Below are 72,089 nucleotides of genomic sequence, written 5' to 3'. Positions count from 1 at the left end.
TTTCCACAGGGTATCTTTGTGATAGTCATTTATAGAGATCGCTATATTAGCAGGAAAGGCACCCTCGGATTTCCAATGTTGGTGTAAACCCAAAATACAAAACATTAAGCAAATTTCTCTTAGAGGTTAATACGAAAGAAATGGTTCCCTTGTTGGGAAATTTTTAATTTTTTTTCTTTAAAGCATTTTCATTTCTCTTTTCCCCCTTCAAACAAATATTTCAAAACCAAAGGCAGTAAATCACTAGTATTTAATACAACTGTTTTATCCTACTTCAGTGTAGTTCTTTTTGTATAATGGATTTTGGATGTCTTGGCTGTGGTGGACCTAGTTTAGATGCTAAAGACCTGAAATCTATGTATTCAATTGAAATAGGAATATATATATATATTTTCCAGTTTTACTTGCCTAATATATTCAAATACAAATGGAATGTTTTGTGTTTTGTGCTTGTTTATAAACACACATGACTTGGTGTTTCTAAGAAAACATTTTGAGTCCTTAAATTTTGTAGGCATGCCACCACCAAAAATTGCCTGAATATGCCATCCATTTAAGCACAATAAAATCATGTGGATCAAATCTGCCTTAAGATATACCCCCCTTTTAAGATTGAAGAAAAAATATTTTGCTCCAAATATTTGAAGATCTGAAGGAATGTTAACCTCAACACGTGGTTTATTCTTTTTTAATATTTGTAAGTCTTCCTGTTATGATAATGATCAGGGTAAAAAAAAAAAAATCAGTACAAATGAAAGTTAACTAGTATATGGATAATTACATTCGTATTTTGTTTTTGCTTTACCTCCCATTGTTGAAAGGCCCTGCTGTGACAGATTTTTTGGAGCTGGTATATTGTCAGCATTGCTTCCAAGCTAAAGCCATCTAAGGCAATGGGAAATTTCCTTCTTGTAATAAGCTCCTCTTCACGAAACTCTCCTGTTTCCTCGGCTTGGTTGTTCAGGTTATTTACAAAACTGCAAACATTTAGCAGGGTCATTTTCCAAGAAGAAACGCTTGCTTTACTGATCTGAAGTATAGAAAAAAATAGGTACTTAAAATTAAAAAAAAAAAGTAGTTAAAACTTGTATTATATGAATAAGAAATAAATTTCCCTTGTGCTAAGTCATTACATTTTAGGGCCTAATTGTTACTCTAGCCTAATAATTACACTGTTATTTATTTAGTAACTTTATATCACCAAATTGATTATATTTCTATTTTTAAAAATGTAATACAGTTATACACATGCGCACAAGCACACATAAATGAGTAAAGCAAAAAATAGAAATAATAGTAAGTATAAATATGCAAATATATGTATACATCACAGATGAAAATACTAAAACTACCATTCTCTTTGGTATACTTCAACTTAGTGTCTAATGGAGCATGGACTATGATGATACTAATAGATTTGGACAATTACAGTAGTGTAAGATCACTAATCCATTCCACACATTGATAGTTCTCATAGGCAGCATCATTGTTGATCAATATATTTATTTGCAAATTATAATATTTTCTAGAATTACCATTTTTTAATAAGATCTTATCCAAAATCACTATTACCATCAACAACTTTCCTATGTGCTAATAACAATCAATGAGGAAACATAAGGACTTAGGAGAGCCAAAATGCAAAATAATAAAAATTAACAAAAATTTCAAACGGCATAGATGAAGAAAAGCATACATTTTTCCTAAAGACACACACACATAGATGGGAATGACCACATAACCATGATGGGAGGATTCAAAAACAGTAATATCACATGTCAATTCTCTCTGAATTACTCCCCACCTGTAATGCAATTTTGAATCAAAGTTCCAATTTGGAAAACATGGGGAGACTGGAATTTGGAGGTGGGGATTTGGCAAAATAATTATAATGTTAATTTGGAAGTATGAATGTGTGAGAATAACCAAGAATATTTAGAAAAATGAAAAGGTAATGAGGAGGAACTTATTCTACCAGATATTGAAATGTATCTGAAAGGCTCAGTAATCAAAGGAGTGAATTAATAGAGCAAGAGTAAACATTAGACCCAACAGGAAATAATATCCTAAAATTGGTCCAAGTACAAATGAATGTGTAGCATATAGCAAAGTTTGCATTTGAAATCCTTGGGACAGGTGGCTACCAGGAAATCTGGACTTAGATCTAGTTATAACTTTCTTGACATATTGTTGTTTAACAGTATCCAGATGGGTTAAATATGAGTAAAAATAAAATAGTGTCTAAATATATAGAATTTGCTTTATAAACCCAAAAAGGTATTATTAAACAAATATCCAAACCACAATCCACAATGAAAAGGATAATTTTAAATACATAAATGTGTAGAACATCTCTGGAAAATTAACAGTCTGAACCAACATCAGAAGCAAGATATATTGTAAAAGCTGCCCCAGAATGTTAATATCCTTAACACAGGTAGAGAGAGCTCTTCAAAAAGAAATTGTTGAATCCACCAATTAAAAAAAAAACTAAAAAAATTTAAACTTTAGATAAGTAAAATGAGTGAACAAGTCAGAATCACTCCTCAAAAAAGAAATATGTGGAAAGATGTTCAACTTGGCCACCACCAGATCAGAAGATTTTCAAAAGAATAGGCATACTCATTTGGTGTAGTTATAGGAACATGAGGAGACAGACACTTCCTCTTCTAAATATTTGTTAGTCTGGGTGTAGATTGTTGTAACTTTTTTTTTTTTTAAAGATTTTATTTATTTATTTGACAGAGAGAGAGACACAGCAAGAGAGGGAACACAAGCAGGGGGAGTGGGAGAGGGAGAAGCAGGCCTCCCGCCGAGCAGGGAGCCCGATGTGGGGCTCGATCCCAGGACTCTGGGATCATGATCTGAGCCGAAGGCAGACGCTTAACAACTGAGCCACCTAGGCGCCCCTGTTGTAACTTTTTAAAGGGTGTTTTGCATTACAATTCAAAGTGTGCACACTCTTTGATTAAGATTTTATTTGAAGAACATGCAAATATTTGAGTACAAAGATATTCACTTGAAAACATTATTATGATATATAATAATATAATATATGAAGGTTTTAATCAGTTTGGAAATCCTTTCAGCTATACCCCGTGAATACAGTTATCCAGCCATGGCTTAAACTTTTCTGCTATGGGAAACTTGGAGAGGACATACTCCATTGTCTGGCAGCAACACCTTATATCATGCCAATTAATGGAATACCATATTTTTACATTTTGAAAGCTCTTTATAGATCATCTAATTGAGTGTTTTCTCAAGTGTACTCCTTAGAACACCAGTTCTGCACTCACTGTTTTTCCAAGAGTTCTACTGTCAAGTAAATTGGAAAACTTGAATTTAAAGAAAATTTAAAGATTTCTTGAACTTTGGTATCCTCAGAGCTTTTAACTTGCAAATATTCATTGTAACTTTTAATTTTATTTATGTATTTTTAAATATTTTATTATTTTTAAGTAATCTCTACACCCCATGTGGGGCTCAAACTCACAATCCCGAGATCAAGAGTCGCATGCTCTACCTACTGAGTCAGCCAGGGGCCCCATTGTAACTTTTTAATGGTGTCAATATAGTATCAAATGTTTCCCAAACTAATTTGACCACAGAATGCTTTATTCATAAAATATTTGTTGGGACTAGTGTTATCTGGTTACTTTTTTGGATGAGGAAACTGAATTAATCATCTGGTTTCCTTCTGCCAGTTAAAGTAGTCAACTACACGACTCAGTAATTATTTAAGGTCCCATTAGTCCCTGTCATACCTAGGAAGCCCAGCAGAGAGAGCACTACTGACTAAAGGATGTCTAAGTAGGAATCTTGCATTTGAGAACACTTTGTATAAGGTTTCACTATTTCATTCAAAAAATGGCAAAGACTCTCTTTCTTTGAATCAGGCTCCTCTGAGCCCCCTTCTTGACGAGGTCCCAACTTTGGGCTCTGTCCTTGGTCTCCTTAGTCCAGTTTTAGCAAGAATCATGCTGAGTCAATTTACACATGTACATGCCTCTCACCCTTGGTATCTGATCACCCTAGATACCTGATCAAATATCAGATACTTTAACACATTTCTGTCCTTAATATCAGAATCCTGTTGTGTCTTCTAGCAAGAATTCTTCTAGCCTTAATGTTTCCTCTTATTCCATCCACTGAGCCCCACTCTGCCTCAGCTATAAATGCACACTTGCCCTAGTTGTATTTGGAATTGAGCCAATCTCTGCAAAACCCCCATTTCAGTAGCCCTCTTGGCTAAAGTCTTCCATACTACCTTTAGCTGGCATCATGAATAATTTTTCTTTAATAATAAACATTCTTAATTATCAAATTATTTTATACAAATGTTTATAATAGACCTAAGCCTATAGATAAGAAATTTAGAATATTATCTCTTCTTGTTTTCAAGATAAGGAAAACAAGAGTATTTGTGGTTCTTACCTAGCATTACTTGATTTAAGTTTTTAATACTAAATAAGATTCTGGTCGAACTTTTGTTACCTTAATTAAATGGGAGCTAATCTATATGACCAATACTCACTCCCTGTACATTGAACTCAGATGAGGTCAGCAAATTGTGAATTCAAACATTTCACTGAATTGAAAATAATTTAAGCCATCTGTGGTGGAGCTCTGAAGTTTCGTAGTTGAATACAAAATGGAAGGGTTAGTAATGAATCCTAGATTCCCATTGTTAGTTCAGAAATACTTATTAAACTCTTACTGTATACTAGGCATTAAGTTTGACCATAGAAAATTACAACATTGTAGCAGCTTTTTGAGATCCTGAAGAAAACATACTATACCAGGTTCTCTTTCTTAATAGAACAATATGAAAGTACTAGCCCTGGTAATAAAGAGAATTGTATTGTGAGAAAAAATTATCTTCCCCTTTTCAAGCTATGAATTCTCTCTTGACCTTCTGTGGCTTAAGTAAAATTTGCCATTAGCATTTCCCAAAGTAGTCTAAATAGCTTTACTTTAAAACTGAAATTGCTCACATATTTTACCTTTAAAATGGAAAGAAGAAACCTGAAGCTTTCTGAAGCTTTTAATAATGGAGTTCTACCAGTATCAAATACTATTCTCTTAAATTTTTAAATGTGGTAATTTAGTTAAAATGATCGTAAGTTTGGAGTTTTCATTTGCATAGAACTCTACTCACACCAAAAATCAACTGAGTCAAAGAGAAATAAACGATAGTAGTTTTGTGAAAAATAAGGAATGAATTGAGCGTTCTGTTCCCATCCTAGCAGCAAAACTGAAATAATGATGCTTCTGGGTGCTTTCTCATTATAGACTGTATTTTACTTTTCTCAATTAAAAGGAGACAATGCGATTCCATTTTTTTTTCCATGATGCATTTTCGAGACATATTCCAAGACTAAATAAAAGAAAAAAAAATTATTGTGCCGATATTTTTATGTATTTCTTTTAAGAGAAAAACCAAACCACTCCATAAACTGGAATTGTTTTTCCCTTGTAACTCCAGAGAACTCCACGCTTTCACAAAGTAACTAACACTTCCCAAACTATACTACATTTTAGAGATTATTTAGGAGTTTTATGTGTCAATGTAAACTTAGAATTATAGGAGTAAAATCTCTACTGAGAAACTAAGGCATTCCAATCTGCCCCATTTTTAAACATAGACTATTGGCTTTACTTGTCTTCCTATTTTTGAGTTGAGGTAATTGTCACCGTTGCTATTCAGACTGAGTATTAAACAAGGGATCCATTATCTTAAGGTTATTATTTAGTTATTGAGTTTTAATGACTAAACTAAATTTGATCTTTCCTGATATGAAGCCTACCAAATTATGAAAAAAATTGGTTTCAATCCATTCAACTTTTGTAGATCTGGGCAATGGTAAAAATATATGCACTCGAATTTTCCCCAAATGTCTTTTAAGGATCATAGTAGACAACATATCTTTGTTAGCTTTCAGATAATGATGTCTTATATTCTCAAATACAGACAAGAAATGGGTATTTCCCCTTCAAACCCACTATCAAAGATAATTCTACAAATATAATAGGGATTGTTGTACCTAGAACATGCTTATCCAATTAGGGAAGAGAAACGTGAGGTGACAGGACCTGAGTTGGAGTATTGCTTCAAAAATTAGACAGGAGTTTTGAGCACTGACTTTCTTTCTTTTTTTTTTTTTTTTTTTAAAGGTTTTATTTATTTGACAGAGAGGGAACACAAGCAGGAGGAGTGGGAGAGGGAGAAGCGGGCTCCCTGCTCGGCAGAGAGCCCGATGCGGGGCTCGATCCCAGGACCCTGGGATCATGACCTGAGCCGAAGGCAGACGCTTAACGACTGAGCCACCCAGGCGCCCCGTGAGCACTGACTTTCTTACTATAACATCTGTTGAATCCTTTGCATTGATATCTCAGTGCTTATAATAGTAATTGTACCAAGGGTCCGCCTCAACTCAAAATTTATTTTTCTTTGAGAAACGTCTTTCGGTTGGGAACACTTTTTCCATTCCTGCTTTAGATACACACTGATCGACTCACCCCGGCTAAATCAATACTGTGTGGTCGCACGGTAATCAGGTGTTTTCTAATTGTGTTTTATTCCTAGGTACAGGTTGGGATCTAGGACTCTTGTTCTCAAGACACCAACAGAGAAATAACAGGTACGGGTATACAAAATTTCACTTGGTTCCATAAAAACCATAAACAAGTGTAGATGATACTTCTGTTATAGGGGGAATGTAAATCTAGCCCCAACCCCAGCGTTTAAAAATAAGGAAACGAAGGCAAGCGATGTTAACGAAGCCCCTTGCTTAAGATCAAATAGTTCGTAAATTCACAGTTGGAGGATTAGATCTCCAAGCTTCTGTTTGCAGTCTACTGCTCTTTAGTTTCTACCACATTTATTTCATGAGTTGTCATGAACTTTCATTTTTAATTTAGAACTCCATTGTACTCTTCCCAATATAACCAAAATGTCAACTTCATTTTCCTGAATGGATTTAACTTGAGGCATACCTTTTGCCATACACGATGTGATAGGAATGGAAACAGGATTCCTTTAAATACATTTTCATCTCCACATAAATAATATGTGACTACCTAATTAAAGTTGCAATATGCTGATTGATAGTCACTATAATTTCGTTCCCTTTTGCATCAACACCCTTAACTCCTTTGAACTCAAGGAAAAGTTTCCCGAGAAAGGAAATGCCTCTTGATGAACTTTTCAGTCTTGACGAGAAGTTATTAACTATAGGAAAAAGACACCATGTTTATAATGAGAGCTTATATGTTCTTCAGTCCTTGGTTAAAGAAAAGAAAAAGTTACCTTTGATGTATGCATATTGGTCAATAAATCTGCTTCTAATGCTTTCATTTCCTCTTCTGAATCTGAGTAAAATCAAAACCACATGTTTACTATATAACATATATCAAATAATTGTAACCTACAGATTTTAGATTAATCTCAAAAAAATTTAGTCTTAGAAGCTTATTGTTTTTCTATGCACTTATTATCCTTAAAATAATATTCAGAAAAAAATAATTATGGTTTTATTTTGGGCTAACAGGCAGCTAGAATAATAAAAACACTCCTAAGAAAATAAACACATGATTACATACCAAAAGAGCTATTGACGTATTGGAGTTGTTTAATCTCTGAATCTCAGTATTTAAAAAAAAAAAAAAACTGATTATATCATATAGTAGAGATTTCATAAAAAATGCTGGTTAATTTTTACCAGCAATAGTTTATATATATAGAATATATGCATATTGATATTTTTAAAACAACATAATGAAAAGATGTGTACAAAATGTTTTTCAAAACCAAGGGGAATTATTTACTGATCATTTTAGAAAAAGAAAGACACTGAGATTTAGTGAACTTGAGATGCTATTTTACAAAACACTTGGAAAGATTTGTTTTTCTACTTTAAATAAGAATTTAGAATTATGTGTATTTAGCTATTTTATCACAGGCTATTAAGCAAATTGGTTAAGCCAAAATGGGGTTGTCCATCAATACATGTGTAATTGTGTTGAAAATGGACTTCTGACTTTTATTAGGATATCCTTTCCAGTTTCCCCCAGTGAATATATTGCAGAGAAGAAAACTTTAGAAAATACTGTAAGTAATAGAAATAAAGTTATAGAACATCATAATTACATGACTTCATTCATACTCACTGATCTGTCATAAAACAAAGCAGATGTTAAAATGACTATCTTCCTTGCAGTACACACTGTTTTTGAAAAGAAGTGTCACACTTAGAGTAACCACTTGTTAAATTGTATCCAGGACCTAAGTTACACCAGAGCTCTTTTTGCCCTATTTGTTCAAGGCCAGTCTGTTTCTCAAGGGAATGACAAATTCCTTTAGCCATTTATGAAAAATGTATATCAAAATCCCTACAAATTCTGGCTGATCACAGCAAGAAGCTCCAAGAGTTAATAAACACAGTGTTTAATCAATAGTCTAATTTTTCTCATACACTCTAAATATACCTTTAACCTCATGTAATAGACAAAATCATAATTGTAGAAAATTTGGTATTTATATCATTAAAAATTTTGCAAAGTTAGAAGCTCAAGATCTTTTTCTCATGATTAAAATAAATTAAAAATTTTGCAAAGTAACATTTATGTCTTCTGCTAGTTTTAATTTCATAATTTAAATAAAATCATAAAAGGAGTTTGAATTAAATATTTCAATGTCATATTACTAAAATATAAAGGTATACAACAAGCTAAATGATTTTTGCTGCATTTATCCCCTATTCTTTTTCCCCACTTTGATGTGATATTGCAATATTATAACATTACATGTTACTCTTTTAAATTTAAGTCTTATTTTCAAGATAAGTTATTGGTAGATATTTAGCAATACACGGCTTCTTAATGATCACATGCAAAACACTCTATAGGTAAATAATTCCCATTAATATAACTATACCAATTTTCCAGTTACATTTTGCATGAACTTAAACAACATGCAAAAAAATTAAATTAATTGTATGCTTATTTGTCACATAGAAAGACTATACAAAATGTATTATCTAACAGTACTTGGAATATTTTTATATTTTTTAGAAATAATTTTCTATAAATAATGGTTCATTCATTTACTCATTAAACATCAGTTTTCACTTTATCTTAACATACACACATAGTTAAGAAAATAATTGGGGGAGGGAGAAGCCACTGCTTCATAAAAGAATGACTGAGGATGAGAAAAAGCATTTTGAATGGAATGGGTTTTAACTATGGGTTCTCACTTTGACAGGTAATGCAGCTACACTTCTCATCAGATTTTGACCAGCCTAATTTAAGTTCTCCACAGTTTTTTCTACTCTGGTGGCTACATTCCAAGGGGAGGGCATGAAATGTTTCATTGAAATCTCTTTTATTACCTTGCAGATTTAAAAAGAGAAATGAAATCTTTCAGTTCTTGTAATCATAAAGACAGAGAAATAATATATTCAGTTTCTATCTCTAAAAAGCAAATCCAGAATAAAGGAAAAACTCTTCTCCCTGGATGAATTAACATAAGTAGCAGTATAGTGCAAAAAAAGAAAAAAATCACCTCAGGGAACTGTGAAATGCAGCTGAGCTTACCTGAGCACAGACTCCAAGAGCTGAAAGCCAGAAGTATCACGCATGCCAGCTGGATTTTCATTCCTGCTATCATCTCCTTGAGCCCTCTAGCAAGCCAAGTCCATAAACGTCACAGACACACCGAAGGGGGCTTTCTCTAGCGCTTCCTCTTGCCTTCAGCTGACTTGGAAAGTGAACTATGAGAGATGCTTTGGCCATTCCCTATATATACATGCAGAAAGATGATGTCATGATAGCACAAGGATTATCTTTTCTGGATGTGCCCTCCTTCATCTCTATCCCTCCTCTCCTCTCTCCACTTCCTCCTCCCCTTTTCCTTTGTCCCCCCACCCTCCTCCCCCACTTCTGAACTTCAAACGAAAGCGTGACATCTACCCTAATTGCCACTGTTGCTCCAGATTTCTGACGCACAGGAATCATTCAAAAGCAATTCCATATAGAGCACATTGGGAAAAAAACAAAAAATTTACAGTGCCTCTCTTTCCCCATTTCCTCTCATTTCTGACTCCAAGAAGTTGTCATTTTGATTTTGTGAAGCATGAGCTCTGTTATTTCTAATATAAGCAAAGTCTCCAGGATGAATGCATGAAATCAATAATTCTTAAGCTTTGGAAGTCTTAAAGAGTTGGGGTTCTTTTCTGATAACCCACACTTGTGAGCAAATGTTTTGTGGTTTAGGGACAAATACAGGTTTTAGATAATGAATACTAGAAGAAGGAAGAAAGTGGAAGATAATCAGAGAATAAGTTAAGGTATAGGGATTAAGCAAAAAAAAAAAAAAAAGGAAGAAAACAAAAAAACAAAAGACTAGTAGCTCTAAGGAATAGGACGTTATTTCTTAACAAATTGAAAAGTTTTTATTTTAAGTAACTAGGAGAATGACTGAGTTATGTATGCTGACTTTTGGTTAAATGTCTTACAAAAACAATGTCATGTTTATGAAATCCAACTATAAACTATTTATGTGGAAATACATATTATTATATCCCTGAGGTTTTCTGATACTTTACTCTTTTCTCTCTGCATTGCTCTGCTCCTTTTAGATTCATTGATGTTAATATTCTTTTTATAATCCCCTTCTCACTGGTTTTCACCATTGCATCAATTTTTTTCTCCTGTTATAGTCATAAAAATGAAATTGTTCTTTTGGAAAGGAAACAATCCTAAACAATCACCATCCACCAAAGTCAGATTTCTAAGACAATGTCTTTGCATCATATTTTATAAATTACAATGATACTCATTTCATCTCTGGGTTCTCAGAAAAAAAAATTGCTCAAAATATCTTTTGGAATGAAGCTTTCTTCTTGTATTAAGTATTTCAGGATACACGGAGTGATCTGAAAAGGGGATGCTATTAGGAATGTGAATATTTGAAGGTAAAAGTATCTGAGACTTTTTCACTTTTAAATATATCAGTCATGTAATAACAATAGAGAAAAACCTGGATTATTTTCTATAGAGAGTTGATTTATATTTTATGGTATATTGTAAGAGATTAACTTCTCTATTTTACCTTAAACTTAAGAAAATGGTTTAATTCCAAACAGTAATTATTTAAAACATCAAGGAATCATTTGTATAATTTGATGTTCAGAAATTTAACAACGGATATTTTTCTTACTTTTAGTTTGTTTTAAGAACTTAATGTACAACGCAATACTGAACATGACTCACTTGGAGAAAGTTTTATACGAAGGGTCATTAATTGGCAAAGAAATGTGAAATATATACTGCTAAACACTTGCTTTCCTACCACACGAGGGCGCAACAGAGGTTTGAAAGGCTTTTTATTTTCACTTAATTAGAATTCTGAGGATTATATTTACTTTCTTCTCACTATCTTTGTGACAGAATCCTTTTAAAGCCACTTTATGAAAAAAAAATAGAGGAACTTTATATTCTCTGTGCGATATTTAAATTAGTTGCTTTATCTGCTTTTGGATTGCAAATACAAAGAATAATCTTTAAAAATGTGTGATAGCAGCCTACTAGTAAAGAGGAAGTGTGATTCCTATTCTCCTCAAGTGATTAATAAATAAAGCTCAAGGAAATGTTGACAAAATATCACTTGAATATTAGCTGTAAATGTGAGAATTGTTTTAAATATATAATAAATCGGAAAGTTTTGGGGGAAAATGTGTTAACTAATGTCAAATGATCCAAAATCAAATAGATGCTAGACACTATTTTTCTTCTAGGGGGAAAAAAAAAAGATGTGTAATTTTTGTGGTAAAATTATGATATAGATAAACTTTATCTGATCTCTATTGGTATTTTAAAAAGTCTGTTACCCCTTTCCTTTTTAGCCCTGGTGCCTTCAAGTGATAGAAAAGCCAATTAAATGATTTGTTTTCAGAGGGTAGGCTATGTGTGGATATTTGCCTTTAAAAAGTACTCTAGGAAATACCCAAATGATGCCTTTAAAGCAGGATTTCAGGTGCTTTCCTATGGAGATGGGTAAACTATTTTTACTTTAAAGGCTTTGCCTAAAATCCTGCTAGCATTTATTTAGCCCATAAAATAAGTAATACAGAGTTTGACTATCACCCTTTGATAATCTTCATGTGTTGGCCTTCCAGTTTGAGGTCACCATAGAGTGGCTAACTCCAAATAGGTTTATCTATTTATCCATCTAAATAGGTGTATTCTAGGTACCTATAGACTGCAACATCCCTATCTACATAGACTTCAGAGCTTCTACTGTGAATTTAGCCAGACCCTTATTAGGTAATTACTTGAAATAGGCAACAGAAATGCCTGTAAGATTGGCATTTGGAAAGAGTGGTCTGTGGACTTATTTAGTTTGGAGATGGGAAATCTCAGAAACAACTTGATGAGTTCTTCCTTTCCAGTCGATTTCTTCCTGTCCCTTTGGAGGCTCCGTCATCCCCATTAACAGCTTCCCAGGCTCTCCAGCTTTTTAATACTCTAATACCTAAAACTTCACCTGTGGGGTTTCTACCATCTGGAATCTGCCCTCCATCTTCCCGTTGGTTTCCATGTCCCTCATTTCTGATATCATCTCTCATTTTTTAAAAGACTGTAAAAGTAAACCTTTCCAAGTTTGAATTCCGAAAGTAGTTTCATCTACTTCTACTCCTCCCGGTTTCTGCTAAATGCTCATCTATTTGTGGCAAACTGGGAAAGAGAGCAGAATTTGCCACCCCAAAATATGCTCTTTGGTGTATTGATTCTCTTGAAATGGTTATTTTTAAGAAACAGTAGACATAGGAGCTCTGAAAACCATGTAGGAGTTACCTTTTTGTAAAACATATTTATGGTAATAGGGAAGATCCCCATTTGTAAGGGCGTCTCCCTCCGTGTACCAGGAAGAGGAGGAATGGCCAAATCTCTAGAAACTCTTACCAGTGGAGAAGGACTTAAATCTGCACAGCAACCTTACACTTGTCTATGGTGCTTTTCTTGGTAGCCTTCCATCTCTGGCTCCCTCACCCACCTCAATATCTTCTCTTGTCTTTAGCAGGAGATGGCATTTAAGGTGGAGGGTTGGGTCATTTTGGGGAGTTACCTCCCATGGATATCTCCATGTATACAGACGGTATGCATGTTATTAAACTTCTGTTTGTTTTTCTCCTGTTAATCTGTCTTTTATTATAGGGTTTCTCAGCCAAGAATCTAGAAGTGTAGAGGGAAAATTATTTTTTCCTCCTCTGCAACTGTGACCTTCTAAAGGAAAGGACTCTTAACTCCTCATTGTATTCTTGCAAGGTTTACAATCTATTAGGATTAAATGCATATCTACTAAACTGAGCTGAAATCCTAATTATTTCAAATTTCTCACATATTTTCCATGTTTCTATTTGTAACATTCCTTTCAGCCACATCTCTACTTCAATTTCAATTATTTACGACTCTGTCATAAAGACGACTAGTATTAATATTTGACGTGAGCTTTTAACTAAGTCAGTTTTCTCAGCCTTTGCTCTAGTCATTCCTTCCCCCCCTGACTGGGAAAGTCAACTTTTAAAAATTACTTATGAAGAGCATCCTGGGATCATGTGCATTCATCAGCTGAGTGCTTAGGATAAACTGTGGGTTTACTCCATTCCTGTAAATGAGTCTCTGGTTTGGAACTGTAACTCTGATTCATCTGAACAAACAATGATGTCAATCTCTTTGTAAACTCAATTGATTTTTCCATTCAATTAAAGTCCATTTTCTAGACATACGATAGCTATGTGCATGCACACACCCACACCCACATATACTATCATACACATGAAATGCATATAACCCAGACATTGAAGACCCAGGTAAATGTAAACCAAATGCCCAATTTCTTGATCTATGTGTAACCATGCCTTGCCCATAATCTCTGTAAATTCCCAGCTCATTTCCTTTTGGCTCTTCCTGTCTCTACTCTTGCATCTTTATAGGTAATTAACTTGGAAAAATTGATGATGAACGTTTGTAGTCAAAGCATATTTTGCAACTTAAACTCCAGTTATAACACAAGCTTTGCCTGGAATCCACTTGTTAGTGAACTGCCATATTTAACTAAGGATGCTGCACCTTGTAGTTACTGTTGATCTCACTTATAATCTTGTTTCTCATATCATATAGTCTTGTTTCTCATATCAAAATATTGAGGTGCTCACAAAACCACTACCCACTATGTGTAATGTTCAAGTAGTTGTCCTTATAAGTTTCCTTTTAGAGTAAGACCAAAATGAAAGCATTACAGAAAAAAAAAAAGTCCCTAACAACTTTCTTCTTTTATTTTTCTTACTTTTACAAATTAAAATGTAATTGTCTAGGGTAAAAAATAAGATGAATTTTTCTTGAAAGAAAAATTTTACCTCTTTTTTTTTAATGTTACAAAGTCTAAGAAAATTTCTGTAGCACCTGTGATACTCAGAACAGATGCACCTGAGCTACCATTTGCTAGGAGGAGATTTAGTGAAACACTTTTTCTTTCTTTATCTTAAGAAGATATTAGATGTTGAATTTGGAACATAATGATTTATGTTATTAGTATTCCTTGGTCTTACTATTTTTTTTCAATTTAGATTCTTTCCTTGGGGTTCCTGATAAGTATCATGGCTTTGAACACCACCTATTCCCTAATACCTTCCCAAATTGCATCTCTGACTATCCAAATCATATATCCAGTCACATCCTCAGCAGTTCTACTTGGAGGATCATTAAGCAAACTTATTCTCCAAAACAAAACTTTCAACTCTTCCAAACACCATTCTAAAAATATCCTTCTCTTCTAGTGTTCTCCATTTCAGTTATTGGAACCATCATTCACTACATTGCACAGATCAAAAACTAGAAGCGATTTACAATTTTTTCTCACTCCCTACCATTTCCAAGCTATCAAAACCTCCTGCGGTGGAGGTCTGCCACCAATATGTATTCCAAATCCAAATGCTTTTTCTTACTCCATTATCACATCCAGGTCTAAGCCCTTACTGCTCCCAAGAGCCACTCAATAGCATCCCTACTGAGAGTCTTGATCCATTTCAATGCAGTCATCACAGAGTAGCCAGAAAAGTTGTTTTGTTGTTTTTGTTGTTGTTGTTTTCAGGTAAACGTATTCTTGTTACCCTCTGCTTAAAACCCTCTGAATCTTTCCTATTGCACTTAGACTAATTTCTGTCGGTGGCCTAAATCTTCCTGAGTGGGCCACTGCATCCCTCTCTACTATCATACCCTACCTACAGTTCTCTTCTGCCGGTATATTTCAAGCACACTGGCCTTCGGGCTCTTCGTCAAACAGGCCAACCTTTTTCCTCCAAGATTTTCAGTGAACATTGAATTAGATTACTGTTTAGCAAATGTTCATTCCTGCTTCCTCCCGGAGTGGGTGGAATATACTTTCCACTCTCTGACCATGACTTCAGCCATGAGGCTTGCTTTAGTCAATGGGATGTTAGCAGACAGAAGGAAAACAAAGACTTGCTATGTGTTTGCAGCATGGGGCTTGCCTCCTCACTCTTCTGCCACTGCCCCAAGAACTTTTCCTGGATGGTCCCCAAATGAGGAGAAATATGAATCAAAGTTGAACTAGCTGTCTTGCAAGCCTGCAGTGTTAAGCAGAGTTTCCTGAGCTTAAAGCAGAATCAACTTAGCTAACTCACATATGAACAGGATTAGATAATTTGTTTTAAGTAACTGAGTTTTAGGGTAGTTTGTGATGCAGCATTTTTGTGGTGTTAGTTGACTGATACAACCATCTATTTTAAAACTCATCCCACTGCTATCCTAATCAATCTCTATAGTCTTTATTTGTCCATTATTATTTTGTCTTGTAAGTAAAAGCAATAATCTTTTTTTGGTGTGTGTTATTTCTTATATTCTCAGAACACAAAATAATGCTTCTCCTGGTAGTAACTCAGTGAATATTGTTAATTGGATGAATTAATAAACTAATGAAATTCTAAGCACCCCTCCCTGATGGTTTTAGGGTAGCTATCTCTCCCTTACCTCTCACAAGGACATTTTCATTTTCCAATCTTTGGAGAGCGAAATCCAGGAAGCAAATTGCTTTTGAAGAGATTCTTAGCCAAATAGTATGAGAGAATGCTTTTCTTGAAGGGAGTCTTGAGTATTATTTTTAATTGCAATTGACATTTTGTAAATTACCATTTTTTTAAAAAGTGGGAGTATGGTAGTCCTGAAGGCACATGCTGGTGTTTCCAATTTGGTGAGCCAATTTGTTCAGAAAGAGTAAGTAGGGGCAGGTAGTTAGAGGCAGAGGACTTAAGTAAACAAGATAGCATTCTGAGTAGAGAAACACCGTAACCAATACCACAGGCCTCAGAGTAACCTAAACATTGTTTTAAAAGATTTTATTTATTTATTTGTGAGAGAGAAAGAAAGAGAGAGCGAGCAAGCACAAGCAGAGGGAGAAGCAGGCTCCCCGCGGAGCAGGGAGCCCATGCGGGGCTCAATCCCAGGACCCCGGGATCATAACCTGAGCCGAAGGCAGAGGCTTAATGACTGAGCCACCCAGGCGCCCCTAAACTAAAGATTAAACCTGTCTTTAGTTTTGAGAGAACTATTCATTCATTGAGAACCTATTCTATGCCCCGTGGCACACTGTGCCAGGTTAATTTGATTTCATGTAACAGCATACTGTGAAGGAGGGTTCAATATTATTCCCATTGTGTAGCTTAAAAAAAATTTAAAAAGGGCAGTAGAGAGTTTAAATAAGGATAGGGGACTTATTAAGAGTAGAGAGTTTAAATAAGGATAAGGGGACTTATTAAGTAGAGCTTGGATGAGACTAAACAATGCTTCCTATTACAACAGCTCATCGTTCTAATATTAACACTGGATCCAAGTACAAGTTAAAGAATATCTTGTATTAACATGTTGTAGAAAATAGTATGCCAAGTAAAAGACAGGCTAACACTTTTAACTTAGAAGTACATTTAGTAAAAAGTCAGATTGGATTGTATTTTCAAACTGATTGCAACTCTTCAGTTCAACCTTGGCTTTCTTCCTTTCCAGGCTTAAGACTGTGTTATACATATTAAATAAAGAAACTTTTTATGTCAGTATCTTTCTTTTTATCATAAGGACCATGTAGAATCTAAGTGGGCTCTGCATGAATTGAATTGTTTTAACTACGGTGGAGGATAAGGTAGTCTGAACAAAGAAGGAGGAGGAAAGTGAGGTTACTTCAGCCCAAGGGGAGTCCAAGTGAGTGGCCTTGGAAGAAGAACATTTCCCACTTTGTACTCTAGGTGGAGGCACTCGTACGTATACAATGAAAATACCAGAAAAGCCTTTGGGGTACTAGAGCACATTTTAGTGCTACCCTAATCCCTTAAATCAAAGAATGTTGGAACCGAAAAGGGCTGTATGGAACAGCTAGTCTTATACTTTAATTTTACAGGGAAGGAAACACAGACCTAGATACTCTGAGTGGGTTACAAATCTCCTCCACCTTCCAAGCCTTCATCACATTGGTCATGACTGCTCAGCCTACCCTCCCTTCTTATTCTAAGAGAAAGGTTATTCTCCAACATCAGTCAAGCTATTTTGAGAAATTAATTGATCTGTGAGTTTCCCTATTATTATTACAGCATTTTCACGAGTTGGGAAACATCCAAAGGGTATTAGTCACTATCAAATGAGCTTTCCTTTTGGACAGGCCTCTCGTTTTGTCTTTTTCTGTTATATAATGCCTTGCTTTTGGCATTATTAGTCTCCATTGCTATCTTTCAGTAAACACAATCTGTTCATTTCTAAATCATGGATTCTCTCTTTATATGATCTTTTGTCTCCCCTCTATGTTATAATATCACCTTTTTTCTATGTCCTCTTTGGCCATATATCAGGGATCCACACTCAGGCCATATATCAGGGATCCACACTCAAATGCCTACCAGAGCAAATAATATGTCCTACTTAAGTCTTATTTAAGAGGATCATCTGCTTGCAACTGAGCTTAGGTTATTTTTCTTCATGTGGATATATAGACCCAAGATGGCAGATCTTCCAATTTTTCAGCATTTCCCAGAAATTCAGATTTTTATGGAAATGTCACAATCTTTAATTGCAAATATTTAATTTAATTTTTTTTTTTTTCACAACACTCAGTGAACTATATGCGCCAAGGTGAACCACTTTGGCATGAATATTATTCTGAGCTGAAGACAATTGAGACTCTAAGGGCTCAAGAGGAACTTTTGCCCCCTCTTAGCTATATAAAATAAACTAAATTGGAAATCTTTCCCAGAACAAGAGTTATTAGCAGAAATAAATTTTAGCTGAGTGTCCCATCTGCATGGCAGGGTAAACATCTAATTACTAAACATCTGTTCTCTTTTTATTGCCCTGTGAATTGCATTCTTTTCCTCTGATGTCCCAGACCCACACCCCTTCTCCTTAGTTCAGAATGATATATACACCTCATTTTGCCTGTCTTTGGAATTTCTATACTTGTGTGGATTCCCTGTATGTACGTTATTAAAGTTGATTTTCTCCTGTTAATCTGTCTCATGACAATCTGATTCTTACCCCAGCTAGAAGGACCCTTGAAGGAAACAAGGAATCTTGTTCCCTGACAGGACAAATTGAAATGTCTATGTCCTGAATTGAGCCTCAAGATCCACCATTTTGTTATTCCCTGGTTTAAGTCTTATTCCAATCACTGTTGAGTTGTGGTTTTAAATTTTAACTCTCTGAGCCGATTTCATCATCATGTGAATTATATTTCTTCCTATATGGTATGCATAGATCACAAAGTGTGTATGCACAAAGTGTGTATGCCAAGCACTCAATAGTGTTAGCTTGTGCTTCAGATTGTCCTCTATCTTTCTATTTGACATTTACATACTTTAATCTTTTTGGATCATTCTAGTATCTGTTCACAAGATCTTAAATTAGATTCTATCTCAGAAATTCTATGTAAACTTTTTTCTTCTTCTTTCTCTCCAAAGACTCTTTACTTTCCAATTTGGAGATCTTAAATGGTAGCCCAATATATAACTTTTGTCCCTCTGTGGCTTGCTTTTTAATTGAGGTATAATGTACATACAGTGAAAGGCATAGATCCTAAGTGTAAAGATTGGTGAATTTTGACAAAGGTTTGAATTTGTGCAATTTAAAACCCATTAAAGATGAAAATCATCTTTCACACCTGAAAATTTTCTTATGCACATTCCCAGTGAATTCCTCTGACATCACAAACACTTAGTTTTGCTTATTCTTGATCTTCATATAAATGCAAACATTGTGTACTTTTTAAATTTTATTATGTTATGTTAATTACCATACATTACATCATTAGTAAACATTGTGTACTTTTTTGTGAGCATCTACTATTGCTCAGTATGTTTTTAAGACTAACTTAATTTATTGCACATATGAGCAGTTTGTACCTCTTTATTGCTATTATTCTGTTGGAGACTTATACTATAATTTGTTAATAATTCTCCTTTGAGATGGACATTGTGTTTCTCCCGCCTGGAGTTATTATGAATAAAGCTCTTATGAACACTCACATTTAAGTATTTTCCTGGACATATATTTTCACTGCTCTTATATAAAATATTTGGAATGGATGCTCTGGGTTATAGAGTAGGTGTGTGTTTAACTTAAAAAGAAATTGCCAGTTTCCTATGTGGGTTTCCATTTTAAAATCCCACCAATATTATTCTTGCAAATATTTGGTGTGTCCATTCTTTTGAATTTTAGTCATTATATTGGGTATAAAGTGGTATCTAATTTTAATTTGCTTTTCCTTCATGACTAATAATGTTGAACTCTTTCATGTGCATGGTAAACATTCTTATATTTTTTGGGGGAAGTGTTTTTTTCAGGTTTTGATGTTTAATTGGATCGCTTGTCTCTTTATTGCTACATTATACGGTTTTGTGAGTAGATATATGTATTGCAAATATTTTCTCCCAATTTGCAACTTGGTTGTTTTTATAAGAATGTCTTTCAGTAAACAAAAGTGAGGAAGTTTTATGAAATCTAATTTATCCTTTTTCTTCTTTCTGGTCAGTGCTCTTAATATCGTAAGAAATCTTTGCCTATCCCAATGTCATGAAAATGTTTCTCTATGTTTGCTTTTAGAAACTTTACAATTTTAGCTTTTAAATTTAGATCTATAAAACATGTCTCTTTTTTGTAAATGCTTTAGAGGTCAAGATTAAAATTTCCCTTTTAATATTCAATGCTTCAGTATCATTTGTTGGACAGATGTTTGTTTCCCCATTGAAATTTTTTGGCACTTCCTTTAAACAACCATTGATCAGATGTGTATGGATTTATTATCTCTCATTGATCTATTTGTCCTTATGTAAATGTCACATTCTATTAATTACTGTGGCTTTATAGTAGTTTTGAAATCAGCAAGTATAAATTCCTCAACTTTATCTTCTGCTGAATCATTTTTGCTACTTAAAGTTCTGTGTATCTCCCATCAATTTTAAAATTGGGTTTTGTTTATATTTTAAAACTTTGTTTTGATTGGGTTTGACACGACTCTAGAGACCAAATTGAGGATAGTAGATATGTTTGAAATATTGAGTCTTCCACTTAGCATATTCTCCATTTATTTGGGTCTTCTTAAACTTAACTTCCCTCAGTAATGTTTTTGCAGTTTTCAGACTAGTGGTCTGTTTTATTAAATTTTATTTTCTAAATGCTTATTGTTAGCATATGGACACCATATAGATATTTGTATTTTGTCATTGTGTCCTGTGATCTTATCAAATTCACTTATTAGATCTACTAGCTTTTTTGTATATTCCTTTGGTTTTTCTACTTAAACAATCCTATTTTTTTAAACATTTATTTATTTATTTGAGAGAGAGAGAGGGAGGGAGCACGAGCAGGGGGAGAGGCAGAGGGAGAGAGAAAGGGAGAAGCAGACTCTCTGCTGAGCAGGGAGCTTGACATGGGGCTCGATCCCAGGCCCCTGAGATCATGACCTGAGCTGAAGGCAGACACTTAACTGCTGAGCCACGCAGGCGCCCCTGTATTTAAACAATCATATTATCTACCAGTAAAGACATCTGTTATGTGTTCCTTCTAAACTTTAAGTCATTTCTTGCTTTTATACTGTTTGGAAAGAGAAAATCTGAAGGAAAATCTCATGGTGAAAAAAAGAACACTCTAACTGCCAACAGTTCTCTTTGGTTGGCATCGATCTTGGCGAATTCACCATGGTTTAGGATCCAGAGAACTGGATCATGTCTTAGCTCTAGATATAATCAAACTCTAGGCAACTAATTTGTGATAACTGAACTCACCAGAGAATAAAGTACTTTAATCACAAGCAATTTCTTAAATTATACTAAGAACTCTAACTACACTGTCTGCTCTCACACCCTCAGGCCAAGACATTCTTTCATTGCACACAAGTCTATTATAATCAGGAATTGTTTTATGAGAATGAAATCAGCATAAAGACCATTAAATGATAAGAATGGTTTCTGGCATCAGGCTCTGATAATCTAATATTTCATCCTCACAGGAATAATAACTAATATTTATTAAGCCACTGCTTTCTCGCAGCATTTTGATGTGGTACATACCATTATAATCCCTGTTTTACAAATAGAGACACTGAGGCACAGAGAGTCTGAGTAACTAGTAAGTGGTAGTGGGATTCGAACATACGGAGTCTGTCTCAAGAGCTCAAATTCTCAACCCCTCAGCTATAGGGCTATGCAGAGTCTATTATATCAAGATCTGATATATTGATTCTTGGGATGGGTAGTACTTGTACTGAGATTGCTTAGCAAGTCACTTCTTTCTGTCTACTTTTCTGTTTCAGTAACTGGCTAGCATCTCTTTGACTAAGACATTATTTCTTCAGATATGATAATGAATTCAATCATCTTTCAGTGAAGTTTGCAGGTGACCTTGAATAACTCTCCTTAAACCATTATTGTTAATTAAAAGTGAGATCTCAACCTGGAACACTCTGGTTGGTGTGTGCATTCAGAAATATTGAATTTGGGGCGCCTGGGTGGCTCAGTTGGTTAAGCGACTGCCTTCGGCTCAGGTCATGATCCTGGAGTCCCTGGATCGAGTCCCACATCTGGCTCCCTGCTCGGCAGGGAGTCTGCTTCTCCCTCTGACCCTCCCCCCCTCTCATGTGCTCTCTCTCATTCTCTCTCTCTCAAATAAATAAATAAAATCTTTAAAAAAAAAAAAAAAAAAGAAATATTGAATTTGGCTTTAACATCTTTAAAATCACAATTTGTTGCCATGCTTTTAATATGGAAAGATGTCACATTTAAAAAATTCATTGGATATTCTTTCCTGCTTTGTTAAGGATTACTTGACCATACAATTGTGGGTTCATTTCTGGGTTTTCTCTTCTGTTCAATTGATCTGTGTCTATTTTTGTGCCTGTACCATACTGTTTTGATCACTATGGCTTTGTAATATAACTTGAAGTCCAGAATTGTGATGCCTCCAGGTTTGCTTTTCTTTTTCAAGTTTGTTTTGGCTATTCAAGATCTTGTGTGGTTTCATACAAATTTTAAGATTGTTTGTTCTAGCTATGTAAAACATGCTGCTATTGTTTTTTTAATAGGGATTGCATTAAATATGTAGGTTGCTCTAAATTGCATAGATATTTTAACAAAATTTGTTCTTCCAATCCATGAGCATGGAATGTTTTGCCATTTCTTTGTGTCATCTTCAATTTCTTTCATCAGTGTTCTATAGTTTTCAGAGTACAGATCTTTCACCTCTTTAGTTAGGTTTATTCCTAGGTATCTTATTGTTTTTGGCACAATTGTAAATGGGATTGATTCCTTAATTTCTCTTTCTGCTGTTTCAATGGTGTATAAAAATGCAACTGATAGTGTTGGGGAAACAGGACAGCAACATGCAAAACAATGAAACTGGACCGCTTTATTACACCATACACAAAAATAAATTCCAAATGGAGTAAGGACCTAAATGTGAAACTTGAAAACATAAGAATCCTAGAGGGCAACATAGACAATAACTTCCTTGACATCAGCCATAGCAACTACTTTCTACCTATGTCTCCCGAGGCAAGGGAAACAAAAGTGAAAATGAACTATTGGGACCTCAGAATAAAGCTTCTGGAAATAGAAGCTAAGGAAACAATCAACAAAACTAAAAGGCAACCTACAGAACGGGAGAAGGCATTTTGCAAATGGGCATTTATGGGAGAAGGCATTTGCAAATATATCTGATAAAAGGTTAATATCCAAAATATATAAAGAACTTATAAAACTCAACACCCAAAAATGAATAATCTAATTAAAAAATGGGCAGAAGACATGAATAGACATTTTTTCAAAGAAGACATACAGATGGCAACAGACACATGAAAAGATGCTCAACATCAATCATCATCAGGGAGATACAAATCAAAACTACAATGAAATATCACCTCACACCTGTCAGAATGGCTAAAATTAACAACACAAGAAAAAGCAGGTGTTGGCCAGGATGTAGAGGAGGTGAACCCTCCTGCACTGTTGATGGGAATGCAGACTGGTTCAGCCACTGTGGAAAACAATATGGAGGTTCCTCAAAAAGTTAAAAATAGAACTAACTTATGATCCAGCAATTGCAGTACTAGGTATTTACCCAAAGAATACAAAGATACTAATTCAAAGGGATACATGCACCCCGCTGTTTATAGCAGCATTATCTACAATTGCGAACTTATGGAAACAGCTGAAGTGTCCATCCACTGATGAATGGACAAAGAAGAGGTGGTATATATATACAATGAAATATTACTCAGCCATAAAAAAGAATGAAATCTTGCCATTTGCAATGACAATGATGGAGTTAGACAGTATTATGCTAAGCAAAAGAAGTCAGTCAGAGAAAGACAAATACTATATACTTTCACTCATATGTGGAATTTAAGAAACAAAACAAATGAGCGAAGGGGGGGAAAAAGGAGAGGAGGCAAACCAAGAAACAGACTCTTGACTATAGAGAACAAACTGATGGTTACAGGAGGGGAGGTGTGGGGGGGGGAATGGGTGAAACAGGTGGTGGGGATTAAGGAGTTCATTTGCTGTGATGAGCACTGCGTGTTGTGTGGAAGTGTTGAATCACTATATTGTACACCTGAAACTAATATTACACTCTATTTTAACTAACTGGAATTTAAATAAAAACTTTTTAAAAGTTCAGATTTTCATGGGTTGTCTTGAAAAAAATGAGAAAATGTAGCAATAATGGACCCACATTGCACATTGTGGCAATCCACTAGCCCTATCCCAGCCACTGTATTCATTAGCATCCCCTGCTTAACACCCTCGGGCATTTTCATTAGCAATCCTTGATATGCAGTTTAACTGGAAGGAAAGTAATTACTGCTATCATTTCATCAAATTGTATATACATCTAACTTATTATTTTTAATATTCATAAAGTTGTCTGTAATTGGAGTGCCTTATTTATTTAAACATTCTCCTATTAAACTACATTCATATGACAATCTATAAGATCTAAGCCATTAGATTGGGGTAGCAATAGAATCACATTTTTATATTTCTCCCATCTATCACTTGAGTAAATGCCTATATTCATCAGGAAACCTAGCATCAGCTCTCTCTCCTTCGCTTCCCTCCTCTTTATCTATCAAAACAAAGCAGTCCTGCTGACAGAATACTGGGAAGAGCTTACTTGCAGCAATGGCTTTTTAGCTGCCCCTGTTTCTCTTGCTCTCTTAAGGTTTCAGGCTCAAGGACTGGAGCCACAAAGTCAGATTGGTGCCCACTGCAAACAGGCTCGGATCCCTGAAAGGGCAGAAAAGGCAACGTTGAGAGTCACAGCTTTCTCCTTAACTTACACTAACAAAGTTAGCTAAAATTTGAAAGCTATGGTGGCTGTGTCTTTAAACTTTTCCAGAATGAGTATTCCCTTACCATGCTACATACAGGGGTTTCTGTAGGACCCTACTGAGAAGGATACAACCTACAAACTTCCTTACAGTGGATTTGAATCACGCTTACCAACTCTGGGATCGTTTCAGTCAGAATGGCACTTTTATTCTTTGCAAAAGTCTGTAATATTGAACCTCAAAGAGAAGGTGTGGACTGAGACCCTTGAGCCCCCCAGGAGTTTCCCAGATCGAGGTACAAAATCACCCACCTCTTCTCCTGGAACACAAAGTGATATTACAGGAGGTAGCTTTTCTTTTTCTTTCTTTTTTTTTTTTCAAAGGGCAAAAAGTACTGTGATGTTCTTCCTCAAGGATAAATTAGCCCAAGTTTATATGCTTCATGTTATTGTTATATTAGTCTGGTTGGACTGGGTGGCTCAAGTAACAGAAATTCATCTTCTCTGAGCTCTGGAGGCCAGAAGTCCATAATCAATGTTATGGCACATTCAGTTCTGGTGAGGATGCTCATCTTGGTTTGTAAATTCCCACCTTCTTTCTGCATCCATGTGACCCTTTGTTGTGTGCGCTTGCAGGCTTGCAGTGAGAGCTGTGTCCCTTTTTCTTCTTATAAGGATACTAGCCCTATTCGATGAGGGCCCCACCCTTATGACTTCATTTAACCTCATTTAGATAATTCCCTAAACACCCTATGTTTGAATACAATCAAATTGGGGATTAGAGCTTCAACATATTAATTTTGGGGGACACAATTCAATCCATAACAACTGGTATTTGGCTTTGATACATATGCAGCTTATATGTTCTCCATATCACAAGGAAAGATGGCTTGTATGGTGAATTAAACTGACATTCACACACACACACACACACACAAAACTTAAATTCACGAAGTATCAGGTAAGAGCAAATTTCCAAAGGCCATGTAAGTAGTTGTATTATAATTCTAAACCATTATTGTTGTCAACATCTATAAAATAACAATACTACTACCTACTTCTCAAAGTTACTATTTTTCCTCAACTCTCCTTAGTAGATTTAATTGCTTCCCGCCCACATCACCACTGTACTTTCTACATAACTCAATTCAAGCAATGATATTTTATATCATAATTGTTTTTCCTATTCTATTCAAGCTTTTTGAAAGCCAGAACTGTGCCTTCTCATCTTTGAATGGTAGGCTTTATATCAGTACTTTGCAATACTCTAGGCATCCAATTAATATTTATTGTATCAAATAACTAGCTTCAAGTCAATGTGTTTTTTAAACATGAAAAATACATGGTAAGAAATAATGATTAGCAAATTTAATATTATGTTTGTATCATTTAACACTAATAATTTAAGAATTTTTAATCTGTTATTACATAATAGTCTCTTCAAATTTACCGAAAATTTATATTATTATATTTCAAAGGGGAAACCAGGTATAAGATTTTTATTTTTGGTATTAGCAATATTCACAGTAAACTCTAGGGTCTTAAACCAACAAATGATTGTTCTTTGTAACATTTTTAAAATGCTCTGAGTCGAAGAATAATATTTGAATTATTTCCCTCTGTACAAATGCTTGTTCATCTTTAAGATTTACTGATAATACCTATAATCTAGTCAGACCTGAAGACTGACCACCAACTTTAATTCCTTACAAGTAATAATTCTAGAAGTTTCATGTGTGAGTAGTTGAAGAGGTGGGAAAAGAAAAAGTGATCGCAATTTTGTGTAGGAACAATCCATTCCAGCATAGTAATTTTAACCTGAATCATACATACTCAGAGTGGTAGGAACTGCAGGGAATCGAGCTAACATTTTTTGAACATATATTATGTCCTTGGAATGGTCTATGTTATCTATTGCAATTTTCACAACGATAATAATAGGGGTGGATTCTATCCATTTGAGGTTAGTTAGGAAAGTAAAGTTCAGAGAGTTTAAATAACTCAGTGCCCCAGTGTCACACAACCAGTAAATAACCGAGGCCAAATTCAAATTCCGATATATCTGATATCTGATTCCAGAACTCATGATCTAAGTCAGTAGGAATGATATTATATGGCAGTAGTTCTTGCTCTCAGAACATTTGTGCTTTTCTAAAGGGAAGGGAGTATTAACTGGGAATTTTCATTACCAAGTTCTGAGCACTCACTGTTATATTTTAAAATTTACATCAGTCTCGGGCGCCTGGGTGGCTCAGTTGGTTAAGTGACTGCCTTCGGCTCAGGTCATGATCCTGGAGTCCCGGGATCGAGTCCCGCGTCGGGCTACCTGCTCAGCAGGGAGTCTGCTTCTCCCTCTCCCGCTCCCCTGTCTTGTGCTCTCTCTCTCTCTCACTCTCTCTCAAATAAATAAATAAAATCTTTAAAAAATAAATAAATAAATAAAATAAAATAAAATAAAATTTACATCAGTCTTAAAAATAGGACATATCCAATAGCTTTGCCTTTACTCAGCCTCTCTCCCTTGGAAGTATGTACCACGGTCCTGAATTATTTTATCCCCACTTAGTTCATACACAGAAAATGTCTTTTGTAATGTCTTATAATCTCGGTAATGTCAAATGTCTTGGTAATCTAGGTAGCAATATATTGTAAAACTATTTACCAAATGTCAAATCGTGCATGATTTAATCATTCTCAACTCCACATCCTTCTGTATTTCCTCCTGTGGCAACAGGGCTAGAAGCTTGCCAACTATATTTTAGAGACACTTTGCCAAGCTAGAGGCTTAAGTGCCAACCTTTCTTAAATTCTAATATTGAGAAATATTAGCAGAGGTTTGAAAAGCAGGAGGAGCAGAGAGACTTGCAAATATTGGCCTGGCACTGTTGGAATACCCACTTTTGAAAGGAGCAGCCCTGCAGTTCTCAGGGTACCTGGGTGGCTCTGTTGGTTAAGCCTAGGACTCTTGATTTTGGCTCAGGTCATGATCTCAGGGTCGGGAGATCAAGCCCCGTGTTGGGCTCTACGCTGGGTGTGGAATTTATCCCTCTCCCTCTGCTCTGCCCCCCTCCCCCCAACTCTGGCATATGAGTGCTCGCTCTCAAAAAAAAAAGAAAAAGAAAAAAAGAAGAGAAAAGAAAGGGGAAGGGAAAGGAAAGGAAAGGAAAGGAAAGGAAAGGAAAGGAAAGGAAAGGAAAGGAAAGGAAAGGAAAGGAAAGGAAAGAAGAAAAGAAAAGCGAAGCAGCCCTGCAGGTCTAACAGGAGCGGAAGGTCAAAGAAGTTTCTCCAGCTGGCAGAAGCCATTGCCAGCTCACGGGTTCCAGCACAAGTATGGCTGCAGCTCCCTGCTATTCTGCTTCTGTTTCTCCATTCTTTTCAACACTTTTGTAACCAATTCTCTGCATCAAACTTTGCTTGGCTTGAACTACCTAAAGTGTTGTTTAATATCTTAACTGGAAACACATGGTATTACCTTTTCTTTCCCTCTCTATCCCATATTTGTTAAAGGAGAGTTATGAATTTTATTTTTTAAACTCATTAGTCTTTGACACATTAAAATTTAAAGAATAAATTTCTAGTAATAAGCACATCAAATATCTTTATAAGACAATGTTTTTTTTTTTTAAATTGTACTAGTGCTTCATGAGTTCATAAAAATTCTTGTCACTGGATTAAAACTATTCTCTTTCTTTATAAAACTGTGAAATAGAGGACATTTAGGCCTGTGAAATTCGAACCCAAGTTATTTAAGTACTTGCAGATCGACTGAGCATATACAGTTACGTGATTTTAAAAGAATACTGAATCTGGAGAATTCTCTTTCAAGCATACTACTGTGTGAAGTGCGACATTTCGGAATTAATTTATTTTCTTCTGCACTCAGAATCTCCTTAGCAGAAAAATGAGTCCTGGCATGGATGAATTCTAAGGTCTTTTTTGTCCCTAGATCTTTAATTTGTTCTATTTTTATATGTTAATTGAAAAGCTATATCTGAGTTATTAATGTGCTCCACAAGTTCTATTCTTGGTTCTGCTCTATGCTAACACATACCCGCAAGCAAGTGCATTTATCTCTGAGTCTCACGTTCTTCATTTATATAATGAGAGATTTGAAATTGATGGTATCTATGTTTCTTGCCTACTCTAAAACCATCTTTGATTCCAGTTTAACTGTTCTTTGTTTTGAGCAATAGTTAAATTGATTTATCACATGTCTCAAAAATTGGTTTTCTTATTCATAAAACTGAAATAATATGTTCTTTTTTACTGATCATATTATAATCAAATGAGATATCAGACATAAAAGTGATGTATGCAAAGCACTACAATATAATATTATGATTCTATTATTTAGTATAGTAGGTGAACGTATATCTGAGGTGTTTATACATTGACATGCACCCATCTAATTTTATTAAAGTATCTGTGTTTCACAACACTTTCTTTGAAGTTGAGCAATTTCTAGTGACAGCCACCCTTATATGGATTTGTCACTTTATCTCATTAGAGTTAGTAAAAGCCGCGGCTACTAAGTGAAGAAATTTGGCCTTTTATTTAGGACACAGGTATTTGGCCGACACCCAACTAGTCAGCTATTCAAATACTGTTTAATTAACTAAAAGCTTGGAGCCGCCTATTGAAGCTGGGTGACTAATTAGACACATTATTATATAAGTCCTACAAAAGTTAAAAGTGCCATTTTAAGCTTTTCTGGAGAAGCAAAAGAACAGAGAACCCTAGAGCTGAAATGGAGTCTCTGCTTCTGGGCTTTTCCTAAACCATACAACGTAGTTATTTCTTCCATGCTCAAAACATTTTAGATAGGTTATTTCACAACCCATGACACCAACACACATTATTAAGAAGATTCTGTGAGAAGTTACATTCATTCCAATTTTTAGACATGATTTCTATTACCATGAACAAACTTAAGCCAGGAAAGAATTTCAGAAGACAGATACTCATTAGAATAATAATAATTATATTAATAATAATGCCTTTGGAGTTCTCATCCCAGTTCTGATTTTACTCTTCTGGCCAGGTTTAATTATTTCTGAGTCCTCACTTGTCCAAACAAAACAGGTTCTGTATCTTATTATTTTTCCATTAATTGAGAGTGGGATTTTGAGTAAATCAGATAAACTGATTGATTATAACAAGCCATATAGTGTGTTATTTCCTCACAGATGACCATGTAAGTGGTGACAAATCAGCTCAAAGTCAAGTATCTATATAATCCATGATCTACAACCTGAGCTCTGCTGTGCTTTTTATGCAGGCCCTGGGGAAAACTGGCTCTTACAGGCACAGATGTGTATGATAATTATACCAGTAAGCCAAAATAATCATTAAAATGTGAAGAATAAATTTCTGATAATAAGAATACAACACATTGGCACAAAATATTTTTGAAAAAAAATCCCCTTAAACTTAACATCTAATGGAAAATGAGAATGTATTGTTATCATTTTTTTTTTTTCATTTTGGAGATCAGAAAACTGAAGCTTAGGTTAAGTCATTTATCCAAGATCTTTACCAGAAAATGACAGAGCTATGACATGGATCCCTGTCTACGTAGCTTCAAAACTCATATCTACTACCCTTTTAATGAAGTCATATGGGTTAAAGCTAAAAGACAGAAAAGATCATATAATAACAAAAAGCCTTGAATGTGGTTATGAGAAGTGAAGTGGGGGCAGTGGAGACAAATGGGGGGGTTGTAAAAAGGTGGTCAAGAGGTACAAATTTCCAGTGACAAGATAAATAAGTACTGGGGATAGAAAGTACAGCATGATGACTACAGTTAACGCTGCTGTATGAAATACATAAAAGTTGGTAAGGGAGCAACTGCTAAGAGTTCTCATCATGAGGAAAATTATTCATTTTTCTTTTTTTGTTTTCTCTTTTCGTTGTGTCTGTATGAGATGATGGTTGGCAACTAAAGTTATTATGGTAATTATTTCACAGTATCTGTTAAGTGAAACGATTATGCTATGCACCTTAAACTTACAGTGATGCATGCCAATTATATCTGAATATAACTGGGGAAAATTTCAATTAAAAAAATTCTTAATACAAAGAGAGGCTGGATCTATGAATAAACTAGAACGAGAATTGATACACTCATTTTCTGTTTATTTGTTTCTTAATTTTCTCTTTCAAAACAGGGTTTTTCCTCAACATACATGCTCTAACACTGCTAAGCTATTGACATTAACTCAACCACAGATTACATAATCCTCCTTCGATTGAATAATATTCATTCATTCTTTTATTAAGTATAATGCACCATCTTCCATGTTGATTTTTCATATGTTAATCTAAATATGTAAGGAAATAGACATCTATTTATTTTGGCTGAGCTTCATATTCATAGATGAGTGAAAGGACATTCTAACTCTTCTCTACCATCAAAACTCATTTTTACACATTAAATCTTTTAAGATAAGTAACCATCTTTCTTCTGTGAAGACTTCCTACTGGTTCAGAAAAAAACTGATGCAAGCTCAGACTTATTAAAAATATAATTTTCAAAAAACTGAAATGTATGAATCTCATAGAAATATATAGTGGGCAAATGTCAAAGATTTAACTTCTTAATGAGGGGTCTAGTAGAATTGCAAAGCTGGTCCAAAGGTGGATAGGAAAGACTGCTATATATAGTTAGTGAATTAAAGAAAGAAGGCTGAAATAAAAATAGGTTGAGTATCAAATTGCTTGATATCGTACATGGCAATAAAACCATAACATTTTGTGGTATCTTTCTACCAGACAAAATCATTTGTCTTGCTTTCTGAACAAAAATCATTTGCAATTTACCTTTTTTAAAAAGTAATTTAACATCTAATTTCATAGACTTTGGGCCCAATCAATAGTAAATAGTATGTTAAAAAATGCATTATTCCAGAGAATTGGATAATCTTTGGGAGGAACTTTTAGACAATGCTCCACTATATCATTGAAAGGACATACATTCATTAGTTTACCTTACCTTCAAGTTGAGATAATTTTTTATATTATTCTTTACCTTGTACAAAAAATAGTACTTTGTCTAATACTGTATGTCAACACTTTGTATGCAATATTTCATTTAGTTCTCATGAATATCAATAAGCATAAGGCTTTTTAGGTAACTGATTATTTCCTTGGAAAACATTCTTATGAGAATAAACTTAGATAAAGGAGTTTGAATATTTTGAAGGTTACTGATATATAGAGCCAAATTCATTTCTATAAGGGATATGGCTATCTGTACTACTCATGTAGAGAAGTCTACTCTGACCATCATACTGACAGAGTTGGGCATCATCATTCTAAAAATCATGCAATTTGGTAGATGCAAAATTAAACCTCATTTCAATTTACCTATATATATCTGGTTACTTATAAAGTTGATATTTTAAAACACGGTTTTATTATTTTCTTTTAAAATTGTTATTTGCTTATTTTTCTATTTAGATATTAGTGCCCAGGTGTTCTATTCCTTTCAGCTTTTAATATCTAAGGGACATTAACCCTTTGTGTTTTATTCTTACACATCAAAGAGCTCGTCATAAATAGTATTAATAGAATATTTTATGTGAGGAATAATAACATCCTAAATAAGATTCATCTGTACTAACTTGAAACTCAACGTAAGATTATGCTAATAAAGATGTAATGTTGTTTCCTCTTGTTCCATTAAAACTCTCCTAATGAAAAATGTTTTATGTGAAAACTATATATACAAGTAATGTTAATAAGGGTGGAGAACCGAAACTAGAGGAAACAGAAGGATATTTGTAAATGCAAAATTCTTTGTAAATTGACTGCAATCATTATATTAATAAGTAAACAGTATAGCTTTAGGGGATTATATTTTGAACAATTTAGAATAACTGGGCAATCTTCCATAATAGTTTAAATCATTGTTTTTGTGATGTGCTTGTAACATAAAATAAAAACCAAAACCGAAGTATACCCAACACTATTTATGTTAAATATAATGTGTGTGTAGATATGTATGTAATATATATGTATAAAACAAAATATATCATCACTGCTTTTCGTATTTTAAAGGTTTTCTCCGGTAACACTACTATAGATCCATTTAAACGATGGGTATATTTTCTTAAACTTATCCATTCTTCCAGTAATTGAAAAAAAGGTCATTGAATTAAGGCATTGGTTATTGTAATGTTTTCTGATTTATAACAAATTGGGATTTATATATAATATTTATGAACAATTATAAACAATACATAACAGGTTTAAAATAAAATACTGTCACATAAAATACACACATGTATATTTACATATAGAAATACACATATATACAATATGGAGAACTAGAGAGGAATTATGATAGTAAATATTGGAAAAAAATGATTTTTTTGAGCTCTGTAGAATCTTGCCTAAATTGATGCATATAAGAATTATAGAAACCGTTAAGATCACTTTTTGTTTGCTGTTGTTGGGGGTGAGGGGGACTCATAAAGAAAGTGTGTGCCATTCCTGTTCTCTGTCAAGATCCAGAGATCCACTAGCTTGAAGTGTGAGTCAGAGTGAACTCATAGTGCTTTGATTTCCTTTCCCTCGCTCCCTCCCCTACCCGCGGAAACCAAAGACTGGAAGCTTGGCGTTGCCCAGCAGGGTGGGAAAGGGGGAAAGGTGAAGAGGCAGGGGGAGGACAGGCGGCGAGGGAGTTGGTCTGGGGGCCGAAATCCTAGAAAAAACGACCTGGGAAAATTCTCCGGGCCCTGGCCCCTGGATGGCCCTTTTCCACGGCGTGGCGGGCGCAGGAGAGCGGGTGGGGACCGTGCCTGGCCGCCAGCACTGACGTCCGCTCGCCCCTCTCTGCCCCCGCTGCGCGGGTCGTGGGTTCGAGATCGCGTGGGACCAGGTGATGCCCGCTCTCACCCCTCGACCTTCACTGCACACTTCGAGTTCCATGAAGTCCTCCAGGCGCTTCCTCTCACTTCACGAGCTGAGAGGCAGGAGCGAACAGTTGGCTCTTCCTTCAAACTCGCCTGGCCCAAAGGCTCAGTAAATGCCAAAGACCCGGCAGGGGTCTGTGTTAACGCCTCAGGAGTCGGACCCCAAATCCCGGCTGGTTCTTACTGCCGATGCTGTCGTCTGTCAGCCTCGGAGCACTTTGGTCCTTCAGCTCCTTCGACTTTTGGAAAATGAACTCGAAAGGTGTGGAGGAGTGGACTGGGGATACTCTTAGGCTCCAATTTCCAAGTGACCTCGGAGTCCACCTTGATTCAGTCTCCGGCTTCGCTCCTCCTCAACATATTTTACAGCCCTGACACCCCCCCCCCCCCCCCCCCCCCACGGGAGGGGATTTTTGTGCCGGATCGCTAGACAAAAAGTTCTTGGCCCTCACTCTTGCTTGCCACGATCAGATTACTTTGCACAGACTGGAGCTGGTTGCGAGGTAGGGGTATTTACTTTTAATCCTTTTTTGTGTTTAGTTCACCTTGTGTGATTGGGTGTGGAAAGCGGGGGAGGGGGGGTTTCCAAATGGAGTGAAATTCCCATTCCATGGGTATTACCATGCCCGTGGGGTTGGCAGTTCTTAAAGTTTAGCAAGTCTGCAAATAACTACCGAATACAATAGAGTCCCCCTCCCTTCCTCTCTCTCTCTCGCTCGCTCTCTCTCTCTCTTTTTTTTCTTTTCCTGCTTCCAAACGCCTTCTTCGAGGCTGAAGCTGGGCAGGTCTCCAAAGGTGCAGCAGCCACAACAATCCAGCAGTTCAAAGTTAGGCAGCAGTTGCACAACTTCTAGCAACTCTCTTCGCCGGCTGCTAATGAGCTGAAAGGCAGGAACGTTTGAGGAGGTGAAGAGGAAACTTTCAATCCTCCTCCCTTCACCTAGAAATCCAGATACCCCCCCACCCCATCCCCAGATAACTTTGAGATACGGCAGATACCCCACCCCCACCCCCATCCCCAGATAACTTTGAGATACGGCCCCTTCTCTTCGCTTGCCTGGAGGACCATGGCTCCCTTTGGAAGAAACTTGCTAAAGACTCGGCATAAAAACAGGTAAAGTCCAGGGTGTGTGTCCTGGGGGGGGCTTCTGTGTGAAAGTAGGTGTTTTGCTGCAATTAGATTCTGATGAAAATTGCTCTTGGGGGAAAAGCCCTAGGGAATGAAGTTTTGTATTTATATTCAGCTGGCGAGGATATTATTCCACCTGGAGGATCATTGAAAAGAAAAAAATATATATATTCTTTTGATCCTTTTTGTTTCCCCCTTTGGCCAGTCCCGGTTCCACAGCTACCATCACCAAAATCTCTCTTTGTGTTGCCTTGCGTATTTGAGAGTAGTGGGAAGGCAAATTTCATTTTGGTTGACACAGAATTTTGGCATATTATAGGAAGGGTTAAAATTTTGTTGGAGATATAACTAGAATTTATTAGCCACTAATTAGAACAGAAAACACAGCTGCTGATACAATCCGGAAACAATGCTTTGGCTCCCCCTTAGAGTGGGGCATTCCTGAAACCTGGAAAGTTCCCGAAGTGAAAATACTCTGTAGACAAACTTCTGTGAACTGATTGTTTCAAATATCTTTGAGAGCTTTAGGTGGTTTTAGGCACAAAAGGAGGATTCAAGCAGCTGTCCTCCTTAATCCGTATTACTACAATTTTGATTTGTTTTGCTATTTCAAGCCTGCAGTGCTCATAGTGTAAATGTGTAAATAAATGTTTTTCTCTTTCTCTCTCTCTTTCCCTCTCTCTGTCTCTCTCTGTCACACACACACAGAGATTTTTCTTGAGCCAGTATGTGTGTTTCAGTCCTATTAAATATTTTATTAACACCCCAAATGTTACATTTATATGCTAAAACAAAGTGTGGATAATTTTAGATATGGGCTTTACTCTATTAGTATATTTATTTTGGAATAAGGGCTTTTCCATAACTCTTCTCTCCATCGTGCTTGTTAGTACTTGTCATAATTTACTCAGAGTAAATTTAAAAGCATACAATTACATGGTAGGAAATGACACAATTATTTTAAAGTGTCTGCATGATAATTTATGGTGATACAATTTTAAAGTAAATCTCCACATTTTGGGCATAAATGTCTACTTGAAAAATTCTGTTTTTAATTCATTCCAAATGTATTCATGATTTAGTTGATTAAGTTTGCCTAAGAAACAAAAACGATGAAACTTTCTAAGCCAGTTTTATTTGCTAATAATTTGGTAATGTATCACAAATATGACATTTCTGGTAATTAGTGAAACTATATGTTAAAATAAGTATGTCTGGATATTCTTTAAAAAATATGTTAGTGATTGTTATTAAAAATAGGTTTGTATTTTAGTGGTATCTGTGCATTAAAAAATAATCCCAAAAGGCTTCCCTTGCCAATAGAAAAGCTTTACTACTTTTTAAATGATTATGCAGTGGCATTATTTTTGAAGTGTGTTAGTTTAAATGCCATTGAAATATATAAAAATTACTTGGGGAAAGTTCGTGGTCTTATAAAACAAATTAAGTTTCTGGCATGCTGAGCCTTCTAAATATACCCTTGTAGTTCAGGGTTGTTTCATGTATGTGTGTTTTTGTTTTGATTTTGAACATTATTAATTCTAAAATTCTGTCATTGGTACGCCAGATAACAGTTCAGTATAACTTTGTGTGCACCCCTGTGAGTTTCCCTCAGGGAAGTACATGTCCACTTATATTATCTCAATTCTGCCCCTGTGTCATCTACCCATAAAACTAGCTTTCATTCAGGGAGGTGAGTATACAGTTTTGTTTTGTTTTGTTTTAAGATTTTATTTATTCATTTAAGACAGAGAGATACAGAGAAAGAGAGAGCATGAGCAGGGGGAGGGGCAGAGGGAAAGGGAGAAGCAGGCTCCCCGCCAAGCCAGGAGCCAGACATGGGGCTCAATCCCAGGACCCTGGGATCATGACCTGAGCCGAAGGCAGATGCTTAACCATCTGAGCCACCGAGGTGCTGTAGACAGTTTTTAATATGACATTTTTTATGCAAAATTATGAAAAAAAATGGAAAGAAAGAACATTAAAAAATGAGGAGTTTAACAGTATTTCAAGTTTTTCTGAGAAAATGGATTGGTGTTCCCAATGGTGATGTTTTATTATGAATGTGTTTTGATGAAAGTGGTAACAGTGAGGATATGTGTAAGTTGCTCTAATAATTGAGTGCTTCCCTTTACAAATTTGTATTTTTCCATCCTTAAGAAAAATTGTAAGCCACAGCAGTGGTCGGAGAGATAAAAATATGGGTGTCTCAAACTGAGCAGTACATAAGCCACATGGTGTATTGAAATAGAATTAATGTATATTTATTTTTTCAGTGTCCAGTATTAGTATAGATGAGGTATTTTTGTTTTGTTCTGCTTTGTTTTTGCACCTTCTCAAAGGTGAAACTACATGTGAAACCTAGTGACATGATTAAGTCCCATCTTGTTTACCGGGTTCCATAATGATTTAAATAATCTTACTTGGACATTATTGAAATTAAGTATCTTTCCTTAAATGACAAGTGATTAATCCTTTGATAGTAAATGTGATTGATGGTAAAACATTTATCTGATAACAGCTAAGGCATTCCTCAAATATATAGTATAAAAATCCTTGTAGAATGCAAAGGAAGAATTTGAGCAATGCATTTGTGTGTCTTGTGATGTATAATTTATACAGGTAAAAGAGCTACTTGAACATAATTGCATCTTTGTCAGCAGGAAAAAATATAGATTACTAGAAGAAATTGTAGGAATTTGAGGCATTAATATTTTGACTCTGTTTATTGAACTTTTCGGCATCTATTCTCTGTCTTTTCCAAGTATGGGGCATAAATTCTTTTAGAAAATACAAGCTGGAAAGCTTAAAGAGAGCAGTGCCATATCTGTCTAGTCACCATTGTGTTTTTATGCCTAGGGCAGTGCCTAGCATATTATGGACCTGTGATACAGTTATTTATATAATTTTGTAAATTAAATTATAAAAATATAGTTGCTATTTTATTCTCTTATTTATCATCTGAGCTCTGTTGGTATTGTGTGAAAGTGAAGACCTCATAAAGGATTGGTTGACATTTGATATAATCCAAAACCCAAGGAAATAGACAAATAATTTTATGGATTTAGACGCCAAGTTAATCCTACCCCACTAGATATTCTGTTCTAAATTTTAAGAAGCATTTAAATTAAAAAATGGGGAAATGGTCTTTGGGGAATTTGAGAATAATGCATGGTTATGAATGATAGTATTTTGGTGCACAAACTTTGTATGCTTTTCATTTCTAACTTTCATATAAATAAAAGAAATGGAGCCAATCTAAGATCCTTTATATTTATAATCAGAAATAATCTTTTAAACTTTTCTAATTGTAGTAACAATGCCACAAATGCTTCATCAGAAGGAAGAATTAAGTTTTGCGGTTAAGGTAAAATTTGCTGGCAAAATGGATGTTTTCTCTGAAATTAGAAGTATGGTAGTTTGTGAATTCTGCAGAATGGGAAATTATCATGTACTATTTTGTCTAACCTCAAATAAATACTTAAAATGTTCCTGAAAATGGATTGAGAAATGCACGATATTTGAGTATGTACATCTTTTTAGTTCCCAGAAGTTTCTGAAAGAGATTTCCCCTGATGATACTTGGTAACTTAAGTAGTTATTAGTTGGCAGCAGACAGCCCATTAGGAACAATGACTGGAATGCTTTATCCCTGGCAAAAATATACCAAGAGCCCTGAAGACAGTGAAATTGAGCTTTGGTTAAATCTTGAATTGTTACTCAAATGACTAAAGCCAACTTAAAAATCCACTACATAAGATGTTGTATTATGTACTATTTCAATTCATGAAACATGTCAAGGTGAAAGGTTCTTAAATGGAATTTTTGAAAAAAAAAGTTTAAAAGTTTGTAGGTGGTTAACAATTTTATTTACAGAACATCTTTATTACCTGGACTGCATAACTTATAAAGCTTTGATGGTGTTTGATTGGTATGTAGTTCCAGGAGATCTGATAATAGCTCTAAAAATTCACAAAAATGTGGCTCTCTTTTTTTATTTTTAGTTCTGAAAATAGAATAAAGTTGAGTAGCAGCATGTATTTACCTCTTCCAGGAGTATGTGAATACCAGTCCTTGATAAGGAATTTCTTTGTCTCTAGCATATTGGCTTCCTAAAATGATGCAATATGTTACCTGTACTACATATATGTGAAAGAAAAAAGTTCAACGTGCTTCTGCGCCTTAATGTTCTGTAATGTATATTTGCTTAGGGGTTTTTAAAGACATCTTTCTGGCAAAACATATACAACACATAAAACATTTCCTTTTTTAAAAAAATAGATTGTGATTCCATTCCTGTCTAACCTGTTGTAATTCTACACCTTCTAGAGAAAGTTTGCCTATTTGTTGATTATCATTTAAGAAAACTTACTAATGTAAATGGTCACCCAAGGGCAAAGTAATTACGTCTTGTGCATGGAATAGAATCCTGGGTTCATGCTCAGCACTGGCAGTGAGAAGCAAGATATTTCAAGAATAAGAATGATCAATGGGTATTAAATATGCTGGCAACAAGGAAAGTTATCCTCAAAGGTTTATATCTGCAGGCTAGAATGGCCTCTGTCTTTATAAATAAAGTGACTTAAGATATCTATAAAAAAAATTCTCATTGAGTATACCCAGTGAGAGCAGGGACCTTACCTATCTTGTTCCTTTCTAGGTAATCAGTGAGTAGTTTCTCAAATATTTGCTGATCGAATAAATGGACTCAACATATACTCTTCAAATACACCTGGTCCCCATACAGGACTTGGATCAGAGTACATCAGTACATTTGTGTTGAGTGGATGCATAAGTAACTTAAAGAATGAATCCATAAATTCAAGGTTGACCTCTCATTATTCCTGCTCTTAGGCTCCATTCCTCCTTGCTTTCAAATGGTAAAGGACCATATCTCACAAATAGACTTTACTGAGCTTCTGATAGAAAACAAACCAAGAAGCAGGGTAACTCATCTTCTCAAGACATGTTCTTACTTCCCTTCGTGTTCCTGGAGTGCAAGCACGTATATCATGAGGTTTGGCAGACGATGGTGAATGGCTACTATAGATCCCCCTGCTAAGTGTGGAGCATCTCCTCCTTCTTTTGTGATAAGAGGAAAATATGATTAGGAAATATTTGTTTTCTTACATGATATGAGGATTTATTCTCCTTCTATAGGATAATTATAGTTCATGAGACAAAGGAAAATTCTAGAAAGAAACAGAAAAATATCTTGGTTAAGAATTCCAGTAGACATTAGGTTATATCTCAGATACGCCATTACTAATTGTGTCCCCTGGGGCAAATATTTAATCTTTTTAATACAACAACAACAATAATAACAGCATGCAAGGGAAAATCCAAGTTTGACAATTAGAGGAGGGTTGCTCTTTAATACACAATTATGAATAAAAGTATTATTAAGGTCGCTCTGGGGAAGACAACTGTGCAAATGAGGTAGGCCTTATGCTTCAGTTTCACGAGCTTCAGGGTAAATTTACCTCTGCTAGCATTTCTTATAACACCATGTGCCACTGTTCTGAGTGATTTACATAATACTTTAAGTAATGCTGTGAAGAAGGTACTATTTTACATTTGAGGCAATTAAGACACAGAACAGGGCAACAATAAATAAGTGGCAGAGACAGGATTTGAATCCATGCACTTCACCATTGTTCTGTATGGCCTGTTGAGGACTTAGTCTTCTCATCTCTAAAATAGAGTTAATCCTAAACCATCAAGTATGAGATTAAATCTGGTTATATTTAAAAGACAGCACAGTACTAGGAGGATGGTAATAAAAGCTCAATAAATATTCACTCCTTGTTCAGGCCTGTAGGATTGAAATGCTATGAAGTATATCTTAAGTTTTTAATATTGAAACATGGTATGATATTTTGGTCTTTGAAATCTCAACTCAGAACTTCTACATCACCACTAATCTCTTTTCTTCTGTAGATATAAAGAGGTATATTGTAAATTACTGAATCTGATTAGAATGAGTCTATCAGTGTTGTACAAAACTAGCTTTGGATCTTGATGAAATATTTGAATTCTGACAGCTTTTAGGTTTAATCCTCACACCTCTTTTGAGCCAATTTGTGAGACCATTAACAATTTGGCAATGTGTTTTTTACCATAGTTTAAAATATTTTTATTTATTTATTTATTTATTTATTTATTTATTTATTTATTTGAGAGAGAGAGAAACAGCATGAGAGGGGATAGGATCAGAGGGAGAAGCAGGCTCCCCGCTGAGCCGGGAGCCCGATGTGGGACTCGATCCCAGGACTCGATCCCAGGACTCTGGGATCATGACCTGAGCCGAAGGCAGTCACTTAACCAACTGAGCCACCCAGACGCCCTGTTTTTTACCATAGTTTAAAGGATATTTCCTTGTGTGTCCTTGGGGAGTTTTGAGAAAAAGAAAGGATACATAATTTAAATATTTTAGTCTTATCTTTGTCTAATAAAATGAGAGATTGAATTAGATTTTTTTATTTTATTTTTTTTTTAAGATTTTATTTACTTATTTGAGAGAGAGAGTGAGTGAGAGAATGAGCACAAGAGCAGGGGAGGGAGAGGGAGAAGCAGACTCCCTTGTTGAGCAGGGAGCCTGATGGGGGGTGGGGGCGTTTGGGGGGGTTGATCCCAGGAATCTGGGATCATGACCCGAGCCAAGGGCATATGCTTAGCCCACTGAACCACCCAGGCACCCCTGAATTAGATTTTTAAAGTTCCTTTAATTTCTAAGGTCCTACGATTCTAAAATACCCTCTGCAGAGTAGAATTTAATTCTCTTGTCTTGCTTGTTTACCATTTCAAGATAACTTTTAAAAATAGAATTAAAAGACAGATTTTTTGGTGTATAATTTAATTCTACTTAAAACATGATGCATTGCCACATAACTTATACCACAAAAGGTAGCATTATGGTAAAAGCCAAATGTGTTTATTTCCATTTATTAGAAGATGTGATTAGTTTATAAATTATAATATCTAGGAATTATTGAGTGTTTGCTATTTGCTATGCACAATTTTAAGTTTAATAATACAAATATATGAATGTTATGAGTAGCTATCTTTTTATTTTAGTTCTTTAGGACTGGTAGACTGTGTATCTGGTATTGTACCAGACATGCAAAGACACAACCTCATTCCTAAGAGATTAAATTAATTGAGAGAACAACACTGCAGTTAAATATCTCAAGCATGAACTTTCTTTTAAATCACTCTTCCATGGGAAACTGTCTTTGACTGGGTAGGTAAAATCACAATCTTTATGATGCAATTAAGAAGATGAGAGTGTACTCTCTTGCAGTTGAATAAGGCTGTTCCTTTGTACAGTAGGTGCTCAATAAATGTTTTTGATTGCCTCTAAGTAGAAGTATATAACAGAGGAATACATGAAGGTAAAGAAAAAATAAAAGGAGCATCATCATAATTAGATAGCATTTATTATTAAACTCCCACAGTTAGGTGACAGGCTTGGACAAGAGTAGGGAACACAATAAGATGTATAAAAAGATGTAGGAGGGGGCTGAATCACACAATGGTAAGACTGACTAAGATAGGATAATCAAAAGATAAGGATCGAGAAGCAGGCAGAAATATGGTCAGTTTGGCAAGAATCCATATTCTTGGTTGGGTTGGTTGAAAAAAAGAGAATAATTTTACAATTGAGGAAGTGTACAGAAAAAAGTTTAAGAATGTGTTTATATAGCAGTATTAGACTTACAGTCAACGATTGGTCAATTTATCAGTTCATAAAACTGAGTTGTTCTATTTTGTGGACATTTTTAATTTTAATTTTATTAATGCAGGTAGTGGTCCAACTTCAGCAAGTTTTTATGCTCACTACTTAGGGTATATAATGGATAAGAGTTTTGTGGCTGAGGCTTCTTGATATACTTGCACAGTGTGTGCTTGTTCTCAACCAATGACTAGGAAGTTTTTATAGCCACCTCAGATACCTTTAGTTAATCTCAGGCTCCTCTTTTACTCTGATATTTTTCAATCCTTTTGGAATTCCCTGCAGTATGGTTAACTGAGGGACTTAAGATCCAGTAGCAGAGCATTAGTTTGGGGAGACCACAGTCTTTCATAGTAAAGCCTATTTTTAGATCTGCACATAAGGACCTTACATTTGCCCAGAAGCCATGAGAGATGCTATTGAAAAACCATGAGTGTTTCCATAGGGTAGATATGTAATAACTGCAATCTCATATGAAGAAAAGAGTGTACACAATTAGGAAAAGTACTTATGAGGCTATCTTGGACCTTGGAGATTCCATCTTTTTTTAATAGTGTGGGAAGTCAGGCACTTTTTAGCAGAAGAATACAAAGCATTAGTCTTGGTTTCTTGACTGCCTGTTCTACTCCAGTAGTGAAAGCCAAAGAATTTCTTTCTAGAACTATTAATAAGAGGCATGAGACTTAGACTAAATTACTTTTTAAGAAAATGTTGATCATCTTTAGTGGTTCTACCTTGAATTAGGAGAACTTGCCGTGATCACAGTTTCCAGGATTAAGTGAAATGACAGCTTGTGCTATGTAACACTGTCCACGGTACGAACATAACTACAATACTGCTCACTTACCTGCCTTAGCTTCTAAAAACAAAACATTCATCAATTATCCCACTTTGTCAGATTTGGCATCGACTTACATATATTTGCTGTGTGCTGACTCAAGATGGTAGTTATTTGATGATTTTTTTTTAAAATTCAGAAGTATTAAATGAACCACACATTTGGGGGGGGGATGATGAAAGATTAAAGATGAATCAGATATGGATCATGCTTTTAAGGAATTTGCTTATTAGGAGACACACGGACATACATAAATAATTAAAATATAAGGCAGGCATTTTAAAATATCAATAAAATTCATGGATTCAACTCTCAATATTTATTTACCTTGTAATAAGTGCCACACGTTATTTTAGGTGCTGGGGATGAAATAGTGAGAAAGATAGTCAAGATCTCTGCTCTCATTGAACTGATAGTGCAGGGAAGGACAGGCAGACAACAAACAAACAATAAAAGAACAAGATGTCAGATAGTGATTATTGTTAAAAGAGTCACTATGGGGCAGAACTGATAGGAATTCAAAAATGAGTGGGTAGGGCAGTAGAGAATATCAGGATGAAAAGCAGAGAGTCAATAATAACTATAACTTTGGCTCTGAGTAGCTTGGGAACATAGTTGTATCATCATGAAGAACAGAAAGAATGGCAAAGGTAATTTTGGGGAGGGAAGAACATCCGGTGAAGAGTGAAAAATTCAAGGTCTAATTTGTATGCTTCCAAATATTCCACCTCCAAGCACCTGGTGTTTGGACACACCGCACCTGAGATGGGACTGTGAAAGCGGCCTTTCATCCAGCCTACTCTGATACCTCCTGACATCCATATGCGACTGATTAATATGGAGCATACTGCACCTGGAACAGGGCTTTGAAGACAAAAGACTGGTTTCCCAGTCAGGGCCTTCAAGCTGACTAATCCTATGTTAAACCCACTCAGTCTCCATGAAGCATTTAGCACCCATCCTTTTAGTGATACTTTAATCATTCCCTTTGGTCCAAATGACTTCCAAGCATGGCCATCACTTCCAGGGGATTGTAAATTTCTCCTGTTTAAAGATTACATGATTTTCACCTTTTTATCCCCTACATAGAATTATGTAGATATGGGAGTTTAAATAATGTCTTTTTAGTTAGATAATAAAATCTAGACCTTTGGTGCAGGTAAATCATCTAGGTCAGGAGTCAGCAAACATTTTGTGAAAGGGACACATAATCAGTATTTTAGGTTTTTTTTAAGATTTTATTTATTTATTTGACAGAGAGAGACACAGTGAGAAAGGGAACACAAGCAGGGGGAGTGGGAGAGGGAGAAGCAGGCTTCCCGCTGAGTAGGGAACCCGATGCGGGGCTTGATCCCAGGACCCTGGGATCATGACCTGAGCCAAAGGCAGATGCTTAATGACTGAGCCACCCAGGCACCCCAATATTTTAGGTTTCTTGAACCATAATGTCACTATCTCAACTACTCAACTTTGTCAATATAATATGAGAACAGCCATGGACAATACATAATTAAATGGGCATGACTGTATTCCAATAAAACTTTACTTACAAAAATAGGTGGTGGAACAGTTGTAACTACCAGGCCCTAGTTAACTGAAAAATTCTGTTTACTTCCCCAAACCCATTTCACCTCCATGCTGCAAAAAAAAAAAGAAAAACCCAAAAAACATTTACCATCTACTATGTTAGACACTTAGGCTTCAAAGATGAAAGATTCAGTCCAGAACCTGACTGGAAAACTAGAAAAAAGAAAGGTAGAAAATACTATTACTGAATACATCAAGAAAGGGCACCCATTTCCATCTGGGGTGGAGGGATGGGGGTTATTCAGAGAAGGTAAGGGAATTTTCCTAACAGAAGGGACATTTAAAGAAGAGTATGAGAGAAGAGGGAAACAGAGTAATTCAGGCAAGGAAGCAAGTTACAGGAAAGGCCCAGATGAAAACAAAACTGGCAGATGTAGTTCAATCCAGTCTAGAAATCCAAAGCTTGATATATGTGACAGCCCTCGGAGTTATCAGAGATCAGCAAGAAGTCAGGGCTAGCTAGTTATGTCCATATTAACGTGCATACTAAAAGAGCGCTTGGCTATAATTTGGGGGAATCAGATCATGGAAGGAATCCTAGGAGTAGGTAGGAGAGAGAGAAAACAGGAGAGAAAGGGAGAGACAGAGACAGAGAAGAGAGAGAGGGAGAGAGAGAGAGATTTAAAAAGGACTTGGAAACCATTTAAAGATTTTAATCAAGGAAGGTATACAGACAGATTTGCAGTTTAAAAAGGACAGCCTGGCAATATTGTGGAGCACAAATGTGAAGTGGGCAACAGTTTATAAGACAATATTTAATAGCTTACTGCAGTAATCTGTTGTGAAACTGAGAGTTGTCTGAATCATAGTGGTGTTGATAGACATAAAGGCACATATTTAAGGCATTTGGGAGAATGAATAAAGCAGACTTACTGACTGGTTGTTAAAGGGGGATGACATAGAGAAAAGAACCTAGGAAAATCCCAGTTTTCAAGCTTGAGAGAAAGAATGGGGGAACGGTGATCACATTCGATAAGATGGGGAATCAGGAGATGGAATAGTTTGAAATATGAGAGAAAAGAATGATGAATTAGTTTGATCAGTCAAATTTGAGGTTCCTGTGTATTATACAATGTAAATATGAAGTAAACATGCAGAAAAGGAGGTTGTGAATACAGGTCTAGAGCTCAAGGGCAAAATATATAGATTTGGGAATATCAGCATACAATTGGCTGATAAAGTTGTGGACAGTATTATAGTCACCCACAAAATGTGTTTAATGAGACAAGAAATGACTCACAGGAAACTGGGGGATGCCATTTGTATCAGTTAGTACTTACTGCATAATAAAACATCCTAAAAATTAGTGGCTGAAAACAACTTGTTATTTGTCTTCTTTTTAATTTTTTTGTTATTTTTAAATTTTTATTTGTTTATTTGCTTGTTTGTTTGTTTTGATTCTGCTGGTAAACTGGGGGTGATTCTTCTGTTGGTTTCACCTAGGCTTTCTCAATGAGAGCGGGTTGGCTGAGGTCTAGGTTCAGAGGAGACTACTGAGATGGCTGGGTGTCTCTCTCCATATGGTCTTTCATCTCAGGCTTTTTCATCAAGCAGCAGTACCAGGATGGCATTCCAGGAGGAAGAAAGCAGAAGCTACAAGACTTCTTGAGGCCTGGACTTCAGAACTTGCATACATGGTTTTCACCATGTGCTACTGGCCATAGCAAATCCCAAGGTCTATTCAGGGAGGAGGAAATGGATTCCATCTCTTGATGGAAGGAGCTGCAAAAGAATCTGGCCACCCTGCATTACACCTACATTTATTGAATATGCAGAGGAAGCAAAGTCCATGCAGGATCTGTGAAGGAGAAGCTAGCAGGGTAAAGCAAGAAGCTTAGAGGGTGAAATCCAGAAGTCAAGACATGGATTGCTGCAAGAATGGGAAGGAAAATCACAGAGCATAATGTTACAAAGAGGTCAAGTCGAATCCATTCTGGAAATGGCTGCTAAGTTTGGCATTTCGGAGATCTCTGACAAGCCTGAGAAGAAATGTGTCTGTTGGGGGTGGGGTGGGGGGAGTCACTTTATGGTAGGTTATTGTTACTGAAAAGAGAAGAACTAATGAAAGAAAGTGAGCGTGGATTGGTATTTGAGTTTGTGAATGAAAGATAGTTGATGCAAATATGTGGTCAAAATAACAGTAGTTACAACGTGACAGGATAGTGGGAAGGACCAGAGAAAAAGGTAGAGGATAAAAAGAGTTTAATAAGGGGATACATTTTGAAGCAAAGTTCTAGAGGAGGTGGAGGCTGTGAGATTCAGAGCATATGAAAAAGCTTCAAGTTTGGGGAAGGCAAAAGGACATATGATACTTTTGACATGGATGACCACTGTTTTTCTATTATCCAAAATATTTTCAAGTATCTCCTTTTTTTTTTTTTTTAAACAAAATGGCATGGCAGGTCCTGGTATATTCTTGTTTCTACAAGTTATAAATTTTTTGTTGCTCTTTAGGTAATTTATTTGCAACTAATGTGAAGAGCTGATTATTTCAGATGAAGCTTCCATTTGGAAGTCACATTTTATTATGTTTTATTATAGACTATGTTCAGAAAGTGAAAATCAGGGAAAAAGGAGCTCATCTTGTGTTTTCAGCTATCCTACTGGATAATGCAAATTCCTACATTTTTCTAGTGCCATTCAAATATGCCAGCATATTTCAGAATACATTTAGAGAGGGAAGAGTAAGTGGTTGCAGGCAGATACAAGCTAAAAAATCACCATCATTAGGGAATATCTTCTACTAAGTAGGCAAAACCAATTATGGACTTAGCTGCCCACAAGAAAACTCATGCTAATAGCTGACATAACTACAACTGTCATTAAACTAAATATTCAGGCTAGGTAACTTTCCTTTAATAAATGTATGTGCGGTTTGTTTGTTGTAAAATACTTCTCTAAAAAGTACAAATCAACAAGGAAACGAGGTATTTGCCAGGCACAGGTAACACTGGGAAGTGAGCATAAGAATTTCCAATGAGATTAGATATTTGTTCAGTATTTTATCTGGTAAATACTACATGTTAAATATTTACAGTTTGATTAAATCAATTTCCGGAATCTGAACTATAAGCTTAGTTTACCTAACCCCCAGTTGTCTCCAATAAACACATTCTTTACACATTCCTTTCCCTTTTCTCTGTTTATGAGATTTATGTATTATAGCTACCCTGCAATTATGTTATGTAGAGGGTTTTTCTTAATCTGCATACCTGGCTTACTTCCTAGAAAATTAAACTGGCATTAGTAGAACGTAAAACTAGTGCTTTCTATATGTGTGTGTGTGTGTAAATCCTTAATCTTTTGTGCCTCAGTTTTCTAATCTATGAGATGGGTTTAACAATAAGACCTATCTGGCAGGGTTGTGATGAAAACTAACTGAGTTAATGTATATAAAGCATTTAGAACAATGGTGGGCACATACTAAGCATTCAACAAAGTGAACTACTATCCAATTGTACCTCTTTACACACACACTTTACTACTTTTTAAATACCTGTCCTTCAATTACCAGGTCCACACATAATCATGTGAAGTCACAATTTGAAGGGGTCTTCTTTACAGACAAGATCTAAAGTATTTTTACTTATTTATTTATGTTTAAGTAAACTCACTCCCCAACAGGAGGCTCGAACTCACGACCCCGAGATCAGGAGTTGTGTGCTGTACCCACTGAGCCAGTCAAGTGCTCCTACAGACAAGATCTAAATCAGCATATTGCCCTGAATTAAATCTCTTGAGGCTCTTTTATTTAATCAGACTTTCTACAAAGAGTTATAGGACTGGAGAATGAATTGACATTGAGGTCAATTACTATGTTTTTATTATTATTTATTATGACCCAAGTTTTATTATTGTTTGGTTTTTTTATTTTTGGGAATTTTATAGCACATTTGTTCAGAGTTTATCTTATGATTTTCAATAATGTTTAAATGGTCCTGAATTTTTAGAATCTCCCTTCCTAAGCGTAGCTTTTCTCCTTCCGAGCTATATGACAAATTCCTGAACATAAGGATCATCTTATCTTCTATATCATTTTATCCTCAGCATTTGTTCACATTTGCTAAAACTAGAGTTTCATTAATGATTGTTGAAGCAAGTTATAAAGCTCATATACCATAATTCCAAATGGACAATTTATTTGGAAGATAACTAACTTGGAATGGATTCAGTTAATTTGCATAGAACTTTTCTTTTTTTAATACATTTAAGTTTTTATCCTACCCAATTTTGTCTCTAAATTTCTGTTTGTGTTTGGGTCATTCCTTTACTCTTACAAAGTTGCTCATTCATATACAAAATATAAATTTTTCTCTTACATAATAATGATGAAGCTAACTAATTTATTAGCAAAACTATTTAGAGTTGTACTGTGATAATTTTGATTATTGGGAAAAGATGCTATTAAATTTGGAAGTATAATATTTTTGTTTGAAAATAGTTGTAACATGTGATTTAAATGTTCAGCATCCAAACTGATTATGGCATCCTCAGCATTTTAAATTTTATAACTAGCATAGAGTTGGGTCTGTAAACTCAAATATTAGTTTATAACCTTTGGTATAGAACTTAAATTGGTAAACTTACTTTTTATTTTTTATCTTTATTCTTTAATGTCCTTAATGACTTATATGCTTTTGTTCAAAGAAAATGTGAATTTCTACAAGGTAGTCAGATTTGAGCATGAGATAAATATACTGAACCAAATTTCTTTTCTTATTATTGTCTTGTAGCTCCCATTACCAGTCATCATTTCTGAAACTTGCATTGTTGGGTTGTTCTATCTCCCAGTATTATTTACTGGTATGTTTTTAATATGAGTGCCACATATAGTGAGCTACACATTGAAGGTTCTATTTGACTGGACATCATACCTGTGAGAGTTATTACTTATTTGGGCAAGATGTTTTGAGAAAGAACTGCCTAAGAATGGTTTTCATAACTTCATACCCATCTATCTTTTCTGTAAAAAATATATATATTATGAGGCATTAAAATCTGCTTTCTGCTGGACCAGAATCTGTGCAGGGACTAAGTTTTTTTCCTCTGTATTGCTATTTTGTATTTCATTTATCAGAATACAGGACACAAAAATGAATTACATATGTACTCATATTGTATCAATTCTAGTTGTGTTCCTTGCTATGACATTGAATTGCATAGTGATAGCAGGATAAAATTAACTTCTATCTTTTGAGGAGTATAAATGTGTTTTGAGGTTTAATAAATAACCTGAAGGGAATAAATTGTATTATGAGTTAAAATACTAAGGAGACAGTTCTCATTTCCCTGTGGAATGAGACGTTTGACTGAAAAGCATTTATTTACTTTCAACTTCATGGAAAAAAACATACTATGACAATATCATAGCTTGGCCAAAGGTCAGTAAAATATAGAATCTTCATAACCCTTGGTTTGTATTCAGCAATCAGCACAAATAACCAGATTTGTAAATATAGTGTCGCCTGCCATTTTATTTGAATAATGGTGACTTCTGGACAGTATTTGAGTCCAGAGTATCTTCTAAATAATCCAAACAAGATAGTGTTATATTCAGTGTAGTTTTATCTCTAAGGTAGTTTTAAAGGCTATTTCTGACTTCTCTAGGCATATTTTACATGCCTACAACACCCCCTGCCTTGCCTGGGCACTAGAGATGCCTTCCCTCATTTCCCACGGTTGTTTCTGGGAATTTCCCTTTCATCCTGTAAAGACTGCGGGTCTTGGCCTCCTCTTTCCCCAAACTCTGGGTCTATTCCTAATTGTGGTCTTTGTCCCTTCTTTCAGGGCAGAATAGACTGTAAAGTAGTAAGAGAAAAGCTCAATGAAAACCCCTTCTGCAGACTCCCATCCCCCCCACACACGGCTGACAGTGCCCTGGTCTCTTGACCATTTCTGTCATGTCATAGCTACTCAAATACTGTTTCTTAATGGAGAAGAAAGATTTACTAGTTTATGAATGGAAGTTTTTTCCTAAACTATAATTAACCCTATAGGAATATCAGCATTCCTTAGGACCAGTTCTGGGATTAACAGAGGAAAATCCAGTTGGGCAGGATTAATAATAACAAACATAACATAGGCTGTGGGGTGAAAGGAGAAAAAAAAGTGCATTTGTATTCCATTAAGTAGAATGCCAACTTTCATCCTTTATTTTATTTTATTTTATTTATTTATTTATTTTAAAGATTTTATTTATTTATTTGAGAGAGAGAATGAGAGACAGAGAGCACGAGAGGGAAGAGGGTCAGAGGGAGAAGCAGACCCCCCGCTGAGCAGGGAGCCCGATGTGGGACTCGATCCAGGGACTCCAGGATCATGACCTGAGCCGAAGGCAGTCGCTTAACCAACTGAGCCACCCAGGCGCCCCCCTTTATTTTAGAGTACTTGAGATCGGAAATGTCTCCCTTGTTTATTATTTTTGTTTTCATAAACTTTAGTATTAAATTCTCCAGAAGCTATAAGGAAAAAGGATAAAGGTGAAGCTGTGACATATATTTTGCTGTATATCTGGAAGAGGATTTTTCCATTGCATCACTATTGACGTTTGTGGCTATAAGCTTTTGCTACCAGGAAACCATTCTGTACATTGCAGAACATTTATGTTCCCAACCTCAACCCACTAGATGCTAGTGGTACCCCCGGACTCTAAAATAAAAATCAAAAATGTCTCCATGCATTGTCAAATGCCTCCTGGGGGGCAAAATCACCCCTGGTAGAGAACCACTAGTTTAGAAGGAGAGACTCTCCAGTTTAAAAAATAGGTAATAGCAATAAGAAGGAAACAGAGAACAGTCTTTGAGCAAAGGACCAGGACTCAGATATGCCCCCAAAGCTCCATAGTTCTTCATCTTTCAATCTGATGGATCCTTCCATCGCAATGTTCAGGCACAGGTGCCACCAATAGTTTGGAACTGGAAAAGTTCTCACTATTAATTTCTAAGCATGGAATATGGTTCCCAAGAGACTTAAGCAATAAAAGCATTTCATTTTGAGTCACTCCTATACATAGCAGCCAGATTGTGTCAGTATCAGACTTTCTGGGCTGACCTCCAAAATAGTTGTAATAGAGGTTCTGTGGAAAATGCATTCACAGGTTCAAATTATTTTCCATAAATATATATAGATTGCATTCTAGTGTTTGTATACTGGGTTTTAGAAGCATATCTTATAATGTAATTATTAATTAACAATTTATCATTTTAATGATTCTTATTGTTATTAAAGTAGGCCTCCAGGATGCCTGGGTGGCTCAGTCGGTTAAGCTTCTGCCTTCAGCTTGGGTCATGATCCCAGGGTCCTGGGATCGAGTTCCGCATCAGACGCCCTGCTCAGTGGGGAGTCTGCTTTTCCCTCTCCCTCTCCCCCCTGCTTGTGCTCTCTCTTTATCTCCCACTCTCTCTCTCAAATAAATAAATAAATAAATAAATAAAATCTTTTTTAAAAATTTAAAAAAATAAAAAAAGAAAGTAGGTTTCCATATAAAATATTTGTCCTAGTAAGTTTCATATGTCAAATTTCAATTAAACTTTAATGTCTAGTATATACTAGGAATGAATGTTACTCTTTCAATTTATTCCCCTGTACCCCAACCTCAATGCCCTTTTCCTCTGGGCAACTGAATAAAGATGGCCAAAGTTTATCCATTTATCTTCATTTTTCTCTGCTTTCACACTGAATCTTTTTTCGATAAATATATGTTTTCAGAGATCTTCAGTTTGGCATTGTAATATCTTAGTAAATACTTTTTTTGATCTTAAAACTTCAGATTTGGATAGTTAATTTATTCTCTGATGCTTTGTCCATAATTACTCAGTGGAGTGTGTTGAAGAAATATTTGAGTGTATGAACGTTGCATTTGTAATTACAAGCCAACTCAACTTAATTCTGTGTCATTGTTTTTGTGTTACTAAAATTAATTATCAATGGAGAAATATTTTCAATTTCCTGATTGACAATAGAGTGAATGCAAGAAGTCTAATATTTAATTTCAGTTATTATTTCAGAGTAAATATGGAAAAGTACCTATAAGTGATGTTAATACATGTTGTTGAAAAGTTTTATTTAGCATATAAATCTTAATTTTCTGATGATATTCCAGAAAAGGCAAACACGGAATAATGAAACAGCTGTAGAATAATATATATAGTGTAATGAACCTCATTAGCACAATTTTAATCAAAATCAGAGGGTTATAAATCACAGAAAGATTAAAAGCATTCTCGGCTCATCTGTGATCCAAAGATTATATTAATGATGTTTTAAAGTGTCTCTTATTAGCCAAACAGTTATGTCATATTGGAAGTACACATGCAAAAAATTGATGAGTTAAAACAGGTAAAAAAATATGGTGAGACATGTTGGAAAGTATTTGTAAAATAATATTGTTAACTACTATAGCAAGGTCGATAAGATTACTGAATGAACATACTAAAAACACTACACCCCTCTCTGTATTAAATAACAGTAATTTTGTTATTAGTGTTAATAACCTATATTTACCTAGTACATTTTTCACAATTCTCAAAGCTCTCTTACTCATTCTTTTATATGATATTTGCAGCAACCTTATGAAACATGTGAGTCAGATATTGTAGTATGACCGTGAAGGGTACAGAGGATTGGAAAATGAATGGATAGAGACTCAATTGGGGCCATACTACAAAATAAATACAGTTTTCAAAATCTGAAGCCTGTTTAAAACGTAGAATTTAAACATGATGAATCTTTTACTAGGTATGGAAGATTATGGAAATTCATTGGTCATTACTTTTAAACATATTCAATCAAGGGGTAGAACTTTTGAAAATTATCTGATTTGAATGATGGTTGTAAAATTTCCTCAAAATATTTAGAGATAACTGACTCAGAAAATATAAAGTAGCTTAAGGTAGACTTAAAAAAAATGTTTGGAACCAGTCAGACTGTGATGTTATTATTAAGGCACTAATTTTCTCATACATAATGTGGAAATAATACTATCTTTAGGTTGTACTTAATGACCATTAGGGTTACATTATCCACATGAGCTGAAAAGTAGCAGATATCTATGGGAGGCCACAATAGACAAGCATTTGATCCTTCCCAAACAAAAAAGGTCCCAGTTAGGGTAGGGGCATGGAAGTATTGGGGACTTGTCATGTACGTCATCATTATTATTCTACGTAGGGTACCAAAGGATTCCCTGCTCTCTGTTTCTCAGTCTTCTTCACAACTACAGTGTAAGGCCGAAGAGGTTGTAGGTCATGTGTTATCCTTTCTTACAGACCCAGAACTAATGTTTCCAGAAAATGGAACAGGACATAGGGACTACTCTAAGAAAACAACAGTAAGGAGTTGTTATATATATATATAAATGAGAGTTTTGTCAGCCAACGCAGGTGCCCAGACCTGTCAGAAATCCTTTAGTACTGCATCAGAGTAAGAACAAGATTAATATGGAAAAGATAGAGACGGTAATACATTCTTATGTACTTCTTTCCGTGACTGTCCATTGGGAAAAGTCCTCCCTTGACCAATTGGTGTTCTAACAGGACATTAGAGTTCCATTCCTATCAAAGGCAAATTTATATAATAATGTTCCTCTTAAAAGAGTAGTGTATTTTATCATTTTTTTCCAATTTAATCCACATATCCAAATCATCAAACTAGCGCGCCTGGCTGGCTCAGTCAGTAGAGCATACGACTCTTGATCTTGGGGTTGTAAGTTCGAGACCCCCATTGGGTGTAGAGATTACTTAAAAAAAAATCTTAAAAAGACAATCATCAAACTCATAAACTTGTTTTTACGATATAATGGTTAGCACTGCACTATGGAACCTGCTTTCTTGCTTGGGTTTAAATCCTCAATGTACCACTAACTGTGTGACCTTAGGCAAATCATTAAAAACCCCTGTGCTTTAGTTTCTTTATCAATAAAATGGTGATAATATTATTACCTACATTACAGAATTGTGAGGATTAAATGACTTGATATAGGCAAGAGCTTAGAACAGTTTTATTTATTAAATGTTTTATGACTGATGGTTATAATCTTCCGTGCTAGTATTTTTTAGTAGGGTTTTTTTAGAGTTTAACCATGAATACTAAAAAATAGCATAAAATAAAGATGTCCTATGTTCTTAGTTTTAATGTAATAGCTATTGATGTTATAAGGTTAATAACTGCAACAGTTACTCAATTTTGTTATTTTTACCATTATTTATAAAAAGTGCATATTGAAATGGTTATAATTTAATATACAGTAAGTGCACAGGGCATGGTTTACTTCTTTTTAAATTATGCAATTTAGTAGGTAAACTTCTAACTGCATAAAGTAAAAAGAAAGTTTGTTAATTTTGAGTATTTTATAGGCATGATCAAAACAGATGAAGGTAATGATTAATTTAGAGGTAATTTGTGCTGTAGAGCCATAACACAAACAGTAGTTAGTATCAGTTACTTTGAGTACTTATTTGTTTTTGCTTAGAATGTATTTGTGTGCTATTTCTCTACTAATTGAAATATGAAAATAATTCTGTTGCCCTAAATTCTACCTACTTTTTTGTTGCTTAGAATTGTTAAGTGATGAGTTGTAAATATTATCAAATATCACATTATTCAAAGTTGAGTCATTAAATGTTAAATATTTTTATTGATTGATTGATTGATTGATGTAGTGTAAATGTTAAATATTTTTATAAGAGAACAATCACAGCCCTTTAGGACTTTTTGGATAATTATTTATAAAATGTTGGTACAGTTGGATATCTAAATTTTATTGGGTACTCTTTGTTATTTGGTGTCATTGATTTGTCCTTTCACTGTTAGTAGTCACTTTATGACCTCAGGAAAGTCAATAACCAAGGTGCAATAATTAGTCGTTTAAAATAAAGATAATAATGTAGGATTAGTCACTATTGGTACTAAAACATAAACACTATAAATTCTAAGTGTTAAAAGATTCTAGAAACCAGGGAAAATTTCTTCCATATATGCTTCATGGAGTCATATGCTTTGAGGGTGCTATATAAAGTAACTTTCACAACAAGCCAATTACTACTTGAAGATCTTGTCTCCATAAATCATATTGGATTATAATTCACTTTATATCATTTCTTTCTTAACATTCTTTTAAAGAGGTATTATGAAAAACGTGGTCAATTTGACTTACACTCATGATGGAAATATGATCGTAAAAATTCTCTACAGGGTATGGCCCAGAAACCACGGAATTTCCTTGTTTCTTTGACTACCTCTATGGCTCTTTTTTCTTCAGAAAAGTGATTTTTTTTTTTCCCCATCCCTCTCTGCTACAAAGGAAATTACTATCAAGTCTTTACTTCTCTATATGTCCCAACTCTGACCACTTCCTAATACCTCTACTGCTAAAACCCTAGTCCAGGCAGTTCCCCTTAGATCTCTGCACTAGGCTTTCAACTAAGCCTTCCTGTCTCTGCTTTTGCCCTTTTTTTTTTTTTTACAGTCCATTCCATTAAACAAGCCAGGTATACTTAAAGCATAATTTTAATCATAAATCCTCTGTTTAAGCCTTTCTCATGGCTTCTCACTAAAACTAGAACAAAATCCAAGTGCCTGATCATGGGATATGCATTTCTGCTAGATCTCATCACCTATCATTTGACCTTTCCCTCCCTCCAGCAACTCCCCCCCCCCCCCCCCGCAAGCCTCCAACTACATTCGCCTTCTCTCTGTCTCTAGAACATGCTTCATGACCCTTGTCCTTCTGTTCACTCTTAGAATTCTTCCCTTAGGTCTCTGATGGCCTCCTCAAAACTTATGCCCCTATTCAAAGGTCATCTTCTTAGAGGAAGTCTCTCCTAAATACTCTGAATAAAATGAACTTCTCTTTCTTCCAAGTCATTCTCTGTCCCTTCATCCTGTTTAATTTTCTGTTTAGTATTTACCACTACCTGCTATTATAATAATTACACATTTATATCTGTGTTGTCTTCTCCTTTGTGTACTGTTATGTCTTTAGTATCTTCAGACATGTCTGGCACATGTCTGAAGATATGGTTGGCATGTAATAAACATTTGTTGAACAAAAGTATGACTGTTTTCAGTAATGATCTATTTTTAGCCCTATGACTCTAATATCATCCGACCATTCCTACCTATGCTTCCGTGGTCTTTGTCTAGTCTGAAGGCTCCAGCAAAAACTGTCTTATTTTATCTCCTCTTATTCATCTCCACTTTGAGTATTGTCTTAACTCTAGCAGTTCTGACTGTAGTTATAGTGTGGCTGACTTCTATAGATAAAATAGCCTCAGTTGTCTTGGATGACAATTTGCTCTTTCCAGAGCCCACTAGGGAATAAAAGCAAATTAAGATATTTTCCTTGATTTTTTTTAATTTTTTTTTCTTGCAGTAAAACTTCTGATTCACGTGTAGTCTCAGGCTCCAAATGCATCTCTGATGAAGGATAAGATCTGAAAAGGGTATTAAAAAGCTAAACCGTGTTTCTAAGTTTACACAGGTGATGACAGAAATATAATGTACTTTGTTTTTCTTTCAGATCTCCCACTAAAGACATGGATTCAGAAGAGAAGGAAATTGTGGTTTGGGTTTGCCAAGAAGAGAAGATTGTCTGTGGGTTAACTAAACGCACCACCTCGGCTGATGTCATCCAGGCTTTGCTTGAGGAACATGAGGCTACATTTGGAGAGAAACGATTTCTGCTGGGGAAGCCCAGTGATTACTGCATCATAGAAAAGTGGAGAGGCTCGGAACGGGTTCTTCCTCCACTAACTAGAATCCTGAAGCTTTGGAAAGCTTGGGGAGATGAGCAGCCCAATATGCAATTTGTTTTGGTTAAAGCAGATGCTTTCCTTCCAGTTCCATTGTGGCGGACTGCTGAAGCCAAATTAGTGCAAAACACGGAAAAAGTGTGGGAACTCAGTCCAGCAAATTACATGAAGACATTACCACCAGATAAACAAAAAAGAATAGTCAGAAAAACTTTCCGGAAACTGGCTAAAATTAAGCAGGACACAGTTTCCCATGATCGAGATAGTATGGAGACCTTAGTTCATCTGATTATTTCCCAGGACCACACTATTCATCAGCAAGTGAAGAGAATGAAAGAGCTGGATCTGGAAATTGAAAAGTGTGAAGCTAAGTTCCACCTTGATAGGGTAGAAAATGATGGAGAAAATTATGTCCAGGATGCATATTTAATGCCTAGTTTCAGTGAAGTTGAGCAAAAGCTGGATTTGCCTTCTGATGAAAACCAGATTCTGGACGACCTGACTGAAAGTGTTGGAATTGTACACCTGGAGGAAAGATTAGCATATTACAGAATGCTCATTGATAAGCTCTCTGCTGAAATAGAAAAAGAGGTAAAAAGTGTTTGCACAGAGATAAATGAAGACGCAGAAGGGGCCGCTGCAAGTGAGCTTGAAAGCTCTAATTTAGAAAATGTTAAGTGTGATTTGGAGAAAAGCATGAAAGCTGGTTTGAAAATCCACTCTCACTTGAGTGGCATCCAGAAAGAGATTAAATACACTGACTCATTGCTTCAGATGAAAGCAAAAGAGTATGAATTCCTGGCCAAGGAGTTCAGTTCACTTCATATTAGCAACAAAGATGGATGCCAACTAAAGGAAAACAGAGGGAAGGAATGTGAGGTCCCCAGCAGCAGTGGGGAGGTTCCTTCCTTGACTCAAAGAGTATTTAACTTGTATACAAATGACACAGACTCGGACACTGGTATCAGCTCTAACCATAGTCAGGACTCGGAAACAACTGGAGGAGACGTGGTGCTATTGTCAACATAATTCAAACGGCTTGTTTCTGACCTACTTTTGTGTTCATGTTTGCTTAATAAGAAACTTTATTTTAAATGTCACATTCTGAAGGATGATGTAAATCATGTTAAGTATTCAGTGGTTAAAAAAACTAGAGAAAGTTTATTTTTGATTTAAGAGTTCCAAGCTCACCCAATTATTACAAGTTCAGACAATGAGCTGTTTATTAGGAATGCAACACAAATAGCTTGCAGGTGTATAACAGAAATGATTTGATGGGAATTATAGTCTCTTATAGCTCTGGGAGAAATGATTTACACAAACACAACTAATTCTTAATATTGCAGTCAATATATTAAAACTAGATACATGAACAAGTAAAATTAAAAATGTGCTGTAATATATTTTTTCAAAGCTGTATCATTGGAATTTTTAAGTCTGTAATGTACATGATAGCTACGCTACTGTAACTGTATTAATTCAAGTCTTGGTTCTTCTCACTGATACTTAGAATGTACATCATCTCTGTCACTTTCTGGACCCCTCTACTTGTTTAGACCTAGACGACAGGAAGTGGGAAGGGCTGCCACTGGGACATGTACAAATTCCAGCAGTGGATTGAATAGGGGTATAGATGAGAAAGGGCCAATTGCTACATACAACAGCAATTTTTCTAAAGAAGGCTAAAGTTACTAAGAATGATGCCTGGGCTTTCTCTGACCAAGCAAATCATCTGATCAAACAAATGGTCTGTGCAGGTTTATTTTTTGAGTGAGGTATGATGTGGGTTACAGAGAAAATCACAGGGTCACAGTCCTGTTTATTTACACCCTGCCTACAAAAGAGGCTTTGTGTGGGTAAAATAGAGTTCTGTATACCCTAAGTATTAGCATTTTGTCTCTGAACCTATAGAGAGGAACTCACATGGACAAAAACCTTTTATTCTGTTACACTGGAATTCGGATTGTCTTTGTAGAACTTCATCTAAGGTGCAAACTAAAAAAATGTGGCTCTGACGCACACTCCTTCCCCAAGGATGCTAGTAAATATCCAACAAATTGAACAGATTATTTAGATCTCACCTTGAGTGATGCTCTTTTTAGTGCCAGAAGAGGCTTGGTTTTGCCTGACGTTTTCCTCCCTCTCTCCCTTCTTTGCTTCTTGCCAGTGAACGCATGATGTAATCATATTGTAAACAATTAGTTTTATTGTTTTATTGTAGTGTTAAATAAACACCACTGTGGTTTATTTTTTCTTTAGCTGACACTTTTCCTGTATGTCAGCATACATGTAAGTAAGAATATTATTTTACTTAGTTTTAATATGTGGATATTGGTGAAGATTTCAGTATTTCTTATTCCCTTTTATTCCCATGCTTACTGTAGTGCATGTTTTAACTGAGTTTCTTAATCTACCTTTTCATTTCTCCATCCCCCAGACTTTTCACCAATCTTTGAGAAGATATTTAGAATGTTCCAGTATTTCACTTTGGAGAGCATCTGTGTTACCATTTCTTGCACCAAGATAATGCTAAAGGCTTTAGTTGAAATTGACTGGTAAAGAAAGTAGAAATTTCCATTCCAGGGAAAAGATAGTGATAAAGAGTAAGTAATAATGTTAACATGGGTTTAATTAAAAAAAATTAAAAGGGAATTGAATAGTCATCTGAGAAAGGGAAGTTTTTTTTTTTTTTTTTTGCCAAATATCTCATTAAATCGTTCAGCAATAAGGCAAGTTATTGATATATTCATTGTTCACTACTGGGGATTAAATTCAGACGATCATCATCAATGATAAACCAATTGCAATGTTGTTTTCCGAAAGTGAAAGCAATCTCTTTGGGTTACTCCTTAGTGAGAAAATAATTACTTATCTGCTATGTAATTTGATTAATTATCTGAATTTGAAAGACGTTCTGATAAGAAATAGGACTGGACAGATAATTTCATTTTAGAATCTTTGAATTAACTTCTGCCTTTATATAGTTAAGTAGTGATACATTCTAAGAACTACTTCTATATTTTTACAATAAATTATGTTAAAAACTCTTCTCAGAAAGCAGAATCATTGATTTTTAAACACACTTTAGAATTTCTAGTTGTTCTTTAGTTATACAAATCTATTTGTGCTTTTGATTTGTTACAATATTAAATCATCAGTTACCATGCTGAATCTCTTCTTCTTTTTTTTTTTTTTTACCATGCTGAATCTCTAATTTAGAGTAATATATTAATACAGATATAAAACTTAACTACAATTGCCCTCATCTCTGGATACTGAGTTATTCTTTATTAAAGTGAGAATCTGAATTATAAATATAGAACTTGATAGAGGCTTTAATGTTTTAATTATGTATAGAATCTTTAAAGTGTTTATAAATGTTTGAGTAACCTAACAGGTTAACTATGAAATTGCTATATGCAGCTAGAAGTAGCAAACCAAAGCTGACTATTCTTCCTTCTTGTAACAACTTAGATTTTCATAGACTGTACCTTGTTCATCCTCCCCCTTGGAATGCCTCTTTTTCCCTCCATCTGCCATACACGGAAACCTACCCATTTTGTCTTTTTAACATGTTATATTTTCTATTAAACATTTATTCCATTCAATCAGGTGTAATATCTTATCTCTGAGCCCACAACTATTTCAGGTGTACTTTTCATAGAGGAGCACTTATATTACGGCTTAGCTTATATTTATTTATGTACTTACCTAACTTCCCTCCCCCAATGTATTTTTTTATTGTTTTATTACTTTGTCTTCTATCTTCTTAACTATAATCCCTCCAATCGACCTCCTTACCTCTTTGCCCCTATCCAGTTTTTGAATTGAAATGCTAAATTTTAGAAGGCTGCAACCATTTTAAAAATTATTTCTATGATGCTCATGCATTTTATTAAATATGCATATTAGCAGACTTAAAATGGTAAAAGTAATTCTACTTATAAATTCTTTAGGGGAGGCACTAAATCTTTGTGCTCTGAAGAAAATTTTAAATTGGTAAATTTTTTATTTTATTTTTAAAATCACAGTTACTGATTTAAGGCAATGCAAATATTTTTTTAAAAGCCTCTCAATGGTTAAATTATGGTATTTTCCTTTGCATTATATGCATGTAGGAAAAAATATATATTCTGTAGAATTGAATTTTAAGTAGTAGACACAAAATAACTTTGAAATAATATCCTAAATGAAATATCTATTTTATTTTCTCTTTCTAACTCAAAGAAATAAAGGGTCTCAGTGTATAGAAGCTATTCTAATCCATTAAAATTTTATTTTTATATTATTTAAACATCTACTATATATGACAAAATATACTTCTATGGCTGCATTTTATAGTTTTTCAAAGTAGGATTATGGTTTTATTTAGAATGTATTTTTCTAGTTGACAAAAGGAATACCTTTTAATCCAGATACAGATTTTTTTTTTTAATATTAGACTATTTCTTTTCACACTACCTGATTGGTTTAATAAGCCTGATGTAACAAATATAAACTATCTGTAATTTCTTCAAGTGTAACTAATTCAGAATAATAAAAGAAATAGTTGTACCCTTTCATGTGACATTGCTTGTCTTTCTGGGTGCATCACTCGGCTATATTAAAAATAAATTTTATATTAGTCAGAATTATATAATTGCTGTGCTAACTTACACAAGTTAAGATCAGGTATTATTTCATGAGAATATATAGCAAATAGGACCTAATAAAACTTTTTATTAGGTTTCATACATATGTTTCAATTTGTCATGAAAGAATGTCCTCACTTCTATACTAGATGGCTGGTTTTATAAGCTGGTATCTTGCTTTCTAGAATGAAATCCATTTTATTTTATTTCATTTTTTTAAAGATTTTATTTAATTATTTGAGAGAGAGACAGACAGCAAGAGAGAGCACAAGCATGGAGGAGAGGGAGAAGCAGGCTCCCTGCCGAGCAGGGAGCCCTATGTGGACTCGATCCCAGGACCCTGGGATCGTGACCCAAGCCGAAGGCAGATGCCCAACCAACTGAGCCACCCAGGTGCCCAATGAAATCCATTTTAATGTAATAATACTCAAGTGTAAATCTTCTCTGCTATTATTTAATTGGTCACTACCTTATTTCTCAAAATAGGCCTTTAATTTCGACTGTCTTAATCACCAAATCATTTGAAAATTAAGGAAACTCATTTGGTCATTCTACAAATGAGCATGAAATGACTCTACTAAAAGATTGTATATAATGTCCAGTCACAACACTTAGGAATAAGTTAACACTATCTTCTTAGCCATATATATATTTATACCTATATATGCATAGATTATCTCTAGAACAAATCACAAATAAAACTTAACAATGGACATTTCTGAAGAGGATATCTGGGAACTTAGGGTAGAAGGAAGACTTCCTTTTTAGTAATTTGAATTATAGTGATAATAATAATTTGAATATCATGTGTTTTATTTGTGACAATTTTTATATTAAAATGTAGGGGTGCCTGGTTGGCTCAGTCATTAAGCTTCTGCCTTCGGCTCAGGTCATTATACCAGAGTCCTGAGATCGAGTTCCGCATTGGGCTCCCTGCTCGGCAGGAAGCTTGCTTCTCCCTCTCCCACTGCCCCTGCTGTGTTCCCTCTCTCGCTGTGTCTCTCTCTGTCAAATAAATAAATAAAATCTTTAAAAAAATGTAAATGTAATGTATACACAGTTCTATATTATTCATATAGAGACTCCTTATTCTGTTTGATGGCAACAGGGAATCCTGTTGTGTCAATTATCATAATTTATTTCACCAATACTTTCCCAGTGGGCATTTAGGTATTTTCCAATCATTTACTGTTATAAACAGTGTTATCCAATCAATATGTTTCTGTGAGGGTGGATTGCTAGATTAGAAATCTGTATCAAAGGAAGAGAAATAGATTTTTAAAATTTTAATAAACTTTGCTAATTATTTTTTATGGAAATTGATCACTTATGACCTGAGTTGAAAATACACTCTTTCCACCCACAGTCTGTGCCGTTTGTCTCCTTATTTATTATTTTAATGTAAAAATCTTTAAAAAATTTTTTGCATTTAAATTTAAAGATTTTTCTCATTAATAACTCATAAGCTGTTTTTTTCTTTGTCATTCTTAAAAAGGCCTTCCCACTGCATGTTAACTAATTTTAAAAATAAATTTCTCCCATGTGTTCTTTATACTACATTTTTTTTTATGTTTTACTTTTAAACATTTGAACTATCTGGAATTTATTTTGTTACCATGTACAAAAGTAGGTAGAATTTTTTTTTTTTGATACTTACCAGTTATCCCACATCACTTAATAAGGAACATTGTCCAACTTTTTAAATGTCACCCTTTTTTTTTTTTTTTTTTTTGGAAGCAAATTCTGGTATGTAGTTGAGATCTATTTCTGGACTTTCTATACCATTCCATTAATTTGGCAGTGTATTTTACCCCTGAAAAAAATACTTTCTCTGACCAAAAATAATAAGAGCAAAAAAAAAAATTGAATATGAAAGAAGTCTAACATTTCTCCTTATTTGTGTAAGACAGAGTCTATGAAGTATTTCTAGTAATATTTGTAATGACCATGACCATAAGATAGATAAGAAGAGAAAGTCTATTACAAGTGGGCCATTGGTCAAGTAAGAACATTATAAGGCTACAATATGAATATTCATGTAAGAAAAATGCTTAACCTGTTAATATTCAACAGTAGCTCTCTTGGTATTTTGACAGCAGAGTATTTAGTGTGCCGCTCACTTATTAATTGCAGAATGTTTAGCACCTCCGGATCCTTCTGCCTGATGTCAGTAGCACCCCACCCCAACCCTGCACTGGGACAAGCAAATAAAAATGCCCTTTCCTAACCCCTCTTCCTACTTCTCGTATTTCTAAGCATCTCCCAGAAACCGATATATTCCTTGGTTGCAAACAATGTAGTAATATTGGAGTTGGATTATTATTAAAAGAAAACAGCACTTACCTTTTAAAAATAAAAGAAGAACCATATTGACTACAAAGGCATAGAACATTCCACTAAAAAGGAGGTAAACATGAGGGTGGGCTACAATTTAGGATTGTTTTTAAAATGATTGACACCATCTGCCTTTGCCAGGAATTCAGCCAGCCCAAGTTGATGTCAAGGATTAGAAACTTTGTTATTATGCTTCCATAGGTACTGATGCTTGAGAAAGCACTAATCAGATTATCAGTTTTTGAAACCACTGTCTCATAACAAGTATTCTGTAATTTGTGTTACAATGAAATCAAAATTCAAAAAATCTCAGTGGAGGGAAACACATTTCCTTTCAGTATTGTTTAATCCTTATCTACAAGGATGGTTAACAATAGGTTAAAACACTATTCTTCCGAGATAAGAAAATGTTGCTTACAAAAGTTACCACTTAAGATTCCAGACAATGGGCAGAAAGAAAAGCAAAAAGAGCGATTAAAAAACTAACAGTTACTAAATTTATCCATAATGACGCTGATTTCTATGGGGGTTCCTGGTATTTCGTTCTTATGCTTTTTGACATTATTAGGATTCATGCTGGTACCAGGCACCAGATCCACCATTCAGATTACTGAAGAATTTCCCACTTTGAACATAAAATAAATGGGACAACTTTACTTGACAGTCACCGAGATTTACTTATGGTGATTGCTATAACACACTGAAAAGTAATTTGGAAATATTGGTATCTATCAACAATCTTCAGTTATTCACAGCTTTCAATCAGTATTCTTACCATTCATAATAAATGGAAGAAAATATTCCAAAATTTGTGAAAACAAAGGCATTTAGGTATTCATCTAGCTTTATGTATAAAAGCAAATTAAAGGGGCACCTGGGTGGCTCAGTCGTTGGGCGTCTGCCTTCGGCTCGGGTCGTGATCCCAGGGTCTGGGATCGAGCCCCGCATCGGGCTCCCTGCTCCGTGGGAGGCCTGCTTCTCCCTCTCCCACTCCCCCTGCTTGTGTTCCCTCTCTCGCTGTGTCTCTCTGTCAAATAAATAAATAAAATCTTTAAAAAAAAAAAAAAAAAGCAAATTAAAAGCACAATAATGAATTTTGTTAAGTTCTGAGGTATTATTTGGGTGAGAAATTTGTAAATATTGATGGTCATGAGACAATACCATAGTGAAATCCAGTTTAAGAGAAAGGAATTATGGGGCTCCTGGATGGCTCAGTCCATTAAGCATCTGCTTTCGGCTCAGGTCATGATCTTGGTTGGGGTCCTGGGATCAAGGGCTCCCTGCTCAGTGGGGAGTCTGCCTCTCCCTCTTCCTCTGCCCCCCCTCCCCCTCCCCCAGCTCTCCTGTGTGCATGCTCTCTCTCAAATAAATAAATAAAATATCAAAAAAAAAAAGAGTTAAGAATGTATACAGACCAACTATGTTTAAAAAAATCCATGCATGCAAAAAGCAAATACATGTGAAAATGGAAATGCAAAATTTTTGCTGAGAGTTTTGAATTAAAGTGATAATTTGGGGCTTAACTGGGGTTTTTCATTATAAATATATTTAAAAATACAGACTATTTGGATTCTTTTTTTTTTTTTTTTAAAGATTTTATTTATTTATTCATGAGAGACAGAGAGAGAGAGAGAAGCAGGTTCCCAAGGAGCAGGGAGCCCGATGTGGGACTCGATCCCAGGACCCTGGGATCATGACCTGAGCCGAAGGCAGACGCTTAACCATCTGAGCCACCCAGGCGCCCCAGACTATTTGGATTCTTAACTGTAGAGAACAAACTGATGGTTACCAGAGGGGAGGGGTGGGGGTGGAGGATGGGTGAAACAGGTGAAGAGAATTAAGAGTACTGTTATCATGATGAGCACTGAGCAATGTATAGAATTGCTGAATCACTAATATAACACTGTATATTAAGTATATTGGAGTTAAAATTTAAAAAAATATATAGAACTTTTATAATTTGAACACATTAAAAATATTCCTGTATATGATATCCCTCTCTCTTCTAGCTTTGCTAAGGCTCTTTAGAGCCTTTTACAAACGTCCAACAGCTAGAGAGTGATAAACAACAACAAGATCAACTAACTGGGAACTAGAAGCCTGAATTCTGTAAGCAAACCATTTGAATCTCAGAATGTCAGATTCTTAACTATAAAAAAAAAAAATTAAAAGAAAAGAAAAAGTTAAAAAATCAAATTGGATAACCCTTATAGTTCCTCTCAGCTTAGTCAAATTATGTAAGGTAACACATTCAATGGATTTGGTACATGCATAACAAATACAAGATACTTGCTTACTGTCCTTGGCTCTATTCTCTTTACTGTATCTTTGGTAAAACCTACACAAAGTTAAATTGAAATAGCCCACTGACAAAAGAGCGGGTTAAAACCCAAAACTCTGTCTCTCCCAACATTTTCACTCCTATACCATTTATTTCCAAATTAGTAAGGGTGGGACTGTAGGACTGTTAGTATGGGCCTGGATAGACAAAAAAGTCACATTTCTGTTAGCTAAACAATATATGGCCAGGAAAAAGAGAACACCATACGTGTTTCCAGAACAGAAAAACTATGCTGGAAATAGAGGTGGAGAGGAAAGTAACTTGTTTTATTTTTATATTGCCCAACTGTCTAACAGAGATTAGCACCTGGTATTTGCCAAAAAAAAAAAAAAAAAAAAAAAAAAAGCTAATAAAATTAGACGTGTAACTAAAGGGCTAGCACAGTTTTTGAAACATAAGAGTTGTTCTATAAATGTTAACTATTATTATTGTAAGTAATGAAAGAACAATGAAATTTCTTGAGAAAAATGTGCTTCCATACTAGATTCAAAATGAACATACCTCTTTCCCTTCCTGCAAATTAATTCTTTCCTTGTTATAATTTAAGCATCTTGGAAAGTACATATCATAAATGTCTATCATTCAGCACAAATACACTGGTACTCTAACAGATACATATAAAGTAAGGTTTTTCCATTCCAAATCCTATTTTTTAAAGGTTGTGGGTTTTCTCCCAACACTAAGTAGCAATTTTCATACCTCAGACAAGAGAGTAGAAAAAGTCTTAGACCTTTTTGGAACTGAAACGAAAATTTTAAAATGCTTCTCAGCATTACCTTCTGTGTATGTGAAATTTTCATGAATCACTGTCCTCTAGTTATGTGCAGGTATTTGATATGTGATTTTAATGATTTTTCTGCTTTTTAAGTATAGATCATTGACTGAAAAACTAAATTACCTTAAGGGCAAAGAGCCCAAAAATGAAAAATGAACTGGTGGGCTATATCACAATACAACCACACTACCCACTCCCGAATTCATCTTCCAATAAAATGTACAAATGTCAGCTAAAAGTAGGACAGACTAGAGAGGAAAATGCCCTTGGGTTGGATATTTAAGTTTGAGGCCATCCTGAGCCATGAGTCTTTCTGTGGTAATTCCCAAACCTGTTTCCACAACAGAACCACAGAGGCTATTTATTTAAAAAACAGATTCCTGAACTTCACCGTGGAGAATTTGATTGAGGAAGTCTGGAATGTGGCCCCATCTTTTGTGTTTTTAAATAGCCACCCAAAGGATTCTAAAGCAATGCCATTCCAGTGTGGTTTATTGATTCTAGCAGAGCTGGTGAGTAACTAAAGACTTTTCACCAAGCTAAAATGAAAGGATGTGAAGAGCAAGCATTCTCAAGATGACCAAAAGAGGTCGTGGGCTTTGAAAAGATGTAAAAGATTCTAGGGTCCCAAGCCAAAGGCTATCTGAAAATAGAACCTTATTAAAAGCTCCAGAGACTGTGGGTGCCCAAGGACGGAGGGTTACTGTTTTATTTCTAGATAAGGTGTTTAATCTGAGGTGAAAATGATAGAAGAAATTAGGCTATTGTGGGGACTACAGCTGTCATGAGAGTACTACAGCTATTTTTGCTGTGCCTTATGCTCTTTTCCTCAAATATGCCCGTAAGAGGGCTTGCATATATTTTTTTAAAGATTTTATTTCTTTATTTGACAGAGAGAGAGAGAGCACAAGCAGAGGAGAGTGGCAAGCAGAGGGAGAAGCAGGCTCCCAGCTGAGCAGGGAGCCTGACACTGGACTCAATCCCAGGACCCCGGGATCATGACGTGGGCTGAAGGCAGACGCCTAACCCACTGAACCACCTACGTGCCCCAAGAGGCGTCTCATTCTTGCATATTAAGAATAATAAACTGTCGAAAAATATTGTGTTTTCTTGGCGCAAATTAAATGTGATTTCTCCTCCAAAATAGCTAAGACAGTTTTCATCCAAGAAGCCATGTAGATTCAGTTCAAATTTGGGTTCCAGCCTTTGTTACCTGTATGATTGTAGTCATATTATTCAGCCATTCTGTGCCTGAATTTCCTCTACTGGAAAATTGAGATAATATTTGACTTTCTGGAACGTTTTAAGGATAAGAGATGTAGCACGAAAAACCCTAGCAAGGCATCTAGCACAGAGTAGGCTTTTATTATTTAATTATTATTACTATCATATTTTTTTTATCTTATTACTTTTTAATATGTTAGTGATAAGAATAGAAGCATGCAGATTTCTATTTATGTCAAAATTACTTAAATGTTCATCAGTTTGAAGAGTAGGTTATACTGCAGTTTTTGCTACCAGTTTTGGGGGATTATTTACAGAGTATCTATTTATTCATCTCATTGTCACTTCAGTTGGGTATTTATGCAATTTGCACCACATTGTAAAAATTCACTTAAAATATTTTGTTACAACCTAGTATTGAAATAAAAAAAATTGTGTGTGGAAAAAAAATAGAAAATACAATATAACACATGTGTTACAAACAATGCATGTAATTTTTCTTGGAGGGTGACCACTTCCCTTGAGGCAACAACCAAAGTTTTATACACTCTAATAAGTCAAGATAAACTTACACTATATTTGATCACTGAGACACATTATGAAGGGATTGCCTATTTACGAAACAGACAATTGCAATTAAAGGTAATAAAAATCGCCAAGTATCTCAAAAGAGAGCACAGAATTTTCCAAGTGAAGAGACGCTGGTGTGCGTAGCTTATGTGTCATGGAGACTATCTCTCAGGCACTAAACAATAATTTGTCAAAAACATCAGACTGATTTTCAGGAAAAATTAATGCCCAGCAATATTTAACTTAATCATGTTAAGGAATCAAGTTAAAACAGAAAGTGCCGATTGTGTTTATCCTGTGTTTTTTTTCAAGATTAAGAGATGAGTTTTATAAATATGTTTTATGAAAACCAGCATTTTATATACATGTGAACCAGTCATAATCACCAAGGCTCAAAAGTGATCTAGAACAATTTAGGGATGTTTAATGGGAAGATGTAGACTTAAACTTCTGTTATAACAGAAAAAGGCAGTGATAGAATTGTTGGCTAAAAATGCTATAGCATGCAGAGTTTCTTTTATTCCTCAAAAACTTATTGGGCAAATAAGTATAGTACATTTTATTTTATAATGAACATCTTATAGTAGATAACACCAAGGATGACATAATCAAGATCCCGATTTCCAAAAGAAGCATCTTCCTCTAATTTCTCTTCACTTTAGTTGAGCTAGGGAGAACATTCGTGACCGAACTGAGGCCTGGAAGGAATTACACAATGGTTGTGATACAATTAGAGAGAGACCAGATCCGACCTTTATCTTAATGTCACAATTTTAAAGATTGCTTTAGCAGTCAATATGTTGGAGACACAAGGGATAAAAATACCCTAGAGGAGAAATTACATGACTATTATCTTGTAAACCAAATATCAGTTACAATGATTGAGAATGAAGAATTACCAAACTACAATAAAAAGATAAAATTATCGACTTATTTTGAACTTAAAATATTTCAGACTTGTCATATAGATACAAATAAATAGGCGACTATTTTGTAGATAATGGAATTGGAGTATGTGATAAGAGTTAAATCCTTGTTACAATCATGTGTCATTCCAAGTAGACCTTTACAGCCTTTCATGTGGGCCTCTGTCACCATGCAAGCTCACTTGAAACTGGCTCTGTAAGCCTCTGTCTCCACCTTATTGCACTTAATATCACCATTACCTGAGATCATGGGTGGTCACAACTTTATGCTTTACCCCATTATCTCAAAATCATAATTCAAGCCCATGCTTAGTATTCATCATTCCTTGTAAATACAGATTAAATGAGCCTTGAAGAGTGTGTGTTTTCTCCATGCTAAGTGAGTAATGAGTTTTTATGCATTATGCCAGGGGAATTTTCTAGAATGGTAGAACAAGAACACACAAGTCGGAGACAGAAAAAAAAAAAAAAATGGTTATAACTTTCCCAGGCAATCAGTGCTTAATTGTCAAGCCTGTGAATCACCCTGGTTGCTGCTTTCTCCTCACCTTGCCTGCAGTTTGAGGGAGGTAAGAGTGAACTAGCTTCTCTAAAACGGTTACCCAGATATCTGTTATCCAAACTGAAATCCTCAAGATCTCCTTAGACTCCCCACTCTACGAAATCCTCATATGCAATGTTTCCAAATCTATTTGACACCCATGTATTTCTCAAAAATCCCATCTTTCTTTAATCCTGGACGGTAGTTGGTATCTGAAACAAACTTAAGAGTTCGTGTACTCCAAATGCCTCATCTTATAAAAAGTAAACAGAGTCCCAGACAACTGAAGTTTTATCGTTAATGGTGGAATTATGACTGAGATTCAGGCCTTTGAATTCACAAGAGTGTCCTTTTTTCTTCTTCCACATATTGCCTCTAGGAAAGTGGATTCCTTATAGTCTTTGCATTCGTGTAGTGCTTGGTGTTCCAATTCTAATTTTCTAAGAATATTTACCTTACTGTCACTTTCTTTAGAGGAAAACACATACAGACACACACACACACACACACACGCACACACACCAAACCCAGAATGGAGAGCAAAGTATTGTGTAGCCCTGGAAAAGCTAGAGCCTGGATCAAATCCTTCTGTAACTCACCCCAAATAGCCCTAGGAGCAACAATGGTCGGGGCACTATCGTCTTTACCTTTTCATCCTTAGTCACTAGAAAAATGCCTAGAGTTGACAAGTATTTAATGAATATTGGTTGAGTTCAAGCTACCTCAGTCAGTGACAACTAGTTGCACAATTAGAAGGAGGCTGTCTTCCCATCTGTCTCAAAAAGCCGTTTACATTTTCCTGTGCATCTACTACGGGAAAATCAGCAGCAGTTCCCATAGAAGCTGAAGAGGGATTGTTTCTGAATTGGGCAATCTTTACAGATGCATTATTCTATATTTAGTATTGAT

At 35.2% G+C, this 72,089-nt stretch overlaps 2 protein-coding genes across 2 annotated transcripts in view; one reads left to right on the top strand and one right to left on the bottom strand.

The window, feature by feature from the left end:
• NTS (neurotensin) overlaps window positions 1–9,810 on the bottom strand; it is an 11,524-nt gene extending 1,714 nt beyond the window's left edge. Inside the window, exons 1-3 of the mRNA XM_032416729.1 lie at window positions 9,601–9,810; window positions 7,313–7,374; window positions 806–1,030 (exon numbers count right to left, since the gene is read on the bottom strand). Coding sequence (XP_032272620.1) covers window positions 806–1,030; window positions 7,313–7,374; window positions 9,601–9,673 — 360 coding nt within the window. The 5' untranslated portion in view covers window positions 9,674–9,810. The remainder of the gene's footprint in view (window positions 1–805; window positions 1,031–7,312; window positions 7,375–9,600) is intronic.
• Window positions 9,811–34,856: 25,046 nt separating this feature from the next.
• Window positions 34,857–60,821, top strand: RASSF9 (Ras association domain family member 9). Its single transcript, XM_032416528.1, has 2 exons — window positions 34,857–34,914; window positions 57,607–60,821. Exons 1-2 carry the CDS (start codon window positions 34,868–34,870, stop codon window positions 58,865–58,867), a joined length of 1,308 nt encoding a protein of 435 aa, XP_032272419.1. The 5' UTR covers window positions 34,857–34,867; the 3' UTR covers window positions 58,868–60,821.
• Window positions 60,822–72,089: the final 11,268 nt, after the last annotated feature.

This window comes from Phoca vitulina, unplaced genomic scaffold (genome assembly GCF_004348235.1).
Source record: "Phoca vitulina isolate PV1807 unplaced genomic scaffold, GSC_HSeal_1.0 scaffold19, whole genome shotgun sequence".
Taxonomy (NCBI): domain Eukaryota; kingdom Metazoa; phylum Chordata; class Mammalia; order Carnivora; family Phocidae; genus Phoca; species Phoca vitulina.
This window is presented reverse-complemented; position numbering and strand designations above follow the sequence as displayed.

What these genes read in the sequence shown, in the direction of transcription:
- RASSF9 (XM_032416528.1), top strand. Translation starts at nt 34,868, where the DNA reads ATGGCTCCCTTTGGAAGAAACTTGCTAAAGACTCGGCATAAAAACAG. An exon ending in AAGACTCGGCATAAAAACAG is followed by an intron (nt 34,915 to 57,606) that starts GTAAAGTCCAGG and finishes TTTTTCTTTCAG; the next exon opens with ATCTCCCACTAAAGACATGG.